Source organism: Enhydra lutris, unplaced genomic scaffold, assembly GCF_002288905.1.
Source record: "Enhydra lutris kenyoni isolate GAN:26980312 unplaced genomic scaffold, ASM228890v2 scaffoldscaffold17, whole genome shotgun sequence".
Taxonomy (NCBI): Eukaryota; Metazoa; Chordata; class Mammalia; order Carnivora; family Mustelidae; genus Enhydra; species Enhydra lutris.
Window position 1 is genome coordinate 48,831,028 of NW_019154101.1, and position 66,296 is coordinate 48,897,323.

Here is a 66,296-nt window from a genome sequence, read left to right on the forward strand (position 1 = left end):
GGTGAGAAGCCCTGATAACTATGCACAAATCTCTTTATAAATTATTTATCTGTTAGATGCTATATATTTGCCACTTCATATATTTCTTTGAGGTTTAAGTTTGCAGGACATGACTCATATATTTCTAGAAGGCCAAAGCAAACTAAATATGCTTCAATATAGTAACATTCAAGGATGCAATTAATCTTGCAAGCTTCATTTAAGGAAGGTATAAAGTAGGACAATAATTCACTGTAAAGTCATTGGTGTAGGCCCTTGAAGTAATTTTTTTAGCAATAAAAAGGGTTGCTTTCTGGAAGAAATAGAATTTCTACATGATAATACTAATATATAATACTAATACTAATATAACATGCTAATATGTTCAATTCCCCTGTGGAGACTTTTATCTATCCGCAACGTTCTTGCTTCTGGTCAGGCAGAAGATTCTCCCAAGTGAATTAACACTTCTGCACAATGGTGGAGAAAGGATGTGGTGTAAAGAAAACAGCTTCTAGGCAGCAGCCAAGGAGGGTCTACATTCCACAAGAAGAAGAATAGGACTGGGCATTGCTGAAGAGATCAGGTTTAGGGGGCCCACTCAGAGCCAGTCCCAGACATAGGTGGTAAAGGAGCTTAAGGATTGTCCAGTAGGGGACTGTTTGGTTATAAGAGCTGAAATTCACTCCAGTGAGCTTAAGAAAAAGGGGTGTGTGTGTGTGTGTGTGTGTTTACTTAAAGACCTAAGGACAAGAAGCACAGTCTGGTCTCACAAAAGAATGGAACCATCTCTGAAAAAGATCTTTGCTTCTCTAGGACCCCATGATCTTTCATCTTTGTTACTTTCAACATTTATATTTAGTTTTACTCTCTACAGACTGGCTTCCCAAGTTTTGAGACACACACAGACCAAATCTGGCTATGGGTCTCAGCTTTACATCACTTCCTGTGATGTAAAGACTCACCAGAGGCTCTGAGTCCCAAATCCAAATTCTTGTATGAGAGATTCTATTTGGCTCAGCTTGGTTCAGACATAAACTGGGCTGGCTGCCCACTTAGTGAGGGCAGTGGGGGCAGATACTTTGAGGAATATTGGGGTGGGAAGAATGATTGGCAGAGGAAATGATTTAAGAAACACAATCGCAATTCTTTAGCAAAGTGTCTTCTCCCCTGTTATTTAATCATAATCCCTCTTTAGCTCCCTGAAATAGACTAGAAAGTACTCTTAAAAGATACTTGCATCACCTCACAGGGGCAGATACATTAATCCACTACCATCCATTTTAAGATCCTATCACAAAAGAATCAGGTTAATCAGTCAATAACCTATTCAGCCTATAACTAATAGCTTACAAAGTCCCTAAAGGGAGTGTTAAGGACAAATAAAACATGATTGCCATTAAGGAGAAAGAGAAAGTGGTTAGCTGGAGGAGTTACCCAGATGATGTGTAACAGATGGGGCTTACTGGGTGCTCACTAGACAAGCCTTATCCATTTCAGCTCATTATAGATCCAAGCTCCCTCTCACCCCTGTGCCTTTGCACATAGACACATCACCTCTTCTTTACCTTGCTAACTCCTACTCTCTCTACAGTACTGCTGTGGGTTGACTTCTATCCCCCCCCAGGAGATATGTTGATGTCCTAACGCCAGGTGCCTATGACTGTGTGATTTAGAAATAGGGTATATGCAGATGTAGTCAAAGTAAGATGTGATCACACTGGATTAGGGAGGGCCCTAAACCAAGTGAATGGTGTGTTTACAAGGAGATAGAAATTTGGAGACAAAGACACACACAGGGAAGAAAGCTATGTGACAATAAAGGGTATGCGCCAATGGAAGCAGTGATGTACCTATAAGCCAAGGAACACCAAGGATTGCCGATAGTCACTAGAGGTGAGATGAGGCAAAGAAGGATTCCTTTCAAGAGCCTTCAAGGAGAGAAGGCCAACACCCTGGTTTTGGATCTAACTTCCAGAAATCTGAGAAAGTAAATTTCTGTGATTTTAAGCCATGTAGTCTGTGGCACTTTGTTATAGCAGTCACAAGAAACTAATATAAATGCTTCTACTCAGGTGTTGCCATCCCTGGGTTTGCTTCCCAGATAATGTCTGCATAGATCAAATGTCTGGGTCCCCCTAAAATCTGTATGCTGAAATATTAACCGCTAAGGTAATAGCCTTAGGAGGTGAGGACTTTGGGAGGTGATTAGGTCATTCATGAGAATGAGCCCACAGGAATGGGACTGGTGCCTTGTAAAACAGAGCCCAGAAGGATGCCTTGCTCCTTCTACTGTGTGAGGACACAGTGAGAAGACTGCTCTCTAGGAACCAGGAAGCAGGCCCTCAGCAGACACTGAGTCTGCCAGTGCTTTGATCCTGGACTTTTCAGCTTCCAGAACTGTGAGAAATTTCTGTTGTTTATAAGCCACCCGTTTATGGTATTTTGTTATAGCTGCCCAGACAAAGGCAACAAAGGCAACATTCAACTGTGCTTGTGACCTTTCTGTGCACTATCATACTGTGCTTCTCATTGCCGTAGCTACCTCCTGCCTCATTGTACAGATGACACAGTTCTATAATTGTATACTTTTCTGTCTCTGGATTGTAAAGATTTTGAGGTATCAGAAACTGTCCTTATTTTTATACCACCAATGCCTGGCAGGTAGTTGGGAATTCCGTAAGTGCTTATTAAAATGAGACAGAGATTATTTCCATTTGTATTAAATCTACAATGCTTTTGTGTGAAAATATTTACATTTCAAATATTTAAGACAGGCAAGTATGGAACAAAGTAAACTCATACTGTTTAATTTTACCCCATACATTAAAATATGCTTCAGAAGAAATTAGGAAGCCAAATAATTAAATAACTGAATGTACCAACTTGTAGTTGGTTGCCCCCAGCCCCAGTAAAATAAGGAAAAAGTTCTTTGCATTTAAAAAGTGTACTTTTTTAAGGAAAAAAAAAAGAGGCTTCAGGTTGGTTTTATGAATTTAACTCTCCATAGAATCCCTTTCCATTGGAATAAAGTAATTATAATTCATGAATTCAGATATGTGGTACAAATGCAGATGAAGATAAATAGCACATGAGCCATTTGAGACAGACAGATTCACGGGGGAAATTAGAAGTTGTCGTCAGGAGAGTTAATGGAAAGCCCACTAATCCTAATTTTCAGACAGGATAAATGGGAGTCCTGTGCTTCCCATCCAATTTACTCTCACAGGAGGTCTGCTTCTCTAGAGAGGATGGGAGGGTGGTTCCATTTACCCCCAAGTACATATTAGCAGCCACAGTGCCATTTTTGCGGTGTCTGCTATAAATTTTGGACTTGTGTTTTTTTGTTTTTTGTTTTTTTATAAAGAAATAGCTGGGGCACCTGGGTGGCTCAGTGGGTTAAGGCCTCTGCCTTCGGCTCAGGTCATGATCCCAAGGTCCTGGGATCGGGCCCCGCATTGGGCTCTCTGCTAGGCAGGGAGCCTGCTTCCCTCTCTCTGCCTGCCTCTCTGCCTACTTGTGATATGTATTTCAAATAAAAAAATAAAATCTTAAAAAAAAAAAAGGAAAAGAGGGAAAAAAAGAAATAGCTAAGAGACTCTGTGTTATATAGGGATTTAGTTCTCTCTAGTGTGAATAATCGCTACTTAATGTTAAACCGTTCTTCAGATAAGTGGCACAAACTGTCTGCTGAGTGGCACAGAGTTCAGAGATGCTGGGCAGCACATTAAATGGCACAATTACACATTCTATAATGTATGCCACTGTGGTAGTTGGATAGGTAGGGTCTATTTTTATTTTTATTTTTTTTTATATTCAAAGGAATTTCCAGTTCTAGATCAAGATTCCAAGCATAGTCTCTGAGAATCATTCTTCCATTGTATTTGTTATATTCACTTAACCAGCCTTCTGAAACTTATTTCTCATACCCAGTTCCTTATGTAGTAGACCTGGAGGATCCTTTCCCAACTGTCGCTCCATTTTTGATGAGTATCCTAATCCAGGTCAGGGATTGGTTTAGAAATGCATGTGTAACACATTTCTGGCCAATGAGATAGAAGAGAAGTTTGCTGTGGAAGGGCAAGGTGGTGGGGGGAGTGGGGTGGAGCTTATTCTAAGAAATGTGTCCTTGCTTCTAACAGACAGACAGAAGAGATGATTCCACTTCTGCTTCTGGACATTGTTTGGTCTGAATGTAAGGCCTGAAACTACTGCAGCCATCTTGCCACTTGAAGAAGAAAGCCTCACCAAGGTGGCAGAGTAGAGAAATGAAGGAACTTGGGCCTTCGGTCACATCTTTCAACCAACAAATCAAAGAACTCTGAGGTCTTATCCACTTGGAAAGTTTCCACTGGTATTAAGTAATACATTTCCTCTTTATTTAAGCCAGGTTTTATGTTAGTTGCATCTGAAGGCAGTCAAACTTCTATACTCTGCTTAAATTCCATGGAAGAGATGATAGGCCAGTGACTTAGCTGCAAGTCAGTGACTGAGTCACTACCTGTAGTGGGCATGTCTTTTTCAGCCTAAAACTTCTTTGATATACTTTCTTGTTTTTATCCCATGTGGTTTCAGGAGCTGATCCAAAGTTCTGCCTCCACAGGGATCTGCAACCCAGGATCTGGCCACTGAAATGACCCTAGCAAGCTGGCTATGGTGACAGGTTCCAGGATGGGCTTGTGACCCAAGCTAGGCCAATGAGAAGCATCACTAGCAAACTGACATTAGCTGTTGGGAAAGTAGAATATTTCTGTGCCAGACTGCTAATCTGTGAGGTTATTACCTTAGAGCCATCAGTGCCATTTCTGCCTTTACATGGGAAGGGCATGAATGAGAATGGAGCCAACAGAAGGGAAAGAAACTGAGAGAGACAAGGAAAGAGAGGGAGCGCATATACCATAATGACACTTGTTTTTGTCTGTGCAGTCTGCTATAAAATATAGATGGGGTGGCTTAAACAACAAAAATCTATTTCTCACAAATCTGGAGGCTGGGAAGTCAAAGACCAAGACCCTGGCCAATTGAGCATCTGATGAGGGCTCATTTCCTTGTTCATTGCCACTGTCTTCTCACTGTTTCTCAAATGGTAGCAGGAGCAAGGGAGTTTTCTGGGGTCCTAATCTTTTATAAGCACTAATCCCATTTATAAGGGCTCTCTTCCCATGACCTGATCACCTCCAAAAGACCCTACCTCCAAATACCATCACACTAGGGGCTAGGATTTCAACATACGAATTTGGGGAGACACAAATATTCAGACCATAACAACACTAACCCTAATTATGCCAGAAGCTCGGCTTTACACTTAGACTTTTCAGTGACGTAAACTGAAAATCTCACTTTGGCTTAAATCATTTTGAGTTCCTTTCTTTACTTGTAATCAAAATTATCTGAATTAATACAAAATTATATCATTAGCTCCCATTTTCTGATACCAATTATGTTCCAGGCATATTATATCATTATTTCCAGGCTCACAGTGACTCAGCAATATATTACTTTACAAATAAAAATGCTGAATCTCAGAGGCTTTCAATGATATGTCCACTTCACACAGTACGGGCAAGCTGAGCTGAGATCCAAACCCAGGTCAGACTCCAAAAGATGGTGCTTTCCCTCCTCATTAGCATTACTAACACTCACACTGCATTTCACAGAGCCCACACTTCTTTTAAAATTTATTTTTCAAATAACAATTTATCCTTTTAATATAAGGCAGAAATAAATTTGAATTTCTATTACTATCCCTTCCCTTGTTTCCCAGAACTTTTTGTACACAGGTAAAGCTATTTGATGAAACACTTATAATTTCTTACTTTCTTTGTTCTTATTTTCTTCTCCTGGAATTTTCTTCTGTTTCCTCATGATCAAATCCCATGCATCCTTGATGCTACAGCTCAAATGTTATTCCTTTCACATAGTCTTCTCCAACACCTTGAGATAAAAGCCACCTCTTCTTTGAACTCTTCTTTCACTGTGTTTGTGCAGCTTTAATGACAATTTCCTTTTATCTCTTAATGAAGTTACTTGGGCAGGAACCTTTTATCCCTTAATAGAATGCAAGTTCTTTAAGTAATATATATCTGATCCAACTTTGGATATAAATCCAGAAAGGTGGGATCTACAAATGTTGACTGAGCAAATGGATGAATGAAAGGCATTTACAGACCCATCTTCACAGCTCTAGGATCCCACTGGCAGCCTGCAGGTAAGTATATCAGGGTCTTCGGATACCATTTAGCAAGTAACCTGAACAAGGTAGGCATGCAATTATAAAATGACTTGAGCTTAGCATAATACATAGAACCTTCAAGAGTGAGAACAACTTTATTCTGAACTAGACTCAACTCCTTGTTTTCCATTAGGGCCATGCATTCGTTGAGTTGTATCAACCTTCCTATTTATATTTTTCACATTTTCACATATCATAGTAAAACACTGCTTTGAATTCTAATTTCATGTATTTGGTGAATGTATTCCTTCAATGACTTTGTCTCTCAGGCTACTGTTTTGCCACTTCATAGGAGACCCAAGTCCTTTATTCTGAGAATATGGTTTCTACTAACATTAGGTGTTCTAAGTAAAAGTCACTTCTATTCTTGATTGATGGTGGCCTGTGCCTAAACTGTTTCTACATAAAGGATGACTTGCTGTTACTTTTCTAACATCTTCTCCTCTGTGATTATACTATTTGAATTCATATTAGTATATCTGCTCATTTTTAATAGACTCATAGATGAGTCCATTCACATTTTTTACTTCCAAACTACCTTTGAAAATTCATATTAAATAAATGTTCTTACCAGCTAGATTGCAAAGGGTGGGTGGGGGGAATGTCATTTGTTTCAATATAACTCTAGAAGAAAACTTTCATATCAAATGTGTGATGAAGTAAATTTAAAATGCCATGTAATACTGTGTTTAAATTTTTTAATGTCAAAATTACCTTATGATTGGTGTGTTGAGAAACTAAAGGAACTTATTATAAAGGCTCAGGTAAGCCATTTGCACTTTATCTCATGTATATTACAGCTACATTTTAGATAGCAATATTTGACTCACTTTTCCTAAATTTTTGCATAATTGTGTAAAAACAGAATAATATTGGCAGAGAAAGATATAGCAATCAGGAAAATAAATACCCAAAGCCAATGTAACAACTAGTTGAATATAGTTTATATACATCAGAGTAACCTTTTCCTTAACTCATGGATCACCACTACAAATGTTGTCAGATTTCAAAGCTTCCTAACTTTATATTCTCAAAAGCAAAATCATGAAAGCCAACTTATAATTACCAGTAATAGATAAGCTTGCAATGAGTTGCTTGCATTTCATTCAGGTTTAGTTTAGAATACCAAGGAATTCGTAACCAGGTATTGACAGTTAAATTCCTCCTCTTGACTTAGGTATGACCCTATTCCTAAAACATACTTTTTAGTAAGAGTTTTCAAGGATCTCTCAAAATGATCGGATACTTAATTTAGATGTACTTCTCTATCTTTCTCTATCTTCCCTCTCTCTCTGCCCCTTTCTTTTTCTAAAGGGCTTTACTTCAGCAGTGTTGTGTTGACAGGAAAAGAAAACCTAAATCATACACACATATTTTATTCTTTTCTTCTCCCTCTTTTTTACTGCCTGAACTCCAGGATTCATTTTCTTTTTAATAACTCACACCATCACACTTTAAACTGTGGAACTATGGCTATGTAAGAGTTTGCATGATGGTAACATTCAAATATTAAATATTAGGTGCCTGGGAAGATTTGAAGCATCTTAGAGTGTTTAAGTAATTTATTTTTCATACACAATCTTAATGGAAAAACCTCTTCTTAAAGTAAATCCTTGCATTGGTCTCAGTTTAGCTCAACTTCAGATCCCTTAATAGGGAAAAAGTCTCTAGTTCCTGGAAAGGAGAAATAATATCCTAATTCATGATAGTCAGAGGCCAGAATACAAAGTTCTAGTTTCTTTTTCTGACTCTTTTAAAGGTGTATCTATTTATTTTAGAGAAAGAGAGCACTCAAGTAGGAGGGAGAGGTGGATGGAGAGAAACTCAAGCAGACTCCATGCTGAGCCTAGAGCCCCACAATGGGCTCAGTCCTACAACCCCAAGATCATGACTGGAGCTGAAATCGAGGGTCAGGTGCTTAACTGACCACCACCCAAGAGCCTCTCTCTTTCCCACTCTTAATTAGATATGTAGACACAGGCCAGTTGCTTCAGGTTCCCAGGTCTCACACACATCCTGAAACTGACAACTCCATGATTTCATAGTCTACATCAAGTTTTCTTTAAGTGCAGCAGTAACAGATGGTTAAGTCTGTGCTTTCGGGAGTTCATGATCTCATTGGACACTATGATTTCCTAAAGAAAATGAGTTACTGCATTTTATAGTTTTATTTATAGTAAAATGTTTAGCTTTCATTGCCTCTGAGCAGTTGAGTACATGAATATCTCTAGAACCAGAGTGATTTTCATGTATTTTCTTTACCAACATTATTTCAGAGAATTTAACAAATATTTATAATTCAGTTTTAGAAAGTGGAAGTCACATTCACACTATGATTGTTTGCTTAACCCACAAATTATGCAATATTAGAGTGTTTTATAAGTTGAATATTACGTCCCTAACTATTATGATCTTGTAGCCTGGAGATAAATGGTTCACAACTTACTCTTTCCTTCAGAGCTATAGCTGGTGTTCCTATTGTCTGTCAATTTAGCTATGGGACTAAAGTTTCTAGCAAACAAGAGTCCCCAGTTACTGACTGCAATCCACTTAGATCCAGATAGACAGAGACACGTCTACACCAGCATAGACACATGTACCAAATTTCAAACAATTGAAAATGTTTTGCATGACAGAACAATCTCACTATCTGCAATAAACTGGAACACCATTACCAATGAAGAAAAAGGAGAATTGCACATTAATGTTCTGAAGAAGCCATATTTAGAAAATAGTGCTTGAAATGCTTAAGGACAGAAAGTCTCTCGGCATTTGTAGAAGATATTCAAGGGTAAGGCATTCTGATAAACTTGATCTCAGGTGATCTGCGCTTCAAAAATATTTACTCTTCATACTGTCGAAGAAGCATTTTTCCCTTGCAAGTGTCCTTTGCTCTTTTATTTTGTATATGATAATTATGAATATCATTGCATCATATTAAAAAAATCTTTTAAAATCATCATGGTCATTTATATTTGTCTGCTTCATATATAACTAATACTAAAGCTTGTTTTATATTTATCTATGAAGTGCAGTCTTCTTTGGAAAAGACACGGAAGCAATCATGATTTGATGTTAATATGTTTCAGTAGACTATGCAAATTTCACAAGATAATTATGTCATTATTTTTATATATAACCAAGACAAAAAAATTGCTAAGACTATTCAAAGAACTTAATCTTTATAATTAAGTGCTTGCTATTATTTTTATTCTATTATGGATTACCAAAGCACCCTTAATGCTTCTCCTTATTATGACATTCATCAAGCAGTACATTTTTTTAAAGATTTTTTATTTATTTATTTATTTGACAGAGATCACAAGTAGGCAGAGAGGCAGGCAGAGAGAGAGGAAGGGAAGGAGGCTCCCCAGTGAGCGGGGAGACCGATGCAGGGCTCTATCCCAGGACCCTGAGATCATGACCTGAGCTGAAGGCAGAGGCTTTAACCCACTGAGCCACCCCGGTGCCCCCAAGCAGTACTTTTTTATGTCTCCTCACTAGACTAGAACTATTTCATAGGCAAGGACTTCATGGTATTTATTCATTCTAATGTCTGTGTGTTATCTGAGAAAGAGAGATGATGGATTCATACATACATACATACGGATTCCTTCCTGTGGCTTTAATCCTCCAATATCAAACAAATGATAATTAAGCTTGATATCTTTTTTATAATCATGGTTAAGTAATGTCTAAATAGAAAAAGCAGAAACCAAAAGATATTTAGGGATAAGGTTAACAAAATTTTTAAAATACTAAAATTGATTCTTCAGAAGATTGATTTAAATTCACATAAATTGTTTACAGTAAGTGTTTATAGAGCAGCTAAATGAGGAAGTACACAGCAAAAAAAAGGAGAAAGAAGGAGAAAAGTAATCTTTAGTGATGGTTAAAACTTGTTAATCTAAATTGAAGACCATTGAAAGTAAATGTGAAGATAGTATCACCACGCTGAGATGGGTTCAAAACATTGAAAATCAGATAATGTAGCTAGAAGTTACCATAAACACTATAAAATATAAAAATGTGAATCGTAAACTTGGAATGTTAGAATTGAAAAACAATTTAGAAGAACACCTTAATAATCTGCCAAATTTAGAGATACTGTTAATTTCTGTGTCAAATCTGACAATGTTGTCACTGTCTTGGTAGTGAAGAGGTGAAATTTCAGTATTTAAGGACATGGAAAGAAACAGACTCCAACTAAGGGGCAGATGCCAATTCTTTTTCCCCTATAAATTCACTGCCCTTCCAATAACTGGTATTTCTAGCTCTCCACTTTTGTGGTGTTTGGAAGTGGACCACAAAGAGATACTGACATCTTACACCTGAAGCTCTGCAGACTAGACTCTTCCTATAGGAGAGGTTGTATGGACCCTTTTTACTCTTCTCCCTAGATAGAAATTATGGGTCCAAAATGAAATGCAACCAGATTCTAACTACCTCTTGCTTTCAGTGTGATATCTTACTCATTTGAAATATAGTAAAATCATTTGTTTCTGCTTCTATTCTATTTGGGCTTACTCTCATCTATGGACTTTCGTATTGTTGTTATTTTTAGCATGTGAAATATTAACATGGTTCTAGATGTTAGATTTTCATAAAAAGGTCTTTTCAAGGTGTTATCCTTACCCCTATTCCTTCTACCGTATTCCATTCCTCTATCCCCCTGTATCTTTCTTACATATAATGTAGTGTTTTTATTACACAAAAAGTAGCACATTATATTCTTTCATACTTTGATTATTTCACTCAACAATATGTTGTAGAAATCACTTGATAACATTTCAGAGATTCCCCCCCTTTTTTTAAATATAGCTGCATAGTTTTACAGCACTTCATTTTGTGGGTGTATTGAGTTTATTTAAACATTCTCCTATGTATGAGTATTTTGGTTGTTTCAAATATTTTGCTATTACAAACAATGCTGTAATGTGTTTTTGTATTGTGGGAGGTTTATTCAAAGAGTAAATTTCCAGACTTGGGATTGCTGTACCAAAAGATAAATTTATGTGTAGTTTTGTTATATATCCACATTTCCTTCCAAAATGATTGTACCCATTTGTATTTCTACCAGAAATGTACGTGTGTACCAGTCTTCTCACAATCATGCCAACCAAGTGTGTTAACCATACTTTCTAGTTTTTATCAGTCTGATAAGTCATAGATGATATCTCTGTGATTTTTAAATTTGATTTTTTTCTAAGTATGAGTAAGACTGAATATCTTTCCATATGTCACAGGGTCATGTATACACACACACACACACACACATATAGTGCAAATTGACTATGTTTTTTTTACCTATTTTTCTACCAAGTTTTAAGCATCTCTTCAGGTGAAATTCACAGAAATGAGATTTCGCCCTCAAAATATAAATGAATATGTAGTTGTATTAGATATTGCCAAATTCTCTTCTAAAGGGTTATATTGACTTGCATTCCCACCAGCAATGGGTGAAAGTTCCCACAGCCTAGCTAATAGAATGTGCTACGATACACTTTTTAGTATTTGTTAGTCTTATGGTCTGAATGTTTGCACCCAACCCCCTGCCCCAAATTCACACATCAGAATCCTAACACCCAGTGAGATGGTATTAGGAGGTGAGGCCTTTGGGAAGTGATTAGATCATGAGGGCAGAGCTTCATGAATGTGATCAGTGCCCTTATCAAGTCGGGCTGAGAAAACTCCTCGTCCCTTCCTCCATATGAGGTTACATGGAGAAGATAACCATCCGAAAGGAAGCTGGGTCTCATTAGACACCAGATTTGGTGGCACCATGATCTTAGATTTCCCAGCTCCAGAACTGGTAGAACTGTTAGAAATAAATTTCTGTTGCTTATAAGCAATCCAGTCTATAGTATTTTGTTATAGAGCCTAAATGGACTAAGATGGTCAGTCGGACAGGTAAGGAATGGTAACACATTGCTACAGTATTATGCCCTCTGCAGATGGAAAATCAGATGGCCAGCTTCCACTCCAGAACACAGTGCAAGTATATTATGGTAGACTTCCTTCACTGCCTGAAGCATCTCCCCAAGAGGCTCTTGTGTTCTCTCCTACTAGCAAACCTCAGGCAAGAATACTCCAGCACAATAGATAGAATCTTATCACAGTGAACCTCAAAAAGTAGATGGTCATAGTCTCCATCCCATTTCTCCCAAGGAGTTGACATCTTTGCAAAATTCTTTAACCCCTACTCATCCACAAGCTCATAAACCAAGAACCATACAAGCTCCTGATATATTGTGCCAGGACAATGACTTCTCTTGCATTGACAGAAATAAGAGGGGCAATCTTCTGACTTTCTCTTGAGCAAAGATCTCTCTGTCCACCAGGAGAGAAGAAACAGCAACCAACATCAAATTGATCACTTCTCAAAGTTCCAATAGACTGATGATTCCACTGGCCCAAAAGATGTCACCTCTACGAATGCTTTTCCATAATGAAGTGCCTCAAGATTAATAAGTATTACCCTCCAATAAACTAATGGGCAAGAGAGGGTTGAATTATGCAGTCACTAGCGAATATCAAAGGAAGTGATAGAACTTCTGAGGAACTGGGTATCATAGTCACTGCTCATGTCTGTCCTTAGCACATTAGACTTTTCTAGTGTTGACGTTTGCCAGTTGGTACAAACACTGAGCTTTCACCCCACCCCATGTCAATGTTCTCAGGCCTCAGGTGTGACTGTCTTCAGTGAAGCAAAATGGCAGGCTTTTTGTTCCCTGTCAGGAGTGGCACATTCCCTTGGCTCTCCCCTATCCTACTCAGCAAGCTCTGGATACCTGGCAACCCTATGGGATCTGACCTATTTTAACCTCCCATGCCCTGATATAGCATTCACCACTCTCAAAAAATGCTGAGGGATCAGAATAGCACACAGTTACTTCTATAAATAGATAATCCCAAAATGGACTCCCCCATGAGATTTTTAATAGATAAAATATTGGAGGAATGAGCCAGGAAGGAAGATAAGAGTTTACAGATGCACTGTGACATAATGCCTTCTAAATCTACTGGTGGCCAGGCAGAGTGACAACTTGCCTGCCTATTTCAATTTTGATCAGTTCTTTATTACTTAGTGAATATACAGTTAATAAAATGCTAAGATCTTCAAATTATCCAGTATTCATGCCACCTGTTAACTTTTTGTAGTTTGGCAAAAGGAATAAAACCAAAAGCAAAATTGAGAAATTTGAATTATTCAGACATTCTAATTATTCCCATGTCTACTCTCAAATAGCTATGTCATGTGTAGATTAAATAATTATGGAAATGTGAAGTATAGTTCTTACCAGCTACTTTTTTGTACACAGTCTGAATCCCACAGATTAATAGATCAATTTCTCAAATAATGAAAAATCAACATGCATAAGCTGAGAATCTAACACACAGTAAATGCTCAAATGAGTTTTTAAGGAAGCTAGAATTTTATGAAAAGTTTCAAGTGTAATTTCATACATACCTTTTCTGGGGAGAGAATCTATTATCATTTTCAACTGACTATTATCCCCCAAAAGGTTAACAACAACCAGACTAGGGTATAGAATTTCTTTTAATCTGTATTAGACGTTATAAACATATTCAAGCAATAGTCCTTTCACTATGCAACCTCATATTTTTCCTAAATAAAAAACATGATTTTTGCCATAATTTTAATGACTATTTAAAACAATAAAAACAAGATATGCAAACATTAATTTAATATAATATGTCCTTGAGAATTATTGCCTGTTGTGCCTGAAAAAAAAATTCTCAAACATTTTTCTTATCAATGAACAGATAGGTTTTTTATTTTTCCTTTTCCTAATGGTATTTCCTTTTAAGGATATTTGCTTTAGGAAAAATATAAATATTCATAAATATGAACAAAAGAGATTTTGAATTTGTTAATTTTCTATCAGTCATTATACTGTTTGGGGAGTACTAAGCCTATTTGCCAGAAAATTCAGATCTTCTTATATATCAAGTCTTTATTTATTTAAAAAATAGGCCATTAAAATAACAAATGAGTATGGAGATGAATTATGAGAAACTTACAGAGTTTTTTAAGGAAATATAGTAGCTGCCAAGATAAAAAGAAGCATAATAAAAATCTACAGGATGAGTAAATGTTTGGCATTTAAACAGCTCAAGGTCATATAAATTGCTTCCACCCAGAACTATTCATTTAAATTCTAGGCCCTCACGTAAAACATCATAAAGTAAGAGAAACCATGAAGTAACTCTTAGAACTTATTTCTGATCAACAAAGAAGGACTTGGTGGTAACATGGGAGTGACAGAAACAGGGAAAAAAGATGGTGTCACCTGGGCATTCACAAAAGAAAGGGAATAAAGTGCCAGACATTTCTGGACATACATGCCAGACTGACTTAAAAGCTTGACTTCAACAATTCCTGGGAATAATAAGTATATGCCAACAGCCAAAGACACAGGGAAAAAAATTGACTCATGAAGATCACAGATCCTGAGCAATGAAATTCTGCCTATACATTCAAACAATTCCAACAAGAGCTGGAGGGGAGGAGTTGGGCATCGGACAGACCATCATGGCTGCTAAGGAGCCCTCTGACAAGCTCAGGCTTTCCAGGACATGAGTCAAATACGAATCAAGAAAAGCAAAGGCAAGTATAAACAACAGGATGAACATCAGGGAAGCCAAAGAATGAAAGGAACAGAGATGAGGGAAAAAAAGAGCACTGGGGAAAACACAGAATTGTTGAAAGCACTTGATATACATTGGATTGTGTAGACCATGAAGTATATGTTGTCATTTCCTCCATTTTATAGAGGAGAAAACTAAGCTGCAAAGAGGTAAAATAGCTTCTGTGATATCCTAAACCTTTTAAACAGTGGAACAGAGATTTCAAATCAGGGATGGATCCTTATTCCTTACTCATGTTCCCTTCCATGTAAAGGAACATCCTTTAATCCTTGCGCTTCACTATCTCTCTCAACACTCCACTGTGTGGTGGAGCTATAAATACCAGATTAGTAGGCTTAGAAGGTGCAACTGTGCTGGCCAGCCCCTTGCCCTGGCTCTCTTCTTTCTCTTTCTCCTCATTCTCTTCCCTCCAACTCCCAGGAGAGAGCTTCCTCTGCCAGCAATGCTCTCAGACACTCTAGGCTTGATGCAACTTAGAGGTAAGGTCTTGCCCCCTTGGGGAAATCTACAGTTGTCCAGAGCTGCCTGTGACTGATGGGGGTGGGGAGGGCAGTCAGATCCGGAGGTGCAACTCCAGCTCATTAGCTACCAGGTATGTCAAATTCCCCTATATCACCTCTATCAATCAAACAGTTGGTATTTTTATTCCCATAATGTCATTTTTGGGGGTTCTGTTTCTCAGCTGGTTCAGCATACAGGCTTCTCAAAGACTTCAACAAAATCCTGCTTTGTATGATCTCAGGCCTGAGCTCCTAACCACTTAGCAATACATTTTGCATATATTTTATGTCAGATGGAATAAAGCTTACAGATGATGGAGAGAACAATGAGGTTATTTTGTGATAGCTTTTCCAGAAAAATGGAATATTTTAGTAATTAGAAATGGCAAAACATGATTAAGAGAAAACTGAAAATCAAGACAGAAAAGGGGATAGTAAAAGACCCTGTAAAATCTTTGAATAAATTTTTCAGGCCCAGAAAAATGATATTGCAGCCTAACTAAATAGCTTATGCCTCAGAGGCACTGTTGGTTATAGCTGAGAAGACATGGTGTATGGAAAATGTTTCCAGAAAACTGAGGATGAGCAATCCCTAGGAAACTCATAGAACAGGTCTGTGAGAGAACGATATAATGAAAAACCAAAAAGCTGGGTCCACTAAAAAAGGTAAGTTGCTCTAATTTCATTTCATTAACATTTTTTATAATTTTACTCACGTGTTTATCAAGAAATGCTCAAAAACACAGAATGTCTTTATTTCAACAAAGCACTGAACAGAGACTTTCATAATACATTTGATCCAATGGTAGACAAGGAAATGCAAGGACATCACACTGTTAAATATCTTAGCACCTGGAAGATTCAATCATTGTGAATGTGAATGACATTTGTGAGACAAATGGGATGCTGGTCATATCCCATGTATCTATAATTTTTGCCTCTCAGTTATGTCTCAAAGATGCTGGGAAGAAATATAAAGCAAATATAATCTTTACGTAGCCCTACAAGAAGAAAGAGCCTCAGGTCATGGAAAGAAACCTTCCCAGTGCACTCTTTAATAGTAAAACCATATTTTGAGTTTCATGTGAGATTCTAGATGCCACCTGTTAGGAGAGATAATGACAAAGAGGGACATGTTCAGAAAACAGGAAGAAAGGTTGATGATCCTGCATATCAGGTCCATTAGAAGAAGGTTGAGGGAGTTTGGAATTTTAGTCTGGAGAATAAAAGACAGTGATAAACAAGTAGAGCAGCTTTGAGTCATTTAACTGTGCTGGGCCTCAGATTTTTCTTACATAAAATGAAGGGGCTTAAAACCGATGAATTCTTTATGATCTCAGTACCTCAAATTATATATGCTTCATCTGTCCAAACATTTGAAAGAAAGTGATCCTGCTTACAGAAGAAGGCAGAATTGAAGTGGATGGGTAACTGCTGCAAAGAGGTACATTTTTAACCCACCTTGAAAGAACTTCCTAACAATGGGATGTATCCTAAAAGAATGGAGTGTTGATGGCTTGTAAGGAGACTGAAGATGGAGATACTAAGCAAGCAGTAGGTGGATGATTATGAGGATGAGATGATGTTTATTTATATTTAACTGTAATTCTTATCATTACAATAGATTAAATGTCTGCACTCAGATAAGATAGGGACACTTTATATATGTTAATCACATGTATGGGTAAGCTTCTGTCCAAAGTGCTGGGGGAGAGAATTCTTCAGTTGCTAGAAGGATGTTCTAGATAAGTGTTCCTCAAATTCTAGTACGGAGGACATGGTGAAGCTCAGATTGCGAGGTCCTAACCCCAGAGTGTCTGATTCAGTAGGTCTGGAGAAGATGTCCAGAGTTCAGATTGTTAACAAGTTCTCAGATACTGATGCTGCTGGTCCAGGAACTATGATTTGAAAACCACTGATCTAGATTATTTCCAACTTCATTTCAATCCAAAGACTTAAGGTTTCAATAACTACCTTAACTGTCTCCATGAGAAACAAAGAGATCCTCACTCCGTCAGAGCAAACCATAAAACAGCAAAATAACTTTAAAAAATAGCAGATCACTGAGAAATATCAGTTGGCTTAAGCACTTGGACTACTGTGCCCCACATTTCCCTTCACTTCTTTCTTAAAATGCTGGGGGTTTTTTGTTTTGTTTTGTTTTTTAAAGTAGAGTTAAAATGCTGTCATTTTGAAATGGGCAGATAAAAAAGTAAACTTTCCTTTCTTTGTCTCGGTTCTTCACAATTCTGTAATTTCAAACATTCTTATTGTATGTAACCTCCCAGGATCTGGGGATTAATAAAATCTAATTTAAAAAAAGCTATAAATGAAATTATTACTAGTATGACATAATGAGAATACTGTTAAAGGGTTTTGAAATTCTAGGAAGATAAACCTTTTGGCGGAGAGTGAGCATGGGAGTATTTGTAGATGAGATGTGTGTGTCTATGTACATATATTCTGTAAAAAAATAACATTTCATCCCTCATTGCTTCAGGTGACTTCTCTTTGCTATTTTTAATGCTTTCATTACTTGAATTTGCAGCACCCCAGGGGTCTTTAGCTATTTCAAGAGGTGTCATGAAATTGTGAAAATTTCTCAAAATAACACTTAAGTCACTTCAATTGAAAAAAATACATATTTTCAGTATAGAAATTTTCCAGAGGGTGAAAGGGACAAAGGGGGATGTTTAGAACTGAAATAAACAAACAAACAAACAAAAAAAGGAAATTTGCTGATATGGTATTTATATTCCATTCTGTGCTCGTTTCCAATGAATGCAAAGTTGTATTCTGTGCCCACAGACACTTGGCAGCTAAATCAAATGCAAAATTCCTCACATATTTTAAAATGAATAGACACCCCATATTTTCAGGCAATTCTTAATTATCTCATTAACAGAGTGCTTGTAATGGCTGAAAGCCCTAATGATTGTTTCTCTTTAATCTGAGACTATTTTTGTACTTAGAGGTGAAAAGCTGTTTTCCTGATGACCTAAGCATTAATGTTAAAGGTGTCGTTAAGAGGAGGAGATGGTGGTTCATGGGTCTTTTGCAAAAGACAGTTTTCTCCTCAAATCATGCAAAGTCTCTTTACTCTTAAAACTGTTCCTAGAGCTGGGGAGAGGAGACAGAGAGAATTTCAAAGGGCTTCTGGACCTCTGTAGATTAAAAAAAAAGGAGCCAAGATATTACCATTATGATTATGTCAATTAGATCCTAACAGAAAATTATTTTCTTTAAAACAAATAAGCGGCTAATTGTCTGTATCTGACAAAGGAAGGCCACATTCCTTTGGAATGCCAAGCACAGTGGTTTTGTTCTTCTTTATAAATGAGCAGCAGATGGGCCAGGGAAGATCCTGGAGATCTGCACACTGGACTGGCTGTATGCTGGGATGAAACAGAGCAGTGAGAAAGATCTGAATTCCCAGGGTAGCACCGTCATTTCCAGCTTTCCCTGTTCTTCACATCCACTTCCTGTACCTTCCACTCTCCCTGGACACATCATGGCTGCCCACTTCTCCCTACTCTAGTTTTCAACCCCTTAAATGGATGCCAACTTTTCATAAATATCATTCACACTTCCCCCAGCAATTCAAACACATCCCTCAGGATTAGGGGAGGGGAAATTCTAGTCAGCCAGCTCTGTATTTTCTTTGTAACCTAGCAACAACATGGGTGTGGTTGTGTTTCCTTTTCTGAAGGTGGCATTATAAGTATGGTAGTTTTGTTATATTTTATAAAATAAAAACAAATGACAAGATCAATTATGTCTTCTCAAATTTTTCAACTGCCTCCTTTCTCCCCATCCCTCCACCCCCCAGAGATTGCTGGAATTTCTCTTAGAATCTATTTCTCCAGGTGAGGACTGTTGCTCTAATTTCTGTGTCATGACAGGACTAGCTATGTAACCTGTGGGTCCCAGTGCAGCATGAATATACAGGTTCCCTTGTTAAGTAATTATTAAGAATTTCAAGACAGCAACAGCAGAGCATTAAACCAAAGGTGGAGCCTTTCTAAGCTTGGGGTCCTTCATGACTACACAGATCCTATGCCATGAAGTTGGCCATGATCATGACTTTTCAGCTTCTGCTGCTCCTACGACTCTTTGTCTGTGTTTCTCATCTCTGATTCCTAAGACTAACAATCTGATGGGCTAAGACAAGCATTTTATTCCAGGACGTGTCACTTCTTGCTGGCAAGCCTATTCCCTGGAGGTTACTTGGTCAGTTAAATGTGTCAGGTCCAAGCAGTTTTGTGTGACGAGGGTGAGGGGGTTGGAATGGGAGTAGAGAAGGGATTTCCTAGCACAGAACACGGACACCCAGGCAGCAGGGACAGTGGACAAGGCAGTTTTCCTTAGGAGGGGATGTAGGTAGGCAGACAATCATTGACATTGTTAGTACAAAGTATAACAACATGTATTTCCGGTTTGAGCCTGGCCTCTGTGTGTGCAAAATAGAGTCACAATATTTTGGAGGGTTGTTCAGGGACTACAAATGAGGTAGTGGCCTAAACAAGTGGGTTGAAAAGCCCTAAACAATAACTGTGATTGCCACTGCAACTGAGGGAGCTCAAACATAGTGAAAACTAATTTAATATTTCCAACAACCCAATATTCAAAAATGTATGTGTACAATACTAGGTTATTAGGACCCTGCTCTTGTGGGAGATGCTCAGGATGACTATCACCGTGAACTAAACAACACAGATTCCGTGTTCTGAAGGCAGACACACACCAGGGATTACAGCTCTGTTCAGATATACAGAGGAATTGTTACTAGAACCAAATGCGAACCAAGAGACAAACTGTTTAATAGACTGTGGCTGGTGGCAGTTGCAATCTGTTGATGAAACAACATGTTTCCTTTAGGAAAAAAAAAAAAAAAAAGAATTTCCAAACATTCTCCCAAGAAAGGTCTAAGTTGTCCTTGATTCTTTCAGTAACTAGGAGTGACTGTCCCACTCTGGGTCATTATCATTGTGATCACACCAGTTCTTCCTCTAGGCTTAAAAAACTCATTCCATATTACCCCCCCCCCCAAGGATTTTTGTCTAATCAATGATCTCCTTCCAATTTAACCAGTGGATCTAGTCATGGGTCATTAACCCCAGGCCCTACTTTTTACCCTCCCCTTTTCCTTGTCCCATTTAAGTTGAATTTTATAATCTGTACCAGAATTTAAATTGGTCACACAAAAGATTTTGAAACATGAAGGACTCTGAATTCCCACAATGATATCAGTAGCTTTGGACATTCAGGAATTTTTCCCCTATGTGAGACTGGGTGTGTGGGTATGTGTGTGTGTATTTAAAGAATATTTAGATTTATAGCAGTATAAGAAAAAGTTCAAATTGCCAAAGCCAGGAGTTATACCAAATAGAACTTCTGACACAGTCCTATGTGATAAATGCTACTCATCAAATGAATTTTTACAAAGAAACTTTCACATTCTTCAATACTAGAAAGAATCAGGAAAGTAAAAGTTCAAAAAGTAGTGCTTTTGGCGGCGGTTGGGGGGGGGGGGGGATAAAAAAAAAAAAAAGAAGCCCTTGACAGAGCATTTTGTGAGCAGGTGAAGATCACTGGTTAATTGGGAATGCCTGTTTTCTTTGCTCCAGCAGTCTCAGACAGAGTGGGCATGCATCTGCCTAATCCAATTATGTGCTGGGTGCTACACTGAGCCCTCCGGATGATGACTTATATTTATCAGAAACAGTCAGGACACACACCACAGGAGAAGTTTCAATAGGTTTCCAAAGATTGATGGTGCACTAAGTTTGAAGGATTCTACTAAATACCCTACAAATATTTATTGGAAGAACGTGGGCTTGTATGTGCATGCTACTATGTGTTTGTGTACTTAGCTAGCATCCTGTAGAAAACTTTTTTTTTTAACACTTATTTGTAGACAGAAATAATTTCAAACACCCCCCCCCCAGTTTTTTTTGAATGCCAGCTCACATGCTTAGAGAAAATGGAATTACAAACAGCCTTAGGATATTACCCTTTCCCTTCCACCATTCAAAAATTAATTAACTTTCCATTTTTGTACAACACACTAGGACAAGTAAGCAGCACATAAGAAAAGTAAGATTTCAAAAATATGGTGAAGAGTTTATCAAAATGTCTTAAACAGTTAGTGTGGGATAATTTTTAGCTCACACATATTCCAGTGCTCTGAGGGGTTCATTGGCAGAACATATCAGCATAGGTTTTAAAAACCATCAATCTCATGAAGAACAAAATCTAACTATATTTACTACTAAGAAAACTGATATCTTATTTTCTCACTATGTAGGTGAAAGCTCACAGAGCCCTATTTTAACTGTGAGTTTGTCAAGGAAGAGTAGGAAAACAATTTCCTATGTGTCCAGATTGGGACAAATGGAATTTTGAGCACTTTCAAGATCCTTCTATTTGGATTTTGCATAGAATTGGTAGAAACCTGATTCTCTGATGATCAGAAATTTACTTTGGACTATGGCTAATATGACAAAATGTTCCATTTTCCTGGGATAGTCGTGGTTTGTGCCTGGTATCTTGGTATCTCATTTGCTTTGCTATTAGTCCAGGCTGCATTTAAAATTTTTAAATGATGCATTATTAATAGTGACATTAAAAGAACTGAGGGTGAGTTTGACAGACCTCCATTTTATATTTTCAGTTCCTGTTACAGTGTCATCTAGTAGTGTGCAAAACACGCATGTAGTGATCACAGTTCACACTTAACATGTAGTTAAATGTGAAAGATGACCAGTGACGATTCATCCCTCCTGGGCTGACCCTTTCCAGATAGAATTTAATTAATACCTTGTGTATAAGCTATCTATTGCTATATACCAAACCACTCCAAATATAGTGAATAAAAATAGTAAACCATATTAAACCATGATGTATTATTTTTCACAATTCTGTGGATTGACTGGTGGCTCTTCTACTAATCTCATCAGGGCTTACTTGTGTGGCTGCATTTAGTTGGTGACTGGGATAGGTTGCAATACCCAAAATGGCTTCACTCATATGTCTGTAGCCTTGGTGCTGGCTATCAGCTGGCATGCTTTGGTCCTCCTCCATGTGGCTTCTGATCTGGACTTCTTCATAGTGTAATGGTCTCAGGGTTCCAAGGTAGAAGCTGGAAGACTTCCTATTAAGGATTAGGCTCCAGAATTCACTCAACATCACCTCTAACATATTCTACTGGTCAAAGCAAGACCTAAGGTCAACTCAGATTAAGAGAGTGGAAAAACAGATCCCATCTCTTGATGAAAGAGTGACAACATTCCATTGCAGAAGAGCACTAACACAGAAAGCAGCCTTCATTGGAGACCATTATTATACTGATCTACATTACCTTACTTTAAAGGAGAACACATATAGTTCTTGCTAATAAACTAAAGCATGCTTAGATAAAAGTAGTTGGGGACACCGACCTCATTCTGTTCTCTAATGGTGGGGAGAAAAGTATCTGATATCATTAACTCGGCTGGCCACTCTGAGATGCACAAAGCTCCTGGACCTCTACCCAGCAGGTTGCTGAGAAACATGGACAAAAGTAGATTTGGCAAGCATGAAATATATAGAGAGGAAACAGAAGCTAAACAGTTCTACAAATATTGATTTACTTTTTTGGTTACACTTTTCTCTTTTGCAAAAAATTGTTTAAGAAGCAATGAACTGGCCCCCACCCTCTCCTTCAGCCATGTTGATGGGAAAGGCAGAGAAGATCAGAGCTTATAGCCCATTTCTCACTGGAGAGAAAAACTTGTCATTTGGCTTTGTGGAGAAGGTTGCACCTTATGCTCATAGTACCTTATCTTTACCATGTGCTAGACTATCACATCTAAAAGGACAAAAAAATATATAAAATACTTGAAAGAGCTTGTATTATAACCTTAATATTATTGAGAGTATCTGCTTTCTAGGCTGAAGTGATTCATTCAGTATTCTAGTACTGCTTTAGTACTTTGTAATCTGTGGTAATTATGCTTTTCTTTTTAATACAAAAAATGTATAAAAATAAAAACTTGAAAAGGCAAAAAAAAAATAAAAAGAAGAAGAAGCAATGAACTTTAAAAAGTTCATGACTGTGGCATGTGGGTGGCTCAGTCTGTTAAGCTTCTGACTCTTCGTTTCAGCTCAGGTCATGATCTCAGGGTAGTGAGTTAGATCCCTGCAGTGAACTTTGCACTTAACACTGAGGTTACTTAAGATTCTATCCCCCTCTCTCTCTTCCTCCCCCTGCTTGTGTGCGCTCTCTCTCAAATAAATATATGAATAAATAAATACAATAAAAAATAAAAAGTTCATGACTATGATGAATATGGAAATTGCACAAGATACTAACATTTAACAACATTGGAACCACAATTACAACACTGACTATTTCAGAACTAGACGATACAAATACGATAAAAAAGCAGCAGGAGCTACCAAAAAATCAGTAGGATTTTAGAAATACTGTCCCCAAAGAAAATGATTTAACATACAAGTTGCAGGTGTTAAGCTTACATAAGACTTCATAAAGCATGACTTCTCATTTAGATCAAATAACTGCTTCACTCTTATATCCAAGTTTTTGTGCACATGTGAGAAATGAATCATTAATTGCTAAAACGTTGGTTCCAATAATAGAAAAAGAAGTGTAAATAGTTAAATGATATCAGCATGACATCAATATCATCAAAGGCTTCGGGAGAAAATCAATTAAATTTACTAATAATTTTATGTTTTTTAAATCTAATTCATGAAATTATAGTATTTTATGATTTCATTCTGTCAAAAATAAAATATAGCTCATTACTGTGAATGTGAAATCATTTTAAAAGTTCATCATTGAAGGAAAATTTATTGCTTTTGTTGGGAAAATACAAATAAAATTTTGGTGAATAAGGCATCATGAGAAAACAATATTTTTACTAAAATTAAGAAATCTACATATCAGAAATATCATTGGAATTGGTGGAGGCATGGTTCAGAGCTGATGTTGAAAAAATTTAGCATGGTAGTATGCAATTTCTCTTTTGGCTGCCCATCAAAAACTGGATTTTTAAAATGTCTGACCCTCTAAAGGATTGATTTTTAAGTGAACCTAATGTCCTACCATGATATTAGACCTTTTCCCCCCCCAAGATTATTTTATTCATTTATTTATGTATTTATTTGAGAGGAAGAGAGGGCCGGAGAGAGCTTGAGCAGAGGGGAGGGGCAGCGGTAGAAGCTGACTTCCCCACTGAGCATGGAGCCCGATGTGGGGCTCAATCCCAGGACCCTGGGATCATGACCTGAGCCAAAGGCAGATGCTTAACTGACTGAGCCACCCAGGTGCCCCCAGACCTTTTTGAAGACAAATCTTCTATATTGTTTAGTGTTGTATTTGTTCAAAAGCAGACATCTTTAGTCAAATAATCAACAAATGGAGTGACTAAAGTTTAACTTTGAAGTTTTGAGCAAATTTCAGTTAATAAAAAAATTTGTAAATATGAAATATTTAATGTATCTTAGAAAAGCAAAAATGGAAATGAACAAATTAAACCAAGAGAGTTCTAACAGTGTATAAGATATAATTTTGAAATTAAATAATTGTACTTTGGAATATCTTGATTTAAAAAGAAAGTTTTGTCACAAAACAAATGGGGGGAGGGGGGTAGGAAGAGGGTGGTGGGGTTATAGACATTGGGGAGGGTATGTGCTATATGGTGAGTGCTGTGAAGTGTGTAAACCTGGCGATTCACAGACCTATACCCCTGGGACTAATAATACATTATATGTTAATTTAAAAAAATTAAAAAGAAAGTTTTGATATAGCTTATACTTTAATCATGTAAATTTATACTTTGTCCTGGAATCAAATAAAATTAATAAAACTTAAAGACCATTTTACTATCTAAATTTGGCAAAACATCCACATGAATAATGAGAGGCAGCTTACTGATGAGTTTTGTCTTATAAAAATACTTGCTGAAGAAAGATAATCTAAATGGAGGCAATAAATTCTTGAGGAAATATTGACATGTAATGTAAAAAAATGTAATTGGCATTATCCTCCATTTGTCAGAATTTTCTCTGAGTTTACCAGTTACATCAACACCTACAGAAATAGTATTTTCTCTATTGAAAATATCATGGTCTATAGAAATGAATCAAATAAAAATACAATTAATCATAATTTGAACCTCTGAAGAAGATTTCAGGCATTTTGATTAAAAAAAAGACTATATTGAAAATTTTTTTCAGAAAATGCTATTAATAAAGAGAGTTAGAGAAATTATATAAGTACTATTACCTGCTTTTATATTTGTAATGTTGAGGTAATTGATATAAAGAAGGTTTTTGAAATTTTTATTAGATGTATATTGATGTAATGATGCTAATATTTTTATTTGATTTATAGATTTTAAATTTATAAAAATAAATTTTATAATAAATATAATAGCTATAATAAATTTATAATAAAATATTAATTTAATATTATGTTAATATTTTGTTATAATTATAAATATATTTTATATACATATATACATGAAAAATATATTTATTTCAAAAAAGTTTTAAATACAACTATTTTATAGTTCTACTATAAAATCAATATTTTGTCTAATTTATAAGATTTATAAAAATGACATATTTTCAGTTATTTTTATTGAGTCCTTTAATGTAAAACACATTCTTGATTTAGATAATGACTTAACCACATTATCTATGGTTCTTTGCACATTTGGTCCATAATCATCTTTGCATTCACCTCTCTCCCTTTAAACCTCTAAAAATCATCTTCTACTTCAGGAGGCTACCACTAGATTGCTTCTTTGGAACTCCACCAGTCTTCATATTTATAATCTGACAAACCCAAACTTTTGCTGCATCAAGTGTTAGTGTTAGTAGCTTCAAGTGTTAGTAAGCATGAAATTGCCTCCGAGGACAAAATAATGTGAAGTGTTAGAGTTCTGTGGTAATGCGGCAATTAACAACTATGCTAAGAAATAACAGTTATGAGATGCAATCATCATTATTTGTCATCTGATTTATTGTTTGTTTGTTTTGTTTTTTTTTTTAACTTTCTGGAATTAGAAAAACTCTTTTCTTGGAATTTAGGCATCAGTGTAACACTGCTAACAATCTGACAGACTAAAAATATGGATCGTTAGTATTTATAATATATTTGATTCATACAGCAGTTTCCAAAGAGCTCAAAGTGACTTCCCATGCATTAGGTTATTTATCCTCATCGTTTCTAGTGAAGCAGATTTTAAAGCCCATTGTGCTCATTCTATTGAGGTTGAGCCTCATGTTCCTTACACTTCTTCAGAAAAGTATGTCTAATTGTTAAAACACTTTTACACATTTTGATCAATTACTCTGAAAAAACTTTTCTGTGACAAAATTATCCAGGCAGTTCAGGCTACAAAATGGTAGATATACATATAACCTTTTCTCAAACATCTCTAATAGGCCACTTACTGATATTACCTAAGTAACACATTTTTTACATCTGGGGCTGTCTACCTTCTAAGTACCTTACTTAGTTTTGTTCAATGTACTCATTAATTACTGGAAGACTTACTTATTCAGGACTCCCATTATATAACCATTGGTCTTTGTGCTGCAAAGAAAGAACATGTCTCAAGGAAGACACAGGACATCTACTTTGATGGCTGTAGTACTTGTTAGAAAGGAAAAAGAGATGAGATGTATAGATGAAATGTTTGGCAGTTTATATGATAAAGGGTTTATTTCAGCTTGAGATACTAATTAGAAGTCACATTATGATTTCCTTAATCCATCCCTGCACTTACCTCTGTATCACTTTAGAGAGTTTTAGAAATATAGTAATAGAAGACCCAATTCAAAATGTTCTAAACAGGGGATTTATCACCTCATCTAATAAGAAGTCCTGAGGCAGAGAGCTTCCAGAAATGATTAATTCAGTGGCTCAGTAATATCAAGGACATCCCTTTATTTTACCACTCTGCCTGTCTTAGCGCACCATTAGTCATACACTTCAGATCCCAAGATGACTATAGCAGCTTCAATCACCCTGGGTTTTTCATATCAATGTCTGAAGGCAGGAATGGAGACTCTAATTCTCCCTTAGACTTCTTTACAGGAACTATGAAATATTTTCCAGATGTGTTACCTCCCATGAGACCTCCCCTCAGTATCTCATTGGCCGGAAGTAGGTCATGATTCTCATAGATCTAACTCATTTACTTTACCTAAAAATTTCGCATTAATGAATAAATCACAGTCTGTCCACAACCTTACCGATGGGCAGCAAGCTTGCTTCCTTTGTTTCCTGTTATAAGAATGTTATAGTGAATAACTTTGTATATGTGACCTTGTGCCCATGTGAATTTGCATTCCCAGTCATGATCAAAGGGAAGGGAAGGGCTAACTGATAACAGGAAGTAGAGAATGCAAGTGTCAGGACCAACTATCTTCTCTTTCCAGGTCCTTCACTGACATTCACAAGCACATATTTTTCACTTCTCCTGGGTTATCCTGGGGAAGCAAGAAGGCTCTTCCCTCCTACTGTGCCTTGAGAAATTACAGATTTGAATAGAATGTCAGATGAATGCCCCACAGCCTTCTACTGACCTTGTAAGAGTCAGGGCTGTTCACACATAGTCTGCCATCTGCCCACATCTGGCTTCACTGCCCAACCTTAATACTTTAAGTGAGTGTTTTCACACCTCCTTTGAAAAAGAAAAAATTATTTGAGCAAATCCCAGAGTTTACTGTGTGTTAGCTGGTTAAATGAACCATTGGCTACCAAGAAGGGACAGATCAAATATATTGGAAATGTGCCACTGTCTTCCTTTGTGACTACAGGAAAGTCACTTTGCCTTGCTGTATCTCCATTTCTTATATTCATGAAATTAAGGACTTATTCATCTTCTTATTAATGTAATAAATAAAATACCTGGAAGTGTTAACTAAGTATACCTTAGCATTTTAACCCTTATTTACAACTGAGAAAATAGTCATGGGCATATATATTAACTTCGGGCATCACAGGTCACTTGTGGTGACCCAAACATCTGGAGGCAACAGTGTGATTTTATATGAGAGTAAATCCATTGCTATCACTAACATGAGCAGTCTTGAAAAGACTTTCTATTTTATTCACTTACACTAACCTTCAAATCCTTCTGAAGACAATGTTTTTTGTCCTATTTGTATATACTTCACATTACTGATAAAGACTGAAGTCATGATAATTTTACAATATTAGACTAGTGATTTTTTATGGACCAAGATTAGATAACCCCCAAAATGCTTACTCTAAAGAAGAAAAGTAAATCATTACATATTTCTGATTCATACACACATTTCTCATGCTACTGAGATGCCTTCTTTAAAACTTCATTAGACTTCTTTCAGTCACTCTTGATTATGGCAAACAGAACATTTTCTAGCCTTAGTTCTGAGAAGATTCCGTATCCACTGGTGTCTAAAAAGATGAAATTGGTCATTTAACACTATTCTTTTCAAGATCCAAATAAAGCCTTAGATATGTTCAGACCAACCTTATTTCCCTAGAAGTTGAGTAACTGCCAGCCTCAAGGAAGTAATACTTAAATCATTTTGATTATTAACATTTTAAACAAATTAGCTTATCACAAAAGCTAGCTGAGATTAAGATCCTTCTAGAAATGGGACCACAAAGGAGGTCCAGAACCCCAGACATTTGAGTACAGCAGTACAAATTGGGGTGTTGTAAAAAGAAGGTATTCAATAGGAAGAGGCAGCATCTTGGAGGCCGGGTCTATGTGGAGGAGAGATGAAGATTTTAAGGAAGAGAGATGGTCCTCAGGGCAAATTTTGCCTGCTTTCAAATTTAATCACTTCTGAGAGAAGAAGACAGGGAGCCCCATAGTTCCAGGCCTTTTAAGGGAGTTAGAGAGCCTTTTTGGAAAAACAGCTGATAAAATCTGGGAGAATGGCCCAGTCATACTGGTTATTCCACTTTCAAATCTGTGAAGTCCCTAAAATAAGAATAACCTAAATAAGAGGATAAGAGATAATAAGAACCACAGAAGAATAAATAATCACCACCTAGACATTATCCTTTTTTATTGTAAATATGTCTATTTGAAACTTAACCTTTCAAAAAGTTGAATAAATCACAACTTTATAATTGGTCTTTGTTTGACATGATGTGAACTGTTAATCCGTAGAGCTTCTTTTTTTTCTTTCGAACTTTTTTGTAAATTCCACCTGGTTAAATACAGTATAATATTAGTTTCAGGTATAGAATTTAGTGATTCAGTTTGTTCTCTACAGTTGAGAGTCTGTTTCTTGTTTCACCTCTCTTGCCCACCATGTTTGTTTTGTTTCTTAAATTCCACATATGAGAGAAATCATATGGTATTTGTCTTTCTCTGACTTATTTTGCTTAGCATAATACTCTCTTGCTCCACTTGTATCATTGCAAACAGCAAGATTTTATCTTCCTGATGGCTGAGTAACATTCCATTGTATGTATATATAATGCCACCCAGTAACCCCGTTGTTTACTTGTTTTATTTGAAAACAAGATCATCCTGTTAAAAATATTTTCTGATGTCCATAATTTTTTCTATTAATTTATAAATGTTGTTTCTTTTAAAAAATCAAATACATAGGGACATTATTATTGTCTTTTTAATTTTTATTTCAAATTTATAATTACACTGTGGTCCAAGAACATGTGTTGTATGGATTCAGGCTTTTGAAATTTGTGAAAATTTGCTTTCTGATGTTCACAAGCCTGCCTTTTTTTTTGCTTAGCTACGTTACACATTTTTAAAAAATAATCCTAAAAATTGTTTTAAAAATAAAACATAATCTTTGGCTACTAATTCTTATATCTGAGGTCTCTAGTTTTGTTTCTCTTCCTTGTTATTTGGAAGTTTCACTCATATTACTTTGCTTCCTTGTGAGCTTTGTTATTTTTTTACTGTGAAATCCACATATTTTTACTAGAAAATCATTTGTGAGAAGTCTTTAAGGCCTACGATAAAATACTTCTTTAGTGAGGATTTTCTTTTGATTTTGCTACACATCTTTACCAGCCCAGGACCACTTTAAGCTAAATTTGGACTTAAGCTTTTTTGGGCTGTTTAGGTGATATGATTAGGGCTGCAAACTGCAGGAAAGCTAGCTTGTAGTTATAAATGTTCAGGGACTTTTCCCCCTTCTGTTCTACACCATTTCAAGGGAACTTCTCTTTGCAGTCTCTTCCGGTGGGTAGTGATAGCGAGATGTGGAGTCAAGTTACTGTTACTCTAAGGTCATGGCCTTTAGGGGTATAAGCCTTTAGGGGTATAAGCCCATTGGGGTCTTAGCTTTAAGAGGACCATTCTGCTGTTAAACATTCCAACTTGGATGGATTTTAGGATTGGATTTATGTCCCTTGTACCACTGACTTAATCAAAACAGAAGCTCAGTTTTACAATCCTCTATGGTTATAAGCAGCTTCCCCTCATTCCCATTCTTAGATTGTAACCTTACTATCCTTTTAGCTCCCCAATGATTTTAAGAAAAAAAAAAATTTCACAGTTTTTTTTTTTTTTTAAGTGTATGAATTGATCTAAATAACCTAACCTGTCATATTACTCCAAACTGGTCTTTAGCTTGATTTGCTCGGCCCGGTCTTTCCATAGAGCATAAGATATGGCCATGAGGAGGTCTGGATCATGACAAGAGCACAAAAGGGTTATCCTCTCCTTAACCCCAGGAAGAAACATATCCCAGGGATAGATTCAGATGGTCTCACCGCAGCTGGGATATAAGGCATTGAACTGGGGACAGACTCTGTCACCAGAAGAAGGAAAGAAAGGCTGGGGAAATCAAAACAATAGTCTCCACGGTGCAAACACTATTTTATTAAATTCTTTCACCACCATGAAGAGTTAGGCATTCACTTTCTTTTACCTGATGAAAATAATGGCTGTGATTAAGTAGCTCTTCCAATTTCATATAACTAGGAAGAGTCAGAACCAATTCAAACCTGGGTCTCTTTGATGCCATACTCCATGTTCTTAACCACTACATTCCCCTACCAGACTCTCTAACTGGCCAGTCCCTTACCGTGTCTCTAATGGAACAGGACCAGGACGTGGTATCTCTGGTGGATGCGATGGAAGATGTGAGAACATGGGCCAGTACAAGTGGGCAGCTCAGGAGCCAGTGGCACCTCAGTGGAGGTGCTGTTAGGGTGAGGGGAGGCCATCAGACAAACCCATCATACTGAGCATACTTTGCATTTCAGCCAAGATAAGCCTGCTATTCTATTGAGTCTTGGGAAGGGAAGTCAATGGGACTCAAATAAATCGAGACTTTTTACACTGCTTTGCATTCACCGTATGGCCTATCTTGATATACTATCACTTCCTCCCCCCTGTTAAAAAAAAAAAAAAAACTTACAAACAACTCCAGAAAGCATTGGAAAGATTATAGGTTTTCACTAAAGTTTCAAGAGGCAGAAGCAGCATACAGGTGGTGTGTAGCACATACAACAAAGCAAAGCTTCTTTTCCCTTAGCGTTCTCCCTTTCCCCAAAGATCCACTCCTCATGGAAACTGTCTAACCTTTCTCTCAGCCACTAGCTGTCACATCCCAACTCACTTCTCCTTCTTTCTCTGTGTACCTTTATTTTCCTCCCTGATCTTCAGTGCCTTTTCTAGGTAGCTTATGCCCACTCTTACATAGAACCTTATATTCCACTTGTTTTGAAACTTTTTCTTCCCCATAGTGCTACTGTACTACTATTGATCAGTCCAGCAAAGGCCTAGGAGTCAAAGAGCCAACAAAAGAGTCAAGAGGTAGGAGAGAAGAGAGCCTTGCATACACTTTAACGTTTCTTTTTTGCTTTCTCCCAAGTTTTCAATGTATATAATCAAGGGCTTCCAGGAACAGAAGATCAATAATATAACGATAAATAATATTAAATGTGAGGTAAGAGCTAAGTATAAAACGATCACTATGGAAAATGATCTGCCTTATGAGAAAAGACATTTTGTCTTCTTTGTAGACACCGAAAACACTTATTAGATAGGAATCCAATATATAGGTTAGAATGGAATTGTTCTTTGTCCTTTAATGTCTTTTGTTTGTTCTCGGTGATAATGTCTCTGTAAAACACTATTGCTAATCTAATATTGCATGGTGTCTTAAGCCCTGGATCCTTCACGACCAGCTGCCATGTAAAGCGATTCAGTATCTATGTACAAGTGATTTCAAGAGAAACTGTGCAGATGATACAATGACTTGCAGACATGCACAGTTGAAGTCAACTGCGTCTCAGCAATAAATCAAATGCTCTGATAACTGACCTGGCAGTTTTTCATCTTGGATTTCCATTTTACTCACCAGAAACATCCTTTGGGGAAAGCTTAAATGCTTTTGAAATGAACACAAATGATTGGTACTTTTACAAAAGATAACACCAGACTTTATTTGTTTTAAAAAAAATTGGCTGGATTAATTTGGAAATTATTTGTCTTGGTCTTTGTGTTTTGTGCTATTTTTATCACTTATGTCTATCCTTTAAGAAGTAGACACTTCTCAACAGCCCACAAAATGTGGTTAAAAGAAAAAAAACCCACAAAATAAGAGACTCATGTAGGTAAAATCAGCTTTCACCTTGCCTTCCAGCATACCAAGTACGCACAATTGAGCAATCTCTATGGCTACCCTCCTCCTTTCTTTAGTACCATTCACCAAGGCCCACATTATTAGAACACACACACACCTGTCTCTCCCCTTACCAGTCTCCGTACCTCTTAATATAGGGACTAGAGGAATGATATCTGCCACGTGGAAGTTGCTTAATGCCATATTTCATTAATTCTAGTAGACATTCACTTTTTAAAATTTTAATAATTCATAAAGATGTTTCTTATAATAAATAGCACGCTATATAAATAGCAGCATTTTTTTCTTAGTGGCATATAAAACATGAATCTTATAACAGAATCTTATAACAAGTCATGAATCTTATAACAGATAAAGTCTTACATTCAGTGAAATATGGTGCTGAAATGTACCTAATAAGAGATATTTACACAGAGTTTGGGGAATCTATTAATGTATTTTAGTTAAAAATACAAAGAATAAGGGCTCTTAGGTGGCTCAGTTAGTTAAGTATCTGCCTTTGGCTCAGGTAATAGTGTCAGCGTCCTAGGATTGAGCTCAGCTTCCTGCTCCCTGCTCAGTGGGGAGTCTGGGTCTTTCTCTCCCTCTCCTCTGTCTCTGCCCTTCCTGCCACCCCATTCAATGTGCTCTCTCTCTCTCTTTCTAAAATAAATAAAGAAAATCTTTTAAAAAACACAAAGAATAAGTGATCAAATAATAGAAACTCAGAATATGGACTGGGAAAGAAATTTTCTAAAAATTAGAGAAATCAGAGTTACAATTCAGACAGTACCTATTTATTGAGCATTTACCATTTGCCATGCACTGTTCTTGATGCTATTCATAAAACAGTGAACAAAACAGCTTTGTGGAGCTTACAACAATGAGGGGAAACAGACAACAAATTCTAAAAAAATATATAACATCAGTTGATAAAGGCTGTGAAGGAAAAAAAGTGGTCAGGATTAAGGTAAGAAAGGGAGACAGAAAAAGATTGCTCTTTTAGATGAGATGGTCACAGTGAACTTCTCTGGAGGTGACACTTGTAGAGAAAGAAGCAAGGATATAAGTTATGTGCCTCCTAGAAATAGAGCATTCTGGAAAAGGAAAGAGCAAGGAAGTAGAACATTCCAGAAAAGGAGAACAAATGCTAAGAGTGTTTGAGAACAGAGAGGAGGCTAGTGTGCTATGGCCAGTAAGTAAGCATACATGACAGTTCTAAGAGAAGAGGCCACAGGTGGTAAGGCCCAGGTATGTGGCGCCTCAGAGGTCACCGTGAGGATTTGGTCTCTTTTCTGAACCATGGGGGAGGCTCTCAAGGGTTTCTTTGTTTTGTTTTATTCCGTTTTTAATATATATATATATATACATATATATATATATATATATATATATATATTTTTTTTTTTTTTGAGAGAGAGGGAGAGCAGACATGTGTGAGCATGCTGTCCTGAGTGGAGTGGGGTGGGGGGGGTAGGAGGCAGAGGGAGAGGAAAAAAGTGTCTTTTAAGCAGATTCCATACTAAGTGCAGAGCCCAAGGTGGCCTAATCTCAGATCTCATAACCCTCAGATCACAACCTGAGGGGGATCCAGGAGGGAAACCCTTAACTGGATGTCCCTCTCAGGTGTCCCGGTTTGTCAGGATCTTGAACAAGGAATGATATACCTGGCTTTTGTGTGGAGTTGTGTGCTGCTTTGTGCAGTGGGGGTGAGAGGACTGGAGAAGGGCTGGCAAGGATGGGATCACTAAGGACAGTAAGTAGGCTATTATAATAATCCACATGACAGGTGATGGTAATCAGGAAGGGGTTGGTAGCAATGGAGGTGGTAGTATTCTGGATAATTTCAAAGATAGAGTTGTCAGGATTAGCTGATAAATTGGATGTGGAGTACTGAAGAAAGAAATCAGCACTGAAGGCAAGATTTTTGGCTAAGCAACTGGTAGAATGAAGTTGCCATTTAGTAAGATAGGGAGGATTGTGGGAGAAATGCTTTGGAGGAGAGAAAACAATAGTTCATTTTGTACGTATTAAACTGAAGATGATCATTATTATCGAAGAGGAGGTATTGACAAATGAGTCTATACTTCAGGAGGAAGTTAGAAGATGGAAATATAAATGGGTAGACATAAATATATGTGAAGTTTTGGGATATATGAATTCTCCTCAGCTCTAGAAGAAGGGTATAGATGGGCCAGGGGAAGGAACCCTGGGGCAACACAATCTGAACCATCAGGGGGATGAGGAGGAACCAGCCCCGCAAAGAGAAGAGCACTTTAGGAGCTGCAACGGGAATCATGAGAAAGTGGCATCCCAGATGCAGAGTAAAGGATCAAGAGAGTAATAACCTTGTTACATTCTACTGATGAGAAAAGTAAGACATACACTGAGATGTAATTATTGTTTTTGAAAGCAAGGAGGTTATCAGTGACCGTTAGAAAAGATAATTCAGTGGAATATAAGGACAAAACTTGGCTCGAAAGGGTTAAAGTAAAAATAGGAGCAGGAGAAATAATAATGAAAAACAGCAATTATAAACTACGCTTTCTGAAGGGACACAGATAGGGGATGTCACCTGGAAAGGATATAAGATCGATGAGAAGTTTTGTTGTTTTTTTAAAGATGGGAGACATAGCATGTTTGTACCCATGAAAGAAGGGTATCCAACCTCTGATGAGTCCCTTCTCTCTAGTCTCTCTAAATTAATCACTTAATACAGCTGGGGGAGAAGCTTGCAATTGAGATCAAAATCTGACATCTTGTCTTAGTTAAACTCTGAGAAGATTATTTATTCACACTTTAAAAAAAAAGATTTTTGGGGCACCTGGGTGGCTCAGTGGGTTAATCCTCTGCCTTCAGCTCAGGTCATGATCCCAGGGTCCTGGGAGGGAGCCCCGCATCGGGCTCTCTGCTCAGCAGGGAGCCTGCCTCCACCTCTCTCTCTGCCTGCCTCTCTGCCTACTTGTGATCTCTCTGTCAAATAAATAAATAAAATCTTTAAAAAAAAAAAGATTTTTATTTATTTATTTGACAGAGAGAAAAAGAACAAGAGAATGGCGGGGGCAGCAGGCAGAAGGAGAGGGAGAAACAGACCCCTACTGAGCAAGGAGCTTGATGGGGGTTCCATCCCAGGACCCTGGGACCATGACCTGGGCTGAAGGCAGAGGCTTAACCCACTGAGCCACACAGGCATCCCTATTTACACTGTTAATACTGACTCTGACCTACATTTCTGAAAGGCTTTTAGAGAATCAGTTTCTAAAAATATATTGATCTGCTTTGTTTTTTAATAAGAAATATGGGGGGATGTATTTTCACATATATCTAATTAGCAGTATGAAATAAAAGAGTGCCTTGTGCCTGTAAATTCTTTCATTTCAATATTAAATCATATTAAGAACAGAATAATAAGGTCTCATTCTAAAAAGAAATAATCCCATCACTATGCTCCTCTTTTTCAATATCCAAGCTGACAGAGAAGTCAGTCTCATTAGAAACAGGTACGAGTCTCCTGACATCTGCCACAGTAGAAGGCTGACACTAACGCTAAAACACGGTAACTCTATTTATTACAAAAGAGCTACACTGAATAAATGAGGATTCTAGCCCAGCGGTTCATGGCCCTGGCTGCACATCTGACTTCCCCATACCCATGACCCACCCCCAGCGATTCGGATTCACTGGGTCTGAGTTTGGCACGCACACCCTGACATGTTTGAAAACATCCCAGGTGATTGTAATGTGCATGGGGAGTTGAGAATCACTGCCCTAGCATGTAAGCTTTTCACCTCAAGGTGGAAAAAAAAAAAAAAATCATAGCTGACTATAATTAAAAGGCTTGAAATTAGATCTACTCTCAAACACAGCACAGGAAACAGCCACCTCCACGTGCAGTAACCTCCCCTGCATTCTCTCAACCACGGCGAGCCCACTCCCGGAATCCGGCTGGCGCGGCAGCAGCGTGGGCCGCCCAGTGCATGTGGGAGGGGAGCGACTTGGCATCTGTGGGCAGGATTTCTCTTCTCCCCAAGTGACTGAGATGACTACTGAAGGTCTCAGAGCAGTCAGAATCAAATTGGTTTTTCTTTGTTCTCTTTACTACATTTGACAGCAGGGTACAAGAAGCTAGGAAGTCCAAAAGCTTATTTTAGGTATTTGTTGGAGGGAGAGCAGGAGAGAGGGAGATGGAATTGTGAACAAGAAAACATAAGGAGAACAGAATGAAAAAGACGAACTCAGCTGAAGTCAGCGCTCTAGTGGCAAATTCACTTTGGGTTTCAACTGCTCACATAATTTAGGTCACTGCAGAGTTTTTGCTTGAATTTTTGGATAATTATATCTATTTTGTCTTGTTAATGGCAACAGGTTATTTTTTCCTCTGGAAAGAACCAATACCTCAATGAGGATCTTGGACTAAAAGCAACTTTTCATTCTTTCATTTTGCATCAGGAATTTGATTTATAGGATAAAATAACATCCAAAGGAAAAAAAATCTCTCATTAACACAAAAACAAAGAATTGTTTACCCCCAATTACTGACATTACTTATATGTTTCTGTTATTTAATGTCTTTCTTTTTTTTTTTTTAAGATTTTATTTATTTGACAAAGAGAGAAAATGAGCAGTGGGGAGGGGCAGAAGGAGGGAGGAAGAGAGAGAGAGAGAGAGAGAAGCAGACTCCCTGCTGGGCAGGGAGCCCAACATGAGGCTTAATCCCAGGACCCTGGAATCAGGACCTGGGCTGTAGGCACACACTTAACTGACTGAGCCACCTGGGCACCCCTGTTATTTAACTTCTTCTTCAGCCCCATGAATTCTGTTATAGCAGCTTCACTAAAGAATAGACTTCTTTGCATTCTGACCTTTCACTACCATCTATCTGTTTCCAGTTGGACTTCAGAGGCCAAGTTGGACAGATACAATCAAGCCTCCTAGGCTGCCTCTGCCTCCGGGCATGTTAGTTTCATCAGTTCATCCCTGCTCGTCGGGGTATTTAGTTCATTGGCTAGTTCCCCTCCTTGTGATCCCAGTCCCAGATTCCACCCACAGGCACCCACGCTCACACACTTAAGGTGTTTTCTTGCAGTACATGTCATCTACCTTTATCTAAGTGCATATCTATCCATGAGCAATATAAACTCTTCATTCTGAATGGGCTTTTCCATTGATATTAATGGTATCAAATGATAAATCACATTATTGTTTTTAAAAAATAATTCAGTGTTATGTTTTGGAGAATTGTGCTTGTGAATGTATGCAGTTTTATTTCTTTTGACTGCTGGATAATATTCCATTGTTTCTTTATGTCCTATTGTAATTTCTTTTTCATGAAGTCTCTTAGTGTTCATTTTAAGGACTGTATAATAGTCCAACACTCTGATACACCAATTTAAATCTAAATATCTTCCTGCTATTGCTTATTTAGATATTATTTAGTCTTATAATTAATCTGTAGAGACATACATATTTAAACATGTATTAGTTTGCTAGCACCGCCATAACAAAGTGCCAGACTAGGTAGTTTATATAAGAGAAATTGATCTTCCCACAGGTCTGGAGGCTAGAAGTCTAAGATTAAGGTGTTGGCAGAGTTGATTTCTCCTAAGGACTCTCTCCTAGACTTGTAGATGGACATCTTCTCTTTCTATATGTGGTCTTTCTTCTCTGTGTGTGTGCATGTCTATGTCCAAATTTCCATTTCTTATAAGGACAACAGCCATACTAGATTAGGACCCATCCTAAAGACCTCATTTTAACTTAATTACTTCTTTAAAGACCCTGTCTACAAATACGGTTACATTCACAGCTATAGGGAGTTACGACTTCGACATATGAATTTGGAGGAGGCATGATTCAGTCCACAACTAAAAAACGGAGTATATATAATATATATAATTATATGATATAACTACATCTTATTACTAATTATAGATCAATATATATTCCTATATATGTGATATGTGTGTGTATGTGTATATATATATATACACATACACACATACACACACACACAGTGTTTTTCTAATTTTCTAGATTAGTTTTAAAAATGAATACCTAGAACTTGGAATATTGAGTCAAAAGATATAAACATTTTTATACACCTTTGATATTCATTGCTTCCAAATATACTGTACCCATGTTTACTGCTGATCTCTTTAGGTGTGTACCAGTTTTACCAAGTCATCACAAGCACTGGAAAGAAAATTTAAAATTAACTTTTCTTTTTTCAACAAGTTTAAAATTAACACCTTTTTTCTGAGTTGCCATAAGTCTCTGCAGGAGTAACTTCTGATCCCTATCAGCAAGTACCAAGTCAAAAGTATACTTTAGAGACCAAAAGCATAACAGTAGATAACAGTAGCAAAATTAAAGTGTGCTGTCATAACTGTACATATACATCCTTATAAAGCATTAGATAACTTTGATGGTTTCTGTTTGGACTGTCAGGGTTCTCCAGAGAAACAGAAACAAGAAGATATTAGATACAGATACAGATTGATAGAGATAGAGATAGAGATGTACATACACACACACACATATATGGAGAGAGAAAGACTGATTGATTGATTTTAAGGAATTGGTTCATGTAATTGTAGATGTTGTCAAGTCCTGAATCTGCAGGGGAGGGCAGCAGGCTAGAGACTCAGGGAAGAATTTGATGGGGCAGCTTGGGTCCAAAGGCTGTCTGCTGGCCCTCCCCCTTAGGAAACATCAGTCTTTTTTTTCCTTTTAAGACCTTCAGTTGTTCAGGTGAGACCCACCCACCATATGGAAGGTAATCTGCTTTACTCAGAGACTACTTATTTAAATGTCTATATCATCTACAAAATATCTTCAACAGCAAGATTTTGACCAAAATCTGGGTACCATGGTCTAGCCAAGTTCACACACAAAATTAAGGATTGCACTGGGTATGCTGGGTTTTGTTTTACCTTATAACAGCCTTGTTATTGTATAATTCAATATCATTCATCATTTAAAGCACATATTTCAATGGTGTTTCAAATATTCAAAGAACTATGCAATCATTTCCATAGTCGATTTTAGAAAATTTTTATCACTTTGGAAAGAAGCTCCACATCCTTTAGATATTACCCTCCTCTTTCCCTATCACCCCCAGACCTAAGAAACTACTAATGTGCTGTTTGTCTCTATAAATTTGCCTAATCTGGAGATTTCATATAAATTGACTTTTTTGTAGTCTTTTGTGACTAGTTTCTTATACTATATTTTCAAAGCCGTTCATGTTGTAGCATGTATTAGTACTTCATTATGGCCAAATAACATTTTGTCTATCCATTCTTTAGTGTATGGACATTTAGGTTGATCTCTTGATCTCTTAGGCTATTGCATTACATTGCTGTGCACATTTGTGTCCAAATTTTTGTGTGGCTTTATGTTTTCAATTCTCTGGGTTATATGCCTAGCAATAGAATTGCTGGGTCTTATGGTAACACTATGTTTAACTTTTTGAAAAATTGTCACACTGTTCTCCAAAGTGACTACACCCATTTTACATTGCATGAGGGTTCCAATTTGTCCTCATCCTGGCCAACACTTTTCTAACTCTCAAATTATAGCCATCTTAATGGATGTGAAATAGCATCTCATTTTGGTTTTAATTTACATTTCCACGATAACTAATAATGTTCAGCACCTCTCTCTGTGTTTACTGGCCATTTGTATATCTCCATTGGAGAAATATCTGTAAAGGTCATTTCAGCATTCTTAAGGTGGATGGCCTTTTTATTATTGAATTGCAAAAGTCATTTATATATTTTTATACCCTTATCAGATATATGTTTTACAAGTATTTTCCCCTATTATTCAGGTTGCCTTCTCACTTTTTTTTTTTTTTTTAAGATTTTATTTATTTGTCAGAGAGAGAGAGAGTACACATACACACAAGCAGGCAGAGAGGCAGGCAGAGAGAGAGGAGGAAGCAGGCTCCCTGCCGAGCAAGGAGCCCGATGCGGGACTCGATCCCAGGACCCCAGGATCATGACCTGAGCCGAAGGCAGTGGCTTAACCCACTGAGCCACCCAGGCGTCCCGCCTTCTCACTTTCTTGATAGTGTCATTTGAAGCACAAAAGTTTTTCAGTTTTGATGAAGTCCAGTTTATCTATGTTTTTCTTTTCTCATTTTCTCTTTTGGTGTCATAAGTAAGAGCCACTGACACATCTAAGGTCACAAAGTGTTACCCCATGTTTTATTTTAAGAGATTTATAGTTTTGACTCTTACATTTAAGTCTTTGATCCATTTCCATTTTGAGTTAATTTTTACATAAGGTACGATGTGAGAGTTCAACTCCATTTTTCATCATGTGGCTATCCACTTGTCCCAACACCACTTGTTTAAAAGACTATTTTTCCTTATTTAATGGCTTTCCCCCCACCAAATGACCAAAACTTTTATGTTAATAAAGTGCACTGAAGAGTTTACATTTATTTCCATATATTTTGTGAGGAAAATCTCTATTACTGCTTATATTACATATAGAAAATCTAAAGAAAACTTTAATTTTGTTAGGTGAAGATATTTTTTAACTCTCAAAAGTATGATGGCTATAGGTATCTAGAAAAAAAAAATAAACATAGGTAACCTGAGAAATGACCTTTGTGAAAGTCATGGATCCATTATTCAACCTGAAACTGTTTTCCACTGTCATTTACACCCTACTTACAAAGCTGAGTCAAAAATTCATACCAACTTAATTCCTCCTTCCCACCCCCTCGTCACAACTTTAGAAATTACTGTGGAAATTTAACCTTTAAAGTGTAATAAACAAACATCAACAGCACTTCTCCTTTTCTCTCCCCTTGGAAAGTGTCAAAAAACATCATGCCATTATAGACCAAACTAGTGCCAGCAGAGGAGGCCAGAGAAGTCATCAAAAGAGCAATGTGGAGAGTTAAGATATTCTTGGGCAAAGTGATTACTTCTTTCCTTTCAGCTCTTCCTTTACCTTCCAGAACACCAGTTCCAAGCAAGAGGTTGCATTTCAAGTTCCTAACAGAGTTAGTATTGATTCAGCAGAATCTAAACTGAGCTATAGATTCTAAATAGCTCTTCTTTATAAGAAAACAAAACCCCACAAGCACCCAACGTCCTTTCCCCAAAAAGAATAAAATAGAAAGATATAGCCTACAAATACTTATTATTCATCTGTGCCAGTTAAGATAGGAACAGATAAATAGACCAATGAAACAGAACACAGAACCCAATAAGATGGATACTTTATGTGGGATGTGCTGGAGCCAGCTTCTACCAGATCCTAAGAGCAGATTGTTAAATCAGAAATTTAGAAAATTAGAATCTTGAAATTGATATTTGGTTCCACAAGGTTTATTATGTAGATTCAATCCAAAGCTAATAGTTGATCTCTTACCTGAAATTTTTATTTTTATCATTCAGTGTTTTTTGAGAAGGCAGAAGGCTTATTTAATATTTACTCTGTTATATAATTAATGGGTTAAAGAATGAATGAATATATTAACTGCCTTTAAACTTACAGGCCTTAGAAACAATTTTTGCCTTCTTGGCTTTTATTTGCTTGGATATGGGATTCAAAAGTTTCACAACATAAAACTGCTTAAAACCTCAGCCTGAAGCAAACTTTTAAAAATATCTGGATTAAAATTCTGAGATAAGACTGGATAACTATGAAATAAAGTGAGTTTACTTTCTTTTTACAGTCTCTGTTCAATCTGCTGTTGCCTACTGAGCATAACAAGGTAATGGGGGGCAACCTAGATGCTTCGGCAAGTGGTTGGGGGAGAGGGATAGGAGGTATAATGGCTTATAAGTTTGTACCCTATTTGGGGCAAAGGATCTGCTTGTAGCTAAAACCTCAATTACAAAGACATTTTTCAACCAAAAGGTGTTTCAAAACTTCTTCCAGCCCCTAAGGACGGTAAAGAGCACAGAACCAAGGGTGATGGAATATATTCAATAGAAAGATAGGTCGTAAACTGCAGCTTCCTGCAAACAGAGAGAAAAGTCCTTTGGGACCTTACTGGTAGCAAGCATTGTTTAAGAGAGAAAAAGAACGCCTTAGCAATACAGTTGAGAGAGCTTGTACTTAAAAAGAAAATTGCACAAGTACATAAGTGTAGAGTGAGTTAGGTCTTAACTATAAAAATGTATGTCCCAGTAAAGCTCTAGAAAAAGGGTAGCAGGTCCTGTTAGAGCTTGAGGGACCATGGAATCTGAGCTACCCCAGGACAGGGACTAGCCCCTAGAGAAGGAAATGGGAAGTCTGTGACAAAACCACTGCCATTCACTTGAAAGTCACTGATAGGTTAATAATTTAATAATAGCTCTTTTCATAATATGAGGGGGTTCCACTATTCTCAATTAATCCTTTACAAAATCTGGAGTAAGCAAAATCCCTTGACATAGATCAAGACTCTTAAATGGAACCACATGGGTACACTTGCAGGGATATTTGGATCAAGACTAAATGTCTACACAAAATTTCATGTCAGTATGTGAATTTTCCTAGGTAATGGGTCCATCATTTTCTTTAGACCCTCAAAGAGAACTGTGACCCTAAAAGTTCAAGAACCAGTATCCTGGATAAAAATAAAAACTGGACAGGTCATACCTCATTTGTCTAGTCAAGATTCTGGTGTTCAGAGCAAGAAAACTAGATAAACATCCCACAAATAAAAATACTCATTAACAAACTTTTTTCTTTCTGAGTTTCCTATGTTACACTATTTTCATGGTGGAAAAAAACCCATAAAGTGCAGCATAAACAGTTTTCTCCAAAATCATTAGACTCAAAACGTGTCACCAATTATGAATCTTTTCTTTGCAAATATTTCCATATATTTCCTGTTCAAGAGCAAAATCCCCTGGTCTACACCTTCAGGATCCATCTGTAAATATAAATCTGAAAAAACTAGCCAAAAGAGAAGGAAGCAGGAGGGACAAGGCACAGTAAGTGACTTGCAGGCCTACTGCCTTGTTTCATTTAGGTTCTGGGCACCAATCCATGTTCCTTTTCATTGCAACACAGGCATCATGACTACCACATGCCTGGATGTGATGCTTTTACCTGTGAGCATGAACAGGGCAAGAGGCAAGATCAACTGACAGTCCTCACTGAGAACAAGAGAATTTCAGAAAAAGTTCTTCAGATTCTAGAATGGACATTATTTCCATTCCACACTTGAGGAAAATACTAAGGTAGAGAAATATTTGGCAAAAAAAAGAAGGAGGTGCATGTGTGTGTGTTAAGGTTAAGTAACAAGGGAGAGGAGCAGGAAGACAGGTATCCAAAAGCTACAGTGCTAAGGGAAGTACAGTCTCCTTTGTCAAGTAACAAACACAGTTCCTGCCGCTGTGACAATGTAGGGTAATATAATTTGGCCTGTGTTGTGGGTAGAAATCTGTTTATTATGTGTTACATATATAGGATGATCCATCAGTATGTGTCCCTGTGGCCTCCAAGTGAGGCATCTGATATCTACAGTGCACAAAATCAGATCCTTTGGAGCAGTTACGCACAATACATGAAACCCTGGATTTAAACATGGGATCTATATAGGCATGCCACTCTATATAGGCATGCTGGCGTCTCTGTGCTCCACGAGTACCCACCCACAACAGTTCAATGGGCAAACTCCCAGCTTTTCCCCCATTAAGTAATGGAACCAGGATGGAACTGGGCTGGATCCAGATTGCAACCACTTCCAATAACACTTGGAAAGACACTTATCTTCTAAGCCACATAGGTCAAGATATCCTCTGGATTGGAAACAATAAGCCACTTGCAGTTTGGGGCTCTATTTCACAGTATTACAACCTAACCTTTTGCTACTGGCATAGTTTTTTATTTATTTTATTTAGTACTTCTACCACATTTTTGAGAACCACATAAATAATTAATATATGTTCATATAAAATTAAATATGAACAAATATATTTTAGAATATATAAATGTAAAAATATATTTTTATATATGCACACACATGTCAAGTCATAGTAAATTGAAAGGCTATTCTATATGTTCATCTCCTTGTAAGGGCAGTCTATGATACCACAAATTCTGTTCAAGGCTGTGACTAAGCTTTACTTTCTCCAGAGCCCTACAGCCCAGAGAGAGCTTTTCCTAACCTTCTACTGACCTTCTTTTCTAAACTGCTCACCTGAGATTCATATGTTTGTAGGTATATTGCCTTATATTGTTGTTTTATATCATTTTAAACTCTTGAACATTTGGATATTCACACTTTTCTTTTTTTTCTCTAAGAAGTTTTTATGCTCACTAAACACTATCCTTTATACTTTTCTGCAGCCCCATGTACAGTTTTGGCTTGCAGTTGGCCCTCATTATCAAAGAGAATGCCTGGCCCTGCTAATTCGTTGAATTTCTAGCTGGAGCTCTCCTCAGAATACCTGGGTTTCCAGAGTGGCTGGGCTTCCAAATCTGGAATAGCGTTATTCACTATCTAATAAAACATATAATGATCTTTTTAAAAAGCATCAAACAATTCATGGGAGATAAACTCCTTATTTTCAAGGCTGTATGATAGAGCTGGAGGGGTAGTTCCCCTAGGAAATGCCCTCTCTTTCTGAAATAACTCATCAGTTCCTTGGCAGGTGGGTCACCCACTGTTACTGTCTCAACACCTTTAGCAGAAAGTTGCTTTTTGGCAGTCTCCCCCGCCCCCTTTGGTCCCTAACAACCTAGCTCCACTAGAAGAGTTAATTGAAAATCTGTAATGTCTTCTTCACAAAATCAGAAATGCAACCTAATGCCTACTTTATTTTAGTTTACTTTATTGTACTAGTCAGGGCTCTCCCGAGAAACAGAACCAAGAGGATGTGTGTGTAGTTACATGCATATATACACACCTATGTGTACATATATTTATATAGGAGATTCTAAGGAGTTGGCTCATGTAATTTTGGAGACTGGTAGGTCCAAAACCTGCAGGGTGGGCTGGCTGCCTGGGGACACAAAGAAGAACCTATGCTACAGTTCAAATCTGCCATCTGCTACAGGTTCTTCCCTTGCTTAGAGAAAGTAAGTCTTTTTTTCTGAAGGTCAGGCCTTGAAATGAGTGCATGAGGCCCACTCATTATGGAGGAGAATCTACTTTATTCAAAGTCCACCAATTTAAATAGAAATCTTACCCAGATCACTCTCTTAGAAGCATCTAGACTAATGTTCAACCAAATATCTGGCACCATGGCCCAGCTACACTGACACATAAAATTTGTTATTACATTTGGTTTATTATTTTATTTTAAATACAGATGCCTCGACACTCCCTTGGCTTACTGTGACTCTTTTCTGCCTGAGAGCAGGGACCTGCCTGCAGCTTACTTATCAATGTATCCACAATACCAGTTCCATAGATGGATAAACACCAAAAATTTTCTCTGGCAAAGACTATAACATGACTGCAAACTCCAAGCTGCTTATTATCACAGCTGGGACACAGCAGCAAGAGGGACAAAGCCATCTTAATTTGGTCAAGCCTAACATGAACATCTTTAAATTCATCGTTCCTAATATTGGAAAATACAGCCCAAACTGTAGGTTGCTTATTCTTTCCAATCCACTGGGATCTCTTGACCTATGTGGCTTGGAAGATACATGTCTTTCTCCAAAACTGTGTTATTAAAAGTGGTTGCAATCTGGATCCAGCATGGTTCCATTACCTAAAGGGGGAAAAGTTGGGAGTTTTCCCACTGAGTTGTCATGGTAGGTCCTCAGGGAGCATGGAGACTCTAGTGTGCCTGTGTGCAGTAGAGTCAGTGTTTTGGGTGTCTCCTTGAGGAATCTGCACAAGGTGAGACAACCGGAAGGCTGTACTTCCTGGGCCACTGGACTGTGTGTGGCAGATATGGCAGAAAGTATAATGAAGACTCTTAGGTGGGTGTATGCATCCAATTTCCACCATAACTCAGGGTCTCTGTGGGATGAAAGGTGATGTCTTCCTTAGTGTTCTTTGCGTCTTGGGACAGATTAGGATCTTAGATGCTGTGAAGGTGACTCTGACTCCTAAGGAAGAGGCCCGTTTGAAGGAGAGTGCACATACACTTTGGAGCATCCCAAGGAACAGCAGTTCTAACATTTTCTAATGGCATACCATTTCATTGTCTAAACCACAGCCAGATTTTAGTTGGAGGTTGTGTATGTTGTCCTTGTTATCTGATCAGTTATTGTTCAAGTAGTAATACTGAAATGGCCTAGGGAAAACATCAGTTTCCTAAAGTTACAGACAGGAATGGTTCACAAGCCCTGCAGGTATATCTCAATGCTGGGTGATCCCTCCCGGTGTGGTTCTAGATTGGTCCATGTGAAACAGCTCCACCACCTCCGGGGCACAGCTGCCAGTGTAGCCTCTGCTGCTGCTGCCCTTCGAAGCAGATGTGTGTTTACTGTGTGTTACAGGACTCCCGGTCCCTTCACCCACCATGCCCAGTCCAACTTTTTTCTCCAATCACATGCTGGGATCCCATGTTTAAATTCAATATTGCATCTATTGTGAGAATTTATATATATATATATATATATATATATATATATATATATATATCTCAAAATATAGAATACATTGTCATTTAATGTAACAAGAAATTTTTGTATATAAATAATGCAACCAACTATCCATGTGTCACACCAACTGAAATTCTAAATAATCTTTGAACAGTAAAAAAATAAACATTGACGACCACTAATCCTTAATTATCTTTCTTTAAATCCTTCTGGAAAAGTTGGTTTATAAATAAATCTTCCCATTTTAAATACTGCCCCCCCAACACACACACATTATTGGATGTGAGGTGAGTGTATAGCAAGAGCTCTTGGTTGATGCCAGCTAAGCAATATTTAACTGTTCCTGTGAATGCCATATTGTCATTCAGTGATCAGATCCCTTATGAATTGGGCTTTGAGCTGATTCTGCACATGGTTTCTTTCAGTCATTCCTTGCCTTCCTTCACTTTGCTCCTTTTAGGGAGGTAAAGGTGGGATGCTGACCCTTGTAGATTGCATGTCAAAGGCCTCAGTACTATCTGGTTTCTGGATGAGTTTGATCAACAAGGGCACTGGCAGTCAGGGGTAAGAAGAAGCAGGGGCTACTTTTTCTCTTCCTTGTGAGCCTCAAGTTGCTGAAACACATAACTCAGCATCACAAATCTTCCCATTTCCCAGTTTTGCCTCATGGAAATGCTCTCTGGAATACTCACCACTAGTAGGGAAGGTAAGACCATTTTCTTAAAATTAAAGTAATAATAATAAATAAATAAGGCAAAATAAAATAAATCAAATCAAAGGAACGGTAATGCAACTCACATTGAGATATCACCTTACACCAGTTAGAATGGCCAAAATTAGCAAGACAGGAAACATGTGTTGGAGGGGATGTGGAGAAAGGGGAACCCTCTTACACTGTTGGTGGGAATGCAAGTTGGTGCAACCTCTTTGGAGAACAGTGTGGAGATTCCTCAAGAAATTAAAAATAGAACTTCCCTATGACCCTGCAATTGCACTACTGGGTATTTACCCCAAAGATACAGATGTAGTGAAAAGAAGGGCCATCTGTACCCCAATGTTTATAGCAGCAATGGCCACAGTCGCCAAACTGTGGAAAGAACCAAGATGCCCTTCAACGGACAAATGGATAAGGAAGATGTGGTCCATATACACTATGGAGTATTATGCCTCCATCAGAAAGGATGAATACCCAACTTTTGTATCAACATGGACGGAACTGGAAGAGATTATGCTGAGTGAAATAAGTCAAGCAGAGAGAGTCAATTATCATATGGTTTCACTTATTTGTGGAGCATAACAAATAGCATGGAGGACATGGGGAGTTAGGAGAAGGGAGTTGGGGGAAATTGGAAGGGGAGGTGAATAATGAGAGACTATGGACTCTGAAAAACAATCTGAAGGGTTTGAAGAGGTGGGGGGGTGGGAGGTTGGGGGAACCAGGTGGTGGGTATTAGAGAGGGCACAGATTGCATGGAGCACTGGGTGTGGTACAAAAACAATGAATACTGTTATGCTGAAAATAAATTTAAAAAAATGTGTAAAAAAAAAAAGGAACAGTAATGCAACTCAAGATAAGAGAACAGAGTCTGCAAACAAAATTTCTCACTTAATGCATTTTGTCAGCAAACTACAAAGGGTCCTTAAGGACCTTGGAAATGGTAAGGAGGAAGCAATCAAAATTACTTTTTAAGTCTCTTCCAAATTATCACCATTGGGAGCTACTCTAAAGCTAGTGAGTTTAATCTCTATTTTTAAAAGTTCTTACAATAATGAAATTACCTTTTCTGTGAAAGACTAAAGAAGAATGTTCGCAGATATTTGGTTTGTGGTAGTGCCATAAATTCCAAAGAATGCACTGGCCATATTCAATAAATGGATTATTTTCTGAAAGAATGATTTTCCATATCACAGTTGATGTAACCAGTCATAGACCATGCTCGTCTATCAACCACAAACTTAACTCTTTTCCTCCCTAAAGATATGCACACCTCCCAAGTTCTCTGTTTCTCTTACATTCTGTGTTGACTCAACAGGGTCTATATCATTGGTACAGTCCTTCTTTTCTTCCTTTGCTATTTCTGGTTGAATTATTTAAGCTGTTTGAAACTATGAAATTCCCTTAGGAAATAACTATTGATCTGTTAGAACACAAAGATGACTCTTAAGCACCTTTTCCTAGAACTTTTGAGAAACACTACCTAAGAAAGCAAGATAACAAACCCCAGCTCAAACTGAAAAACCAAACAAAGTAGCTGACTATATTCTGATAGAAATCATTAGAGACATTGCTCCATAGACTATGGATAAATAGTTCAACTACTATGAGTTCTAATCTTAGTGTTTACATGCCTAAGGCATTAATTTTTTGTCACTGAGACTGAGTCAGTATTAGAGGGTTTGCGGTCTATTCGTAACGAACATATTTTTCTATGATATCCTACATAATCTTGAAGGATTCATATGCATTGCAAAATGCTCTTGATCCTTCAGACAGACCTGCCCTGCCTCGGATAAGCTAAGTTGAGGTGCTATCTTTTGTCAAAAGATGATACCACCACCTCCACAACTTGTTTTCCATTATGCGAATATGGTGTAATTTTCCCCTGAGGTATAAGGTCGAAGTTTGATGTTTTACAAAATAAGACTTCAAATTGAAAACTCAGAAAAAGATACATTTCTTGCAATTTTTGATTATGAGAAATAACAAAGGAAAGAATGACTTTCATTATAGGTTTGGGGAAGAAATGCTGATGTGTAGTCACAAGTTGTCCAGCACATTGGAAAAAGCAAAACAAACATTTGGTCTATCGAGAGAATGCAGAAACATACTGCTGCCTATAAGTAAAGAGTTTGGGCTTTAGATCACCTAAGGTTTTCTACTAGCTCTAAACTACTGTGATTGTTATGATGTGGTTTCTTTATGCTCTCTGAACTTGTGATGTGGAGCACTTAAGGATCCTATGCTTATTCATCCCTTTCCCAGCATTTCTCTCTGTCATTTCATTTGGAAAAGATACTTATCAATGATATCTTCTCAAGAAATGTCCTTCTCTACCTTTTTTCCTACTTTGTAACAGAAGCCACTGATGCCATATATACTCCCTGGTGACTTTATGGATATTCTTCTCTGTCCTGTGTCCTTTACTAGGGCATATAAATGTTGAATTAAAGAAGCAGCTTAGACTTCTGCTTCCAGTTAGGATGAAGAAGGATGCAAAATACCTTTGCTTTGATAGTAACTGCAGGAAAAGAACCAGACAAAATAAAAACAATACTTCTCTATGAGGCTAGTGAAAACACAGACAGCAAAGAGGCCTTGATAAACTACATTCCAGAAAGAAATGAGCCCATCATAGGTAAGTAGAGAATGGCAGCAGCTTCCATACCTGGATCCAGGGCCCCAGGTGAGCTGACCTTGTGGGGTGAGGGGGAAATAGCCAGTCCTTTCTTGGATGACTGGGCTGGTGAGCAAAGTGCAATCACATGATCCTGGGGATTTATACAGTGATTGGACTTCGGGGCCAAAAATGAATCCAATATATCTGAAAGTGCAGTCAACCCCTCCCAGCTCAAGATCTAAAGGCTCCAATGTTCTTTCTTTTTTTTAATTTTTTTTATTTTTATTTTTTAAGATTTTTGTTTATTTATTTGTCAGAGAGAGAGAGAGAGAGCAAGCACAGGCAGACAGAGTGGCAGGCAGAGGCAGAGGGAGAAGCAGGCTCCCCGCTGAGCAAGGAGCTCGATGCGGGACTCGATCCCAGGACGCTGGGATCATGACCTGAGCCGAAGGCAGCTGCTTAACCAACTGAGCCACCCAGGCGTCCCTCCAATGTTCTTTCATTCACAATGTTTGGAAATCTCTCTCCTCACTTCACTCTTTCACTCAGGTTCACACCCTCTATCTTTCTCTCAAAAATCTGAGGAAGCAGAAAACCGTGAGAAGATAAAGTTTGGATGACAGAGAAACAGACTCAGAGATAAACTAGTTACTGAATTAGTAGAACTTTAAAACAGGAACTTTAAAACAACTATTATAAATTTGTCAAAGAATTTACAAGAAAATGTGTATTAAGGGTAAAAAAATGGAATTTTCTCTTAATTTTCTGTGAAAAATGTAAACACCAAAAAATAACAAGTAGAAATTCTAGAACTTAAAAATGCAATATCTGAAATAAAAATTTATTGGAAGGTGCTTAAGAGCAGATTGGATGCATGAATATCGAACAAGTCAATAAAAATTACCCAAACCCGGGATGCCTTGGTGGCTCATTGATTGAGGGTCTGACTTTTGCTTTCAGCTCAGGTCATGATCTCAGGGTCATGAGATTGAGTCCCATGTTAGGCTCTGCCCTCAGCATGGAGTATGCTCAAATTATTCTTTTTCTCTCTCTCTTTCTCTCTCCTCTCCCCTTGCCCCTTCCCCAACTCACACACACACTCTCTCAAATAAATAAATCTTTTTTTTTAATTACCCAAACTGAAATAAAAAGGAAAAAAAGATTTTTAAATCAGAAGATCTATAACTGTGAGATAGTATCACACAAATGTAATTGGAGTCCCAGTAGGAGAGAAAGTGGGTCAGGAAATAATTTGAAGTAGTTCTTTTCTCTTAGCAACAATGTGTTCATTTCACAGTGGGGTCCCTCTCCTGCCTTCTAACTGCTTTCTCCCTTCTACCTCTCCCTGGGCTAGAACTGGTGTGGGTATGTGGTCAGAGCCGTCAATTGGAAGCCTGGTTGGTCATGAATTAAAATAATTAAATCAGAGTACGCTTGCTCTAAGACTCAAGGTGTACTAACTTCCAAATCCATGGAATACAATGAACCAGTAAGTACCAATAACTATTGCATAGTTCTATTTTTAGTTCAAACATGGGAATCCAAACTCTGAATCTCTGGGGGAAGTGGAAGTTGCAGGAGGGGGCATAGAAACAATATTAAACATTAACATTTCATTTAATCAGTTTATAAATAATCCCTCTGTTTTCTTGGCATGAGATTTTCAAAATACAAAACTGAAACCACTGAAGGAAAAGGAACAGTGATATAACAAATAAATCTGGAAGTGCTCCTTTTAATAACTTAATTCTACCAAATCTTAACATGGCATGAAATGGAAGTGACCAGGTGTGGAGAGATGAAGGAGTCCAAGGAGCAGAAGTTCATCTATGAAGTGGATTGATGGATGTGGTTGCATTGGATGAGGCTTAAACACTATCTCTGGGTCAGCCAAGAGGCTCCTAAATGGTGGTGAGAAATTCCTGTTCTTACGAGAAGATTCATATGGGGCAGGGTGGGGGAGGGAGTTGTTTTGTCCACACTGGCAGGAGTGAAAGAGGGAGCAGTTACTACTGGCAAGCTACCTCAGCCTGCCTGCCTCTCCTGCTGGCACCTTGTCAAACGCCCTGAATAAATAGGACAAGAAAGGAAGAAAGATCAAAGATGTTTTAATCTTATATAATTACAAGAAGACTAAATGGGAAAATTCCTATTTCATTCCATATTTCACATTTCTCAGCTTGTCAGCCAGTATTTAATGAATCTTTGGCACAGTAGCCTCACTTTCCTACGTTTTTGAAATTTTCTGATCATAAATTGTGTCATTATGTAAGTGTTGCCTATTATTTTGGAATGCTCTTGTTTGATGGAAGAAAGACTGAAGGAAAACTTGTGATATTAGTTGGTTTGGCCAGTGATTTTAGGTGATCTCTGCATGTAACATATTCTTGGGCAAGTGGGGATAAGAACCAAAAAGAACAGCTGTGAAGGTTGTTGAGGATGATGATAAACCATGTTATTCTCCCACAGCACACTCCAGAATGATAGAGCAAATGTGCAAGCGAGGGTGGAGAAAAAGACTTCCTGGTCGGGGTAGGTATGGAGGACGGAGAATGAATGGATTCAGCTGAATGACTACAATGTTGTACAGAAAACAGGAAGGATAAAATTAATAAGATGAAGAAAACAGAACCCACTATAAAATTATAGGAGTTACCTGAGCAAATTCCATGTAAGGTTTCTTTCAGCTTATGTTTGAAAAATAGCTGCCTCCTGAAAGGCTTCTCAGACTATCTGCTATCCCTTTTCCTCTTGGACTCTCAGTTTTCCCTGAAGAAACATTCTTCACTTTTTGAAAAGCTAGAGTGAGGGGTGCATGAGTGGCTCGGTCAGCAGAGCATCTGCTTTTGACTCAGGTCAAGCTCTTGGGGTCCTGGGATTGGGGTCCTGCATTGAGCCCCTCATGGGGCTCCCTACTCAATAGGGAACCTGCTTCTCCCTCCCCTACTGCCCCCCTCAAATAAAATCCTAAAAAAAAAAAAAAAAGCTATAGTGACCATGTCTCCTTTTACTTTCAAGCTGAGCCGAGAAAAAATGGAAAAGCCTATGATTATTTCCCCTTTCCTACCACATCCTTTTTCCCGAGTATCAGCAATTCCTACCTCTAATTCTGCAGTTAGAAGCATGCAGCCACATGTTATTGTTATCCTATTTCCATTTTTGAAACCTCGAATTGTTTCCTAACAAGAGAACGTGACTGAGAATTTTATACTAGATGTTTGGCCAGAAACAGCTTAGAAAGTAAATTGTCTCTTTTCTGGGAACACTGACAATCCTGAAAGGGTTAATTAATTTCCTACAGGATCACACTTGACTCAAGATTCTGCTTGATTCTGCACAGGGTTAAAATAAGATTGAATTAATCTTGAAGGAGTCACAGTAAGAAAGTTTCTAAGTGACTATTAGCTCAGCTGAGGGAGAAACTATTTTGTTAAAAGCATATAAACGTGATACTCAATGTTGACATTACCCCCAAAAGTGCTAGCCAAATGTTAAATTGCAAGTACTAGTAGAAAAATCGGGGGAGAGTAATAAAAGTCTTTAAGGATTTGCTTCCTTTTTAGGCAAATTATTAATGACCATGGGAAAATAAAATGATTTGAGGAGAGAAGCTTGCTGTGTACCAGCTGCTGCTGGAGTCAACTAATTTCAACATTCCACTTGATATCTCACTAGATACACATGCATGAACAAGAAGGGCTTCAACACTTTACAATGAGACTTTTAAATTATCTTCCTAGATGCAGTTGTAGGCAAAAGTTAATGAATGCATAAATGAAACTGAGAAACAAATTTCCAGCTAGGTTTCATACAACCAATTTCGACATCCTCTTTGAGGTCTTAAGGTCACTGAATCTAGTTCTCCTCCTCAGTGAAAGAAGTGGGCTATCTTCAGAAAGGAAGAGTAATTGCTACCATCAGTTCAATAACCTGCGTCTCCCACTAGACTGTGAGTACCTCCTGGGTGGGGACCAGCTGTTTTACTCTTGTATCCAGAGGACTTAGCATAAAGTCTACCATCTGGTAGGTAAATGCTCACTACATATTAGTTGAATAGATAATGAGAAGGAAGCAATCACCATCACATCATGTTTGATAGTGGTGCCTAATGACTCCTTGGGCCCTGAATCTTTCATTTTTAACCTCTTCCTTGGATTAAAATTTTAACGGCATTCTTCTGATAGACACCAAAGTAGAACAAAGGCAGAGACCTCCCCTGTTCTTGAATAGAATGATTCAGCGTTATAAAGATGTTAGCTCTTCCCGAGTTAACTGATAAGTTTACAAAAATCCCAATAAAATACTAATAAGCTTTTTTAAGAAGTTAGGCAAGTTGATCCTAAAGTTCATGTGAAAACAAACATGTAATCCAGAAAGCACTGAAAACACTGTGAGATAGAACTAGCTCTACCTAAAGCATATGCTATGGTAAGCTTCTATGATTTAAACATGGTGGTACAAGTACATGAATAGACAATAGACCAGAGAAAAAGAACAGAAAGGGATCCAAAGACATGTGAAAATTTAGTGTATGACAAAGGTGCATCTTGAATTAGTGGGGCAAATATTGAGTTTTTATTTTATTTTATTTTTTTAAAGATTGGCTTTTTAATAAATGGTAGTCATTTAGCAAAAGATAAAATTAGATCCATACCTCACTCCATATATAATAATAAACTACTAGTAGATCAGGAACCTTAACATAATATATTAAACCATGGAAGTATTAGGGAAAAAAAATGAGGGAATTCCTCTTTTCACACAATACTTTATTTAACTAGATTTAATGGCATTGTTGTCCTATTTGCAGATTAAGACATGTTTACTTATTGGAAATTAATTCTGATGTCTTATGACCAGCACATAAGAGTAAATATAGACATTCAGCATCTGTCAGGAAAAGGGCAGGACACGGTTAATCATTTTTCTTATCTGGATGGAACCTTAAGTTACCTCTCTTTGTGATCTTATTTGGCACCTTACAAATTCCAGAATTCAGTTCATTTAATATATTCTTTAAAGGAAAAGACAGAACATAATGGGAAAAAGTATTTCTTAGATTCTACCAAGAGATTTTAGAAACTGGGAAAGATTATGTCGTTTATTTTTAAAGTTTAACCAGGCTCCAAACTTATGATTGCCTTAACCATAATCTAAAGAGTACCTTAAAATGCTAGATTCTCAAGAAGTAAAAGTTCTCCCCTCACCCAGGGGCCAAGGATGAATACAAGAAAGGCAGTTTCTTTGCTCATTTCAACCTCTTGGGTGATTCCCTTCAGCTCTTCACGCTTCCTCCCTTTTGTCATTTTCAGGGATACTATGAGATCTGCCAAAACAAAGTCAAGTGACTGTAAAAAAGGTCATTTCCTTGATTCCCATGTTATGAGGAGAAATTCAAAGTTGACAATTGTTTAAGCTTAAGAAAAATACATAAATAAGCAGCAAAGTGTTGGCAACAGAAAAAAAAAAGGGGTTTGGTTGGAAGAACTCCTGCATACCTTGTTCAGTAAAAGTGCCCTCTCCTCCCAAATTATTCTTTTACAACAAATAAGCGAACTCATTCCTAAACTGTGGTGTGCCCTCTACAAAAGCCTGCACCCACAGTTGTGTAAACAGCCTCTCTACTCAACCACTCCAGTCTCTGTTCTCCAGGGGACCTGCAGCCTTTTCACAAAAACAGCAGCAGCTCTAGAAACTGGAGAGTCTACCAGAAATGGCAACAGAGAAACTTAGGTGTTACCAAAAAGAATTCTTCCATGACCAAGATCCATGCAAAAATACTTAAGATCCACTATATGGTTTCGATATTTTATAGATCTTTCAGACCTAAAATCATAAAAGGGAAAACATGGGATTTTGTTACAAATTCTGTTATAGATGATATTCTGCCAAACATACCTGTTGGTATGACGTAAATCTGGACTTGGAAAAATATTTTTTATTCAAGGGCCTGTCATTGCTTTGGGCTTAATTGTGGGGAGCTATGCAGAAACTTTGGGTTGGTCCAATTTACTTTGAATCACAAACGTTTTCTGAAATAGAACTTGTCAACTCACTCATTGGAAAGTAACTTATTTTTTCAAAGGTAGGATTTTAAGTTTCAAGATTATATAATCATAAAATTATCTGTGTTATTTATTTAATGCCCTACCTTAGTACCACGATGAGAAGTATCACGATGAGATTCTTTTTTAAAGATAGAGAAATCAGAGCAAAGTGAAAAGAAGAAGAAGAAAAGTCTAGGAGAGTTAGTTCACAAAAATGCATGCCTCAAGTTTCTGCATAGGGATAAGGGAAACCACATAGTAAATTCTGGATTCCCCTGTTACCCAACATAGAAGGGGAATATAGTGAGCTATGGAATTCATGCTGTCTGTAACATGGGGTGATATGGAAAATACTTAACAACCGAAATAGGTTAGGCCCTAATTGACCTGATGCTTAACCTTAAATATGTAATATGATTATATGTGATGAATGTTAACTAGTCTTATTGTGGCAATCATTTCACAATGTGTACAAATATCCAGTCATTCATTATACATTATGCCTGACACTAGTATAATGTTATATGTCAATTATAACTCAATTAAAAAATAAAATAATAATAAAAAATATAGTACAGCATCTCAGTGTGTAGTATTTGGCAATAAGAAATGCCATCCCCTTGACTCTGCCATCTTTAAATTAAAATTATTTGAGTACCTATTCAGCAAAAGATTCCTTTATAAATCAAGCTCATTGTTTCAAACAAAAGTATAGCTTATTTTTTCTTTGTTTCTCATGCTTTAAAACAGAAACTTGGTCAAGACTTCAAATTAAAATTAAAATTTTTGACTTCTTTCTGGTGATGTTTTAAGTTAAAAGTAGGAGAAAACCTTCCAAATATGTCTACTGGTGTTATTTCCTCTTCTAGATCTCATATATAGATACTGAGACTTCCAGAGAGTTTATTTTATGGCAAGGTTTTCCTCAAACTGAATCCCAGCGAGAACATCTTTGGCCTACAAGCAATAGAATGCTATGAAACTGGGAGAGGTGAGTTCCATGAATAAACACTTGATTAAGTATTAAATGACTGTGTTGTCCTTGCTCTGCAGGAGGCTTCCATAAGAGTTCCTCAAAGAGAAACCTGCAAAGGAGAAAGGGTTGCACAGAAGTGGAAATTCTGCAAAGTAACGTAATGAGACAAAATGATTTCTCACGTAATTTCGTTCTTGGGAAAGGGCAGGAAAAAAATGTTAGGGATAAAGGGTGAGTCTTAACCTAATCTCCCCTTGACTTTTCATGTAAACCTTTCTAAGGGAACTTGGTTCCAATTATGTGGAGAAGTTTGAGAAATTTGCTTTCCCTAAGTGCCTCAGACCCCAACCAAAAGAGACTTGCCAGATTTCTCACTTTCTCTCTCTCTTTTTTAAGATTTTATTTTTAACTAATCTCTATGCCCAAGGTGGGGCTAGAACCCACAACCCCACACAGATCAAGAGTTGCATGCTTCACCCACTGAGCCAGCCAGGCCCCCCTTCCCAGATTGTCCTAAGTGAAGAATTCCAGGAGCATAAAAATCATTTCCAGATTCTATAGTCTGAGCTTAGGAACCTTTCTTCCTTCACAGGTAACTATAAAGTATGAGTGACATGAAGGACTTTGACCAACTCATGCAACTGGACTTAACTGATCTTTGTTTAACATGTAATTTAAATCAGATTCTGGGCTTTGATAGGCAATCTTTTTGTTACCTTATGTCCTGTCTCCTTAGAACAAAGGAGAAGACCAGGGAAGGATGTGTGACACTCAAAAGAAGAGAAAAGAACAGGAAGGGGAACAAAATAGAAGAAGATGAGAAAGAAAAGAGGTATGCAAGTTAGACATTTCCTGTGGTATGAAGGTAACTCATGATACCAAGAATATTCCAGAAGAAATTTTCCATAAAAATGGGACTGGCCATATCTGAGATGAGAACAAGTGTCTTTGGGGCGCCTGGGTGGCTCAGTGGGTTAAGCCTCTGCCTTCGGCTCAGGTCATGATCTCAGGGTCCTGGGATCGAGCCCCACGTGGGGCTCTCTGTTCAGCAGGGAGCCCGTTTCCCCCCTCTCTCTGCCTGCCTCTCTGCCTACTTATGAGCTCTCTCTGTCAAATAAATAAATAAAATCTTAAAAAAAAAAAAAGAATAAATGTCCTCTAGACCCCGCCCACGCCTCAGTTGTGGAGTGGCCTTCTGTGGTCTCTTCTGCAAATGGGCTCCGTGGTCTAGCGTCAGGGTCACCACCACCCATGATTGAGCACCAAAGCCCACAATATGTCACTGCCGAGGGTTCCATCAACCCACAAACAACAGAATGTCAGCCATCCCCTCCCACAGCTCACTTGTGGCCACCTATGGCTCTTACCCACACAGTGTGGGCTCCACTTCCACTAAGAGCCCCTGCCGAAGTCCAGAGTCCCCTGGGGAAGCCATCCCTCACCACCCCAGTCTCCCTAGGCCGACCCAGGTCACTGGTGGGCAAACTTCAGTTGGGGCAAGTCTACTCTTCCATTCATAGCTACAGTGTTGGAGTCCCCAGGACACTCAGAATCTTCCCAGACCTCCAGAGGCATGATCACTTGCAACATGGCTTTGGAAGCCACAAGGAAGGAACCTGGGAGCCAGCCTGGCAAAGCCCACACTGGGCCCCAGTCCTGAGTGGCTACCACCAGGCCTTAGGAGACATTAGGCTCAGGAGAGCCTGTCCCCCCTCCTCACCTTCCCACCCTTCAAACTAGGCAGGCAGCTCCAAGCAGAAACAGTTGGGTTCTTTTTTTTTTTTTTTTTTTTTTTTTTTTTATCAAAATAGCAAAATACCAAAAAGGAAGCTGACAGAACCCCACTCTTTACTAGCCAAGACACACAGCCTTCCTGACACCCTGTAACCCTGTGCCTTACACCAAGTGGAAAATAAACTATAAGCAGCCAGAAAAGGAAAGGAAATGAGAGGAAAGGAGAGGGGAGAGGAGGGGAGGCGAAGGGGAAAGAGGGGAGGGGAAGGGGAAAGAAGGGGAGGAGTGGGGAGTGGGAGGAGGGAGGAAGGGGGAGGGGGGAGGAGAGGAGAGGAGAGGAGAGAAAAAAGAAAAGAATAAATTTCCTCTGATAAAGGATATATTAATTTAGATCCCTTGACACTTAAAAGGCTCCTTATACAGGTTGTGGGGAGTACAGGTTGTGGGGAGACCATGAATACCTAGAGATTATATGCAACTTTGACACATGCCCATGTAAGTATATGTGGTCTATCATTATCTTAAAGAGTCCTTTTGCTAAAAAGAAGTTAGAACCAGTGCATAAAAAAAGTAATTTCTCGGGGCGCCTGGGTGGCTCAGTGGGTTAAGCCTCTGCCTTCAGCTCAGGTCATGATCCCAGGTTCCTGGGATCGAGCCCCACATCAGGCTCTCTGATCAACAGGGAGCCTGCTTCCCCCTTTCTCTCTCTGCCTGCCTCTCTGCCTACTTGTGATATCTGTGTCAAATAAATAAATAAAATATTAAAAAAAATAATTTCTCTGTAATTTAGTTTGAGTCACCACCTGAAGTTCTTAGTTCTTGGTTCACTTCACTGTGGAAAGATTCATTACCCTATTCCTGAGAAAGTTAACCTATAGATCTCAGATCCGGAAAAAAAAATGGTAATGTTATGTGTCCCATTTCTCTGCCTTCAGAAAAAGGACTACAGTCTATAAAAAGTGAAAATACATCATCTTTCAAACTTTACAGAGCAGATTTCAGTCCTTTTTTGGTAGCCATTCATGGTTCACATTTCTCACCATAAGGAAGTTCTTTCTGTCAAGCCTAAGTCTCTTAGAGTTGTAAAATAATTTGGTTTCTTATGTTTAACAATCCAGTAGTATCCAATAGTATCCAATTAGTGGATACTATTATTAAATTCATGTTCAGATTTCTCTCCCTCAGTACTTTTGCTCTTTCCATATTTTCATTCTCACATTCATTAATCGTCTTCATGGCTTTCCTCTGAACCCTTTCCAATTCTTCATACTTGTCTATAAATTCAGAAGTGAGTGTATTGAAGAGAGATTCATAAAACCCTCAGTTGACTGGCAAACTTCCCTATGGTCACTGTAGTTGGTATGTAATAATAAATTGTCAGAAAATAATAATTATAAGATTGTCCTCTGAGGGTGAAATTATAAAATCAATGCAAAATGGCCCACACAGTTTTACTGGGGGTAAACATTTAGAATCAACGAGGTAATCATTTGATTAAAGACTGCACATTAAAGGAAAGATGGTGTCACTTAAGAGAGGCATTGGTTAGCCATGAAAGCTTGAAAACGAAGAATCATAGAATCAGGTCTTGACAGTGACCACCCATACAGTATCCAGGTAGGAGGGTGTTGGCCAGATCATTCTGATAACCTGATGGTGCTTGTCCCTTCCTATTGAAGAAACAGCTGCAGTAGGTCTGAGTCCTGTGGTCATTACAGATTTGATCACTTACCACAAAAGTGACCATGTCACTTCTGTACAAGAAGGAGATCAACATGACCCAGAGAACTCACTCAGCTCTACCTATATTCCTGGAACCCTTAATTTCTATATTAAACCTCTTTATTCTTACCATACTTGCCAAATTCTAATTCAGATACCAGATATGATATGCCTACATTTTCCTAGTTTTTTTTTTTGAAAAAACTATATGCAACAAATTCACTTTTATTACCTTTGCTTTATTCCACAATACAAAATGAAAACTTTTACCTGGACATTTAAATCCTGAAGGAAAGGAAAATATGAAGTCTATTGGTTGCTTTGCCAATGTTTACTTGAGTAAAGGAAATCTTTTTTTCTTTATTTCACTTTAGCATTTTCTTCCAAGTAATGGATAGTGTAGATAATTAACAAGTATATTATTAGCTTCTAACTGGTATCCAACCTAAAATCTTCACTGATGATACCCTTAGCAAATTGTCTTAACTCATTAGCTCTGAGAATGAAAACGAATACACTGCCAAGAAACACCATATCCATTTGAAGAAATCCTCTCTGAATGAAATGCTATATATCATATAGGAAACCAAAAAGGATTCATCGAAATGTCTTAAGTGGATAGGTCATTAAGAATTTCATGAGACATGGAAGAAGGTTCAAAACATAGACCAGCACGACTCTTCTTCCCTATCATGGGAGTAAGTTAATGAGCACAGGATGGACATAATTGATAGCATCCTCTTCCCAGGGTCTCATGGGCTTCATTTGCAATAACAATTTGGAGATGTCTGCCACGCATTCAAGAGCAATTCATACATTTCCAACCAGTGACATCCCTAGCATATTTGATACACAGAAAACATTTTTTCCACTATATGACAACATTATTTTCAGTATTAACTATGACATGAAACAAAAATAGTATTAAAAAATGAAGACTGGGGCGCCTGGGTGGCTCAGTGGTTTAAGCCACTGCCTTCGGCTCAGGTCATGATCTCAGGGTCCTGGGATCGAGCCCCGCATCGGGCTCTCTGCTCAGCGGGGAGCCTGCTTCCCTCCCTCTCTCTGCCTGCCTCTCTCTCTACTTGTGATCTCTCTCTGTCAAATAAATAAATAAAATCTTTAAAAAAAAATGAAGACTGAATTTTTTCTTCTTTATTCACCTTAGTAAACATAATCATACCAGAAATGAACAAATGGATGGATGGATGGATGGATGGATGAACATTTGGTTCCAAAAGGCAAAAATAAATAATGGATTATGTTCTTGTGATCTCAATTTACTCAAGATATTTGGGGGGGGGGGGAGGAAAAACATACCTATGTTGGTTTGTCATGATTAACATTCCAGTTTCTATTTTTGAGCTTTAGTTTCTGCCAATTTAAAAATCTTAGACACAAATTTAAAAATCTTAGACACAAATAAAAACTCCCACATAGTCACATAAGATGACAGAATTGAAATAATTCAAGTTCTGTTTTATTGTATTTACAACTATTATTTAAAACCCACAGTTTAAACACAAGAATATGTGAAGCTAGAAACTATGGCAGATGGAACACCAGTGAATCTAAATCATTACAAACTTACTCTTGAAATAATACATGTAGCGGAGTCTCATGTGTCAGGGGGTAACTTTACATCTGGCAGTACTTTACAAGTGGAATACAATATTCAGTGAGGAATAAATCTTTTAAAAGGAGCTAATTTTAAACATATTATACATTATATATCATATATATTTAAAACACCACAGTAACTGCTATACTTGTTTAGTTCTTAAGCTAACAAAAATTTTTTCAGGGAGGAGTATTTTTCCACTGAGAGTGTTTGGACTTGCAGGCTCATAGTGATAATAAATAGCAGGGCAGATCAACGTTTATGGTTTGTTATTTTTTTTTATGTTTGTTATTGTTTTTACCTTCCCTATACACAATGCACCTCTTTGGGCTTGTATCTGGGATAGATTGATCCCACTCACTCAAATCTGATAAGCTGCATCTTCCAATTTCATGATGTTGGATTGCAATTTTTATGGACTCAGGCTCATACAGTAATCTGAAATATTCCTTCCACCTCCATCCACAGAAATAATGTTATCCACTTTTTTCACAGTAGCCTACTGCACAAACTGTCCTTACTTAGGACCTACACCTACCCCTCTGAATTCTTGGCTAGCTCAGTAGAACATCATGTTTAGAGTACCACCTGTATCCCATTCATCTCCCTCCCAACATAGACAGTGTGGGACTCCCCAAAGGCACCTTCCTTCATCTTTTATGATATTGCTGAAGCTAACATACAGAGAACCAAGCCTTGTTGTACCTGTTCACTCTCAATGTTGTACACTTTCCTTCCCAAGGAAATAGAGATGGCTCGAATTTGTTCTTTATTGACTCTTCTATAACCCTAAAGACCTGCCAGATTTCTCTTACATCCTGGTATTATTTTATCTCCTTAATTTGTTTCTACACTTCTTATGGGCTTATAAGAAATTATTAACCATAATATTTAATCATAAAGTAATTTTCTACTTTTCATCCCTGATGTTCTTGGGATGTATTTTTGCCTTTATGAAAATGTACTCTCCTGAGTTTTGATTGTATTGTATTCTAGCTGAGAAAATGAACTTAAAACTTTCTTTGCCTGTTACCTAGATCTCTTTCCAAAAGAAGTATTTAGCAATTTAAAAAAGTTGTCTGGCTATAGAAAGTTAACCACATTCAAGTTCATGCAGGCTTCGACTTATTGATTCATTGTATATGGCATATATAATTTATTTTCTACATGATTTACTGTTTCTTACATTAACATTTATTGTACAAACATATTAGAGCTTCAGATGTGACAGAAACTATGCCAGATGCCAGGCATAAAGTGATAAACATGGCAGATAATCAATTCTGACCACATGGAGCTTATAGTCTACAAGTAAATAGATTTTACATTTTTTACATTACTTGTAGAATTATCCAACTTCTGAAGTGACTTCAAGGTGCACATTTGCAAAAATCTGTCATAAAAGACTGTGGTTTAGCCAAAGATCTCATTGTCTACAATATATAAGTACATTCAGTTAGAACACAGACTGGCCAGGGATAATATTCCATAATGATTAAGAATTCAGGCTACAGAGTCAGGTGGTCCTAGGTCAAATCCTGGCTCTCCCTGCTGCTGGTAGTGGGCACTGACAATCCACTTGACCTTTCTGACCTTTATGTTCCTCAGGATCAAAGGGGATAGAAACAGTATGTATTTCACAGGGTCACAGTAAGGATTAAATTAAATCTGAAGGGCTGAAAATAGCACCCAGCATATAGTAAATGATAAATAAAAGTTAGCCATCTTTAGTATCATTTACTACTATGATTTTTAATTTTCTACTACAAATGTTTACCTAAAAGCCCCATTAGATGACAATTAGACACAAAATATAAGGACTGTTTAAGTAATTTGTTCATAAATTTATCAGTTTGAATTCAGTCAGAAAAACAGAAGCCACACTGAGGAATTCCAATAGAGGGAACTGACTACAAAGGAGTTGGCAAGATGAGCAAAGGGGAAAAGGAAGGCATCCAGGCACCTGGAGACCAGGAAGCTGGTGATGTACCCTGGGCTGGCACCTGCTGGCTCACCCTTGCTGTCTTGCAGCTAGAGATGTCACCACCACAGCCAAGACTAAAAGCACCATGACTGGGGCCAGAATCACCCAAGAGGCACCAGAGCTGCCAGGACTAGGCACATGCAGAGATGTGATGCCGGGAAGCCCACAATTGTCTCTCCCATCCCCAGAAACAACCAGCAGCTGCCAGTCCCTGCCATGGAGTTGGTGCCTGAGGCAGAAATCTCTCTACCTTCAGCCTTCTGGTTTACCACCAGTGCCTTCCATGAGGAGCACCAACAGAAAGGGAGGTAGGGAGTATAGTTGGCAGACTACCAGCCCCAGCAGTATTGAGTGGAGCAAACAAGGGCAGGCATGGAGCTGAGGGATAGCAAGTAAATAGCACAGACACTAACACCTGCTCAGACCCATGATCAAATCAGAATTGAAGGATGCTCAAGATAATTTAATTCAACTTCTAGTCAGAAGATAAAAATGTAAAGGTTCTCTTTTCTGCCCACTTTTTGTTGTTTCAGGATAGTTGACTTTCTTTTAGCTAAATTTCATGTTTATCTTGGCACATACACCAGCACAGAGTCTATTAGAAGTTTCTATGGAGGATTTTTTTAAAAGGATTTTTAAAACGAGAGGATTCTAATGTTTGCTATGGAATTTTAAAATGCCCCTCTATCCAAGCTACTAATCAATGCCTCTAGTTTGCTGTCTTGGTAATGAGCACTGCAGAGGGGTCAATCCCCTCCTATCTGTCCGGGTCATTGAGTAGTGTGTGGAAGCTTGTGAATAGCTTCCCCAGCAAATAAAATACCATGCCAAGGAAATGATAATGGGTGATGATTATTGCCCAAAAGATACATAAAGCAGCCTTTGGGAAGCATGACCAGAGGCAAGGTAGCACAGTCTCATCATGCAGTCAGGAGAGAAAGAAGGCAAGTCACAAACTTTTCCTACCTCCTTCTTAAGTATTTTTTTGCACTCAAAAGGCCTTGAGGACCAATGTGAGGAGAACAGTCATTCAGATGTTTAACAGCTACTAGACACATTACCAAAACTGTGTCCTGATATAAGGTCTGAAGCAGTTAGTTCTAGTTAGAATCGGTGTGAACGAAAGTAAGATAAAGAGTTAATCCTTGGGGAGGAGTCAAGATGGCGGAGAAGTAGCAGGCTGAGACTACTTCAGGTAGTGGGAGATCAGCTAGATAGCTTCTCTAAAGATTGCAAACACCTACAAATCCAACGGGAGATCGAAGAGAAGAAGAACAGCAACTCTAGAAAAAGAACAGCAACCACTTTCTGAAAGGTAGGACGGGTGGAGAAGTGAATCCAAAGC

The 66,296-nt window shown here is 37.8% G+C and overlaps 1 pseudogene; it reads left to right on the forward strand.

Annotated features, from left to right (window-relative positions):
• Positions 1 to 46,390: 46,390 nt before the first annotated feature.
• On the forward strand, positions 46,391 to 47,111 carry LOC111147496 (annotated as a pseudogene).
• Positions 47,112 to 66,296: the final 19,185 nt, after the last annotated feature.